Consider the following 72,089-nt stretch of genomic DNA (forward strand, 5'->3'; position numbering starts at 1 on the left):
GAACTGAAGAAACACATCAGGTAAATCCATGATTGATGAAACTATATGATTTGCCAGCTTCGATGTACTAGGGAACTTTCTATGATAACCAGCCCTCCTCCCTGGTTGGTTTGATTGCTCATCTTTGGGTTCAAACACACCTGGAACTACTTTTAACGTGGTGCTCATCACATTGCACTGACATTGCTGGGCTTCAGTGTCTCCCTCTTATCTGCAAATTTCTTCAAAGCAGGGACCATATTTTATCTTTGAAATCAGTGCATGTTAGTCCAGTGTCTAGTGCATATCAGGTCCACAGGAAATGTTCACTGACCTGAAATAAGACCATCTGAAGGATGTCATGGAAGATGGTATGAATACTGATGTTTGAATAATGTTAACCTGCCCAGAGAAAAGCACAATTGGAAGAGAAAGGAAAAATGGGAAGAATAGCATTGTTAGGTCTGGAAAAGTGTACTCCCAACACACAGATTGAGTTCCCTTCAGTAGACAGAACTAAGAAAGGGTTGGAATTGTGCCTACACCTCTACAACACCGGATAGGAGATCAAGGGATCTCTCTTTTCCAAAATGAAGAATAGCCCTACCTTATATATGAAGCGGGTTGCACATGTAAATAGACTCCAGCTAATAGCCTGAACCTTCCACTTTCTCCCTAACTCCCCTTCCACCATCCCTAGCCCTTCTATCTGGACAAATTAAAGATGGTTAAGAAATCTGAAAAATAATTTCATGCAAATGATGAGCACAGAATATCTGGCAGGTATGCAAAAGTAAGACTAAGAGCCCTCCACCCCATCCTTATCATTACATTCCCAAAGGGAACCATGAGTATACAACTCTCAGATCTCAACTTCAGTGAGTAATTGACAGTCCCCATGGCTACAGTATAAAGTTTATCACTGTGTTTGCACTGAAATAATGCTTCTTGTGGACTACTCCCAGCCAATGACCAAATGTGGTAGAGGCAGAAACATGCCTGGAAGATGAAATATTCTTCCAGGGCACTCCCTGTGGCCTTTCTGGACTTGCCTTAAACTGTACATTAGCTAAGAAAGTTCTAACACACCTTCCTTCCTTTCCTCTCTTTTTCCCTCAGGCTCAGATCTGCAGCATGGCTCTCTCTCCATTTTCTTTCACAGGCATTTCTCCTAATACCATTCTTGCTCATTTAACCCCATCAGGCATCTGTTTCCTCAGAGAACTTGAACAACAAAATAATAAAACACAACATGGATGGGTGCCATAATGCTTTATTCTATATTTTATATACAGCAACCCCCTCTTATCCATGAGGAATACATTCCAAGACCCCTAAGTGGATGCTTGAAACCACAGATAACATTGAACCCTATCTATACTATGTTTTTTTTTTCTTATACATATACCCCTATGATAAAGTTTAATCTATAGATTAGGCACAGTAAAATATCAATAGCAATAACATAATGAAATAGAACAACCATAACAATATATTGTAATAAAAGTTATGTGAATGAGGTCTTTCTCTCTCAAGATATCTTATTGTACTATACTCACTCTTCTTCTTGTGATGATGTGAGGTGATAAAATGCCTCCATGATAAAATGAAGTGAGATGAATGATGTAAGCATTGTGATGTAGCATGAGGCCACTATTGACCTTCTGATTGTACATCAGAAGGACGGTCATCTGTTTTCAGCTCCCATTTGACCATGGGTAACTAAAACTGTGGAAAGTGAGAATGGGGGTGGGGGGGTTACAGTATGCATTATATCTCTGTTTCTATCTATCTATCATCTAACTATCCATCCCTCCACCTATCTAGTTGTTTAAATGTATCCATAATGAAACTGTAAATGTCTTGACAATGCCTGATTTGATTTATTATGTGCAGCAATTCTTTGAAGCTTTGTGTATTAGTTTTCTGGGCTGCCGTAACAAAAGACCACAAACTCCATAGTCTAAAACAACAGAAATGTATTTTCTCACAGTCCTGGAGGCTAGGGTCTGAAAGTAGGGTCTCCTGCTGACAGGACAGTTTCTGTGAAAGTTTAGGGGAGAATCTTTCTTTTCTCTTCCTACTTTGGGTGGTGGCCAAGAATCATTGGTGTTCCTTGGCTTGTAGATGCATCATTCTGTCTCTGTCTTCACGTGGCTTTCTTCTGTGCGTCTTCTATCTTTGTTTCTAAATGTCCCTCTTTTTATATAGTCAGTGGTCTTTGGATTAGGGCCTACCTTAATCCAGTGTGACCTCATTTTAACATGATTACTTCTGTAAAAACCCTATTTCCAAATACAGTTGATTCACAGGTGTCATGTGAATGCTTCTTTTGGACTTAGGACTTGAATGACCAAAACTGTGTGACTTGGCTTCACTGCTGTTTTTGGTGTTGCCCCAATCACAGTAACTGGTCCTTATACTTCAAGGAATCTCTGCTACCCTGTTGCTAACTCCTCACTCTCTCATCTCAGTCTGGAGACCCCAAAGTCCTCAAAATTAATCCCAAACACCTTTAATTCAGGTTTAATCATAGACAGCATGCATAACAGCTTGGGAATGTCATTTCTTTTGGTATGTATCATGTATAACAACTTGGGAAGCTCAACTGATAGTGAAATTATGTCCTTCCTGAACTCATCAGCCAAATGTCTCCCTGAAACCCTGCATGGTCTTTCCAAACATGACACATACTAGGAAGATAGTCTGGACAGTATTCATGACACTCTCCTTTTGTTGCTCCTTTTTCTATGTCTTATCAGTGGGGAAATAATAAAAGGAAAACCATAAGTTTAAGTCAGTTAGGCATTTGTGAGGCAGGAAAAATAGACTTTTAAGTCTCAGGGACTACATACAAGGGTTACTTTGGGTGTACAATCTTTCTAACCCAGCACATTGTGGTGCCTTTCCAGGGATTGGCACAACATATACACATAAAGGTGATGAGTGTTAAACTTACAAGGAGAAAAAAAAAAAGTTGATTCAATCACATTATAATGTCTATAATTTAATAAATATATCAGTATCTATATTTCTATAGTTATATGATAGAAAAGGCATCTGGTACGTGAAAAATACTATGCTATTTGCTAAAATACAAAGAGAAGAAGATCAGTGTTATTTTTAAATCCCTACTACATGACAGGCACTGATCTTGGTGCCTTCCAAACATTTGTTTTTTAAGTTCCTAAGGCCGACAGCTTTCAGTAGCTAACACTATCTCTATTTCTTAGAAACTCCATGTTGTGTGAAACAGAATTGAAAGACAATTCAAAGCTTAGACTTTAAAACACACACCTTCTTTACCAAGGTAAAATAAGTCTGGTCTTTGCCCATAAGGAGCTCATTTTATTGTGTGGACGATTCCAAAGTAATGTGTTTCCAAACTTGTGAAAAGTTCCTCCATCACCCTCCTAAACCTGCTTATTCCCAATTTCCTCTGACTCATTTAGTGTCACCATTAGAAACTAGGTGAAAAGAGTTCACATTGATTCTTTTCTTTCCCTCAACCTCCTATTCCAATTCAAGGGAAGGCCTTCGACTTTACCTTTAAAATATATTATAAATATGATCACTTCTCATCTCACCCTGGTGACCACCCCATCCTATTGTCTCCATTGTTATCCTGCCAGGATTACTACAACAGCCATCCAACTGGTCTCTCTTGCTTAATCTTCTTTCTACCACAACAAAAACATAAAATGGTATTTCAAAAATAAAAGATACTAAGAAACTCCCTTTTTTTTACCCATTTTTTTAAAATTTTATTATGTTATGTTAATCACCATACATTACATCATTAGTTTTTGATGTAGTGTTCCATGATTTGTTGTTTGCGTATAACACCCAGTGCTCCATGCAGAACATGCCCTCCTTAATACGCATCACCAGGCTAACCCATCCCCCACCCCCTCCTCTCTAGAACCCTCAGTTTGTTTCTTAGAGTCCATAGTCTCTCATGGTTCGTTTCCCTTTTAAACACATTCCATTGACTTTCCATTGTGATCAGTGTAAGATTCCAAATCTTTACTTTGTACCACAGGTTCCACAAGAGTCTATTACTATATCTACACCTTTATTTCTCTCCTTGTATAAAGTTCATCGTTCAGCCACAATTGCCCTCTATCTGTGCATCAAGCAAATCAAGTGGTTTCTTGCCTCAGGGAAGATCCACTGTACTTGACTTTTCCTGCGTATAACTTCTCATAGGTTTACACATGACTATTTCTCATTCATCCTTCCTGATTCCACTCGTATATGAGTTCCTCAGAAAAACACACAACTAAAGTAATCAGTAGTCCAATGCAGTCAAGCTCTATCCCATAACCTATGTGATTACTTTCATAATAGCAATAATATCATTACTGCCTAAAATTAATTAGCTTACTTTTTGAGTTTGCTATTTTTTTTTTATTATCTACATTTCCCTAGTAGAAATAATTTAAGTTCTGCAAGGTTAGATTTATCATGTTTACTTCTCTATTGCTAATATTCCAACTATGCCTGGCACACAGAAGCTGTTCAAAAAATTGTGTTGAATGACTGATTTACAACACATTATGCAAAGACAGTGTGAGGAACTGACTGCCTGGGGAATCAGGAAAGATTGAATATTTGAGCTTGACCATGAAGGGCTCATTTCTTCAATGAATATGTATTAGAGGTCTACTATACACCAAGTGCCACATTTGGAGGAAGGGGTTCCTCAGCAGATTAAGGTATTTCACATATGGAACAACACAAAAAGTCTATTATGAAGGCTCTAAAGATGATAGATAGCAAGTACGATTGAAATTCAGAAAATGAAAATATCACAGCAGGCTAGAGTAATCAATGAATGTTTACCTAGGATTGAATGAAGACCCCCCTGCCAAAGGAAGAAGCGGTCCTAATTAGTGTAAAGATTAGATAGGAGTCTACAACAATAGGGATGATATTGCTGATATTAGAGCACCTAAATATCTTATCCAGTGGCCTGGAATACATTGTTTCATAGCAGTGTGGTGGGAGATGTGGGGGAAATTCATCCTGAGTAGGTCCTGGAGGCATGTAAAGGCCAGGTTCTCAGGGAGGTTCTCACTGTGGACCTATCAGAAGTGTCTTTTAGCCAATCTCTTCAGTTTTCATAAGGAATCCATTGTGTACCATTCTGTTTAAAATTTAGTGTATTCCAGCTATATTAAGAAGGATGAAAAACAAATCAATCTTTAGTCTTTACTCTTTTGGGCTAGAATTTTGGAAAAAATAACGGTAGAATTTGAAGTAATTTTATAAGACACTTTATTCTTTTGCTAATGAAAATTAGTATCTGTATGTATATCTGTATCTACGTGTACATCTATATCTATATATCTATCTGTATCATCAAAAAACAACAGTCTCTTGCTTCCAGAAGCACCATTTCCAAAAACAACAACAGAATTCTAGAGCTAGAAAAGACATGTTAACTTATGTAGTAACAACCATATAATTTACAGGTTAGAGTTCTAATATGTTAATCCTTTATGATGCATGCAATAGGGCTATTATTTTTGAAAGCCTATGGCAGAGAAAAAAACCTGACCTTCTGACTACTAGTGACTTTGTATCTCAGAGATTGCAAGATTCCACATACTGAGGAACTTAATCAGTAATAAATTATTTTCAACTTCAGTCTCTGCCAATTTTATGCAGAGGTATATTGACCAACTACTCTGTGTGTGTGCATTTGCACCCACGCATGTATGTCTCCTTGCTTTTTATTCGTCTCTCTGTTTTATGTGCACACACACATACATACACATACTTATATAAGCATAGTAAACACATACACATATGCAAATATATGTGTATCTATAACATATTTAAATATGTATATATGAGAGTGTGTGTCTATAAGTGAGTATAAAAAAGAGAAACAAAAAGCAAGGACATTGGGCGCCTGGGTGGCTCAGTCGTTAAGCGTCTGCCTTCGGCTCAGGTCATGATCCCAGGGTCCTGGGATTGAGCCCTGCATCGGGCTTCCTGCTCGGCAGGAAGCCTGCTTCTCCCTCTCCCACTCCCCCTGCTTGTGTTCCCTCTCTCGCTGTGTCTCTCTCTGTCAAATAAATAAATAAAATCTTTAAAAAAAAAAAGCAAGGACATTAATGGTTTATCAAAATAGGTCATCTATATAAAATCTAAACCTATCTTATATTTGAATTAATGTTTTTCTTTCTTTCTTTTTTAATTAACTCTCCCAATCCTGTGTTTAGTTATTAAAAAAAAAAATGTTAAATTCTCATAAATCTAAGCATGTGGAGAAAAGTTGTCATAATACTTTATCTTCCAGGCCAAGAAATAGGACTAAACTAGCACTTTTCTGTGGGCTGGGTTTGTTTGCAATAGCAAAACTAGATCCGTATGTCCTTTCAGCTCCGTGCTCTATACAAATATTTCTGGATTTCCTTAAAAGCTGCTGAACTGGCATAGATGTCTAGGTATTTAGAATAATTTTTGCTTTCTTCATTGAGACCCATGGTTTTAAATCCCCAAGACTAGCTTGAATATGGTGGATTTATTCTCCAGATCTCTGGCTAGCATGTTGAGAAGAGATGAAATGGCATTGACCTTTTTGGAAAAGGAAAGAGTACACAGGCCCTTTTGGGCAGCAAGGCCCCAGGGACCCATGCACACCACAGTGACTCTAATTAAGTTCAGAATACTAAAAAAAAAAAAAAAAGAAAGAAAGAAAGAAAGAAGAAAAGGAAAAGAAGAACTAGAGAAATATAAATAAAACCTTCTGGTATTTTCGCAGAGAATACATCATGAACAAATAAGTTTGTAGTGTCATGGTAGAAATTATATCTACACAGTAGAACTTCTAAATTATTTTTTCTCTGCAAAAATGTACAGGAAAAAAAGAAAAGAAGAGAGTTCAAACCTATATTCATACCTTATTAAAATAATTAGGCACCATCCATTAGAGTTCTTAGCCCATGGGAGGCAATTTTATTTCAGAATGTGCTTTGCTGTTGATAATAAAAATTGTATCAACAATATTAAAAGAATAATCATGAAATGAGGCTCTCAGAGACTACTATGAATTTTTTAAAAGTCAAATAATGTTGTTTGCTTCTGTTAGATAACCTCAGTACCCTGGATGTCTATCAAATTCTAGAAAGGTTGGTGGTAAATTACTTAAGTGCTCCATCTACCAATTATACAAACAAAGTTTTCAAGACGATATAATTTTTCTGGGTATAGGTTATCAGAGCTAAGGAAACAGCACATCTATGGTGTTGTCAACAGACCATCAATTTGTGCTCTGCCTATTTGTGGAGGAATGAAGATGAAGAACTATCAGGCAGGTGTGACCCAGGAGATCAAATATTCTACTCTCTTTGCTCATGCAAGCCTCAGTTTCCTTAAATGACAGGTAGGATTTGTACTTACTACACAGCAGGTTAAAGGCTTGAAGTGCTGAAGGAAATTTTTTTTTTAAAGATTTTATTTATTTATTTGAGAGAGAGAATGAGACAGAGAGCATGAGAGAGCGGAGGGTCAGAGGGAGAAGCAGACTCCCCACTGAGCAAGGAGCCCGATGCGGGACTCGATCCCGGGACTCCAGGATCATGACCTGAGCTGAAGGCAGCCGCTTAACCGACTGAGCCACCCAGGCGCCCCCTGAAGGAAGATTTTTAAAGTTGTAATATGTTAGCACGTAGATTTCTCAGGTGGTGAGGAGAGGTTATGATTGGTACCAATTATTAAGTCTCTGAGCACTCTGTTGCCCCTAGATGCTCCACATGTGCTTTATTACATTTAATAATTTTTTATTAAGTATTTTATTTATTTATTTGACAGAGAGAGAAAGAGCACAGTAGGGGGAGGGGCAGGCAGAGGGAGAGGGAGAAACAGACTCTCCCCTGAGTGGGGAGCCCGATATGGGGCTCGATCCCAGGACACTGGGATCATGACCTGAGCTGAGGGCAGAGCTTACCCGACTGAACCACCCAGGCACCCCAACATTTGATATTTTCAACAAAGAGGTGTATGTTATTGTCCCCATCTTAAGAATGAGGAAACTGAGTCACAAATTGTTTGCATCATTACTGAATAGTGTAAGAATTTAAACCCAGTCCTTTCCAGTGCCAAATACGGTATTCTTGCTGGCATGCTTAGCAGTCTCCCTGGAAGCATAAATACTAATGAAAAGTGAACACTCATACTAACAATTAGGCTAGATTTTTCTCCCTGAAGCCACGCTCTGTGTTAGTTTGGATTAGGGTGACCAAGTGTAACTATTTGGGAGTCATGCACATATAACTGAAAACGAATGCTAATGACAGAAATAGATGAGTTTTCCATGGTTTAAGGATTTTGTTTTTTGAAAGGAATACGTGAAAAAAAAAAAAAAAAAAACATTGTTTAACTTTGCCAGAATCAATAAGAAATAGATAAGAAAACCATTGGTATAGTGGTATTGAAATCACGATTCTGAACTCTCAGAGATCAGTGTGAAAACTTGGCTCTTGTTGTTGTTGTTTGTATCATCAAAAATAATATTAAATATTGTTAACTTCCTACAATGTGTTGTGTGATGTATCTTTACGCAGTGGTATTACTGGGCATAACCAAATGTATCTGATATTTTAGGAGAACAGTCAGTTATACAGAAAGATCTTAAATATTACTTTAATATATGTGTTTTTTCTTATAATGTTAAATCCACATAGTCCTACTGTATATCTTAAATAATGGCACAAATTGTTAGTTACTAAAACCTCGTCCTGACTTTTTTGTTGATCATTTGACTTATACTAGCCTCACAATAGGAAGGAAGAGAAATTTGCCCTTCCTTGGGAAAGTCCTGCAGTGTTATAAAAACAAGAATATGGCAGAAGTTGTAAGTTAACTTTGAAAGTGCACTGATAAACTCTGAATTATTTATCTGTGAAATTCAAAACATGTGTGGGTCACTGCTTGTTGGACAACTCCGCTAAATTTTTAGTCCAATATCACTGAGCATTGTACTCAGTGATTTGGAGAAATTAAAAGGTAAGATTTCTCTTACTGGAAATAAGTCATAGCTGGCTTTGCATGTCTCTATTTTGGTCTGGCATCCACATTTACTGGAAGGCCTAATAGCAATCTCTAAAGAAACTCAGAACAAAGAAATGATAGGATTTTATTTCCATTTCAGATATTGGTCTAAGTGGCACGATAATGATAACTTGATGCCGTGACAGTGTGTGTGTGCGTGTGTTTGCACACATGCCCATATGTACACACAAACAACCACTATCTGTAGGTATGTGATATATCAGTATATATAGTAAGGATGCATCTGTGTATGCATTTCAGAATAACATGGTCTCAAGATTCTATCTACATAGGAGAGAAAACCAAAAAAAGTAACCTTTTGAAAATTTGGACAAATTAGTAATCATATACAGTTAAAAATTTAAAAAGAGACTATTTTATTGGTTTCAGTTTTGATATTGGGATTTATTTAAATAGTTCTGCACACACAGAATCATAAAAAAAAACCAGTTATAGTCAGAGAACTTCTTGCTGCTTAATGGTTCCTCAGTCCATGTCATCACCATCTGGACTATATGAATAGCCAAGCAAAGGATGCCTCTTAACATGTAACACGTCATTTGCCTGGCTTCTTAGGCCAATTTGGTGTAAACTGACATTATTCCCACAAACACTTCCCTCAACAAAATAAATTTGTCCAGAAAGAGCCAGACTCATAGAACTCTAAATTTCTAAAGAGATTTCCTTTTGTTGTGGTTCCTACAAAAGCTTAGGTTTATACTTACGAGCTTACTTCAGTTCCTTTGAGCTTTTGGCCCTTTAGAAATAAACAAGCTTAGACAGAAGTAATCAACAAGCCATCTCAGAGAAGAGAAAGATCAGGATGAAATGAAAAGATTCAAAGCCATTTCTTTGTATGCTTACAACCCAACCATTCTCCTCCATGGTCTTTCATGTGTTTTGACTATGTGAAGACTACTGATAAATTCTAACAAAGTCTCCACATAAAGAATTTGTTCTAGAGAAAATCCAAGTTGCTTTAAACATCTCATAGAAGTGATCCACAGTCATAGTTCATGTAACACAATTTCATGAATTTTATTAGGTTTCTGAGTTCCTTCTCTTACCAGGTAATGATAATATGGTGTGTTTTAACTCCTCAAAATGAGTTTTGGGGGGTGGTAAATTTAGTAAAATTAGGAAGTCGAAGGAAGTCCTAGACTGAAGACTCGATTTTATGCTTGCCACAAAATCAAAGTTTGCTAGATATTCTGAGTGTCATTCCTAAATTTCACAGCACATTGCACATTATAATTCTGTCACCCATGTAAGAGCAACCTACTATGGGACATGCACTGTGATCCTGCATATTACTAGCAAAGCAATATTACAATTTTGCAAATGGAAAAATGGTGAGGCACTGTAACCTAGCTGCCCCGACAGCTCATGAGTAATGAATGGACTAGGGGCGCCTGGGGGGCACAGTTGGTTAAGCGTGTGACTTGGTTTTCAGTTCAGGTCATGATTTCAGGGTCGTGGGATCAAGCGACCCTTGGGCTCCACACTCAGTGCAGAGTCTGCTTGGGATCCTCTCTCCCTCTCCCTCTGCCCCTCCCGTTCATGTGCTCTCTCTTTCTCTCTCTCTCTCAAAAAATTAACAAAATATATCTTTAAAAAAATTTATAAAAAAAAAAAAAGAACAACAAGAATGGACTAAACTCAACTTATCTGACACCGGGACCCATGCCCTCCCAAGACACCAGGTAGCCCTTCATGATACTGGAGCACCAGGCAAGCACAGGAATCAGAATTCATTCCTTCTGCTTTAGAAAAGATTAACTGAAGGCCGTGTCTACTGGCATGGGAAAGGGATTCTCAAAGGCAAATAGCTAAAACATAAATCACATCAATCCTTTTTCCTTTGTCCATTCACCTCTTTAGATCTTACTTCAAGGTCCAATTTCAGTTCACTTAATCTTTTTTTTTTTTTTAAGATTTTATTTATTTATTTGAGAGAGAGAGAGAGCAAGCAGGGAGGAGAGGGAGAAGGGAGCTCCCGCTCAGTGGGAAGCCCGGTGCAGGGCTCAATCCCAGTAGCAGGATCAGGACCTGGGTGGAAGGCAGCTGCTTAACATACCGAGCCACCCAAGCACTCCTCAGATCACGTAATCTTTAAATTTTCTCATCTCTAAGAGCTCATGCAGCCTGTGCTAAACAGTCTAGACATCTATCATATCCCAAAGACTGTTTTGTAGTGCTTTGTTATTTCAGTTAAGGAGTGATTGTGTTTACAGTTGGGAGCCCTTTACTAAATGTCCTTTACATATCCCAACCCACCCTGGCTCACACAGTGGGTATATAACAGGCATATAATAAATGTAATAGGTATTATTTATGTAACTTATGCAATGTAAGTATTTTTGATAATTTTATATAATATTTATTACTGTTTAAATAGGAATCGATATAAGAAAAATAATTTCTTGTCATGACAGTGCTGTTAATATCTAGTGATGCCTAGATGAGTCATACAAATTTTCAAGGCCTGAGTTTTCTTGCCAGTGGAATGGAAATTCTATTCTATTTCTTTTTTTTTTTTTTTTTAAAGATTTTATTTATTTATTTGACAGAGAGAGACACAGCGAGAGAGGGAACACAGCAGAGGGAGTGTGAGAAGGAGAAGCAGGCATCCTGCGGAGCAGGGAGCCTGATGTGGGACTCGATCCCAGGACCTGGGATCATGACCTGAGCTGAAGGCAGACACTTAACGACTGAGCCACCCAGGTGCCCCTATTATATTTCTTATCTATATTCCCAGCATTAGTATAATCAGTCCATTTGATTTTTCCCATTGGATAATATCCCATTTGATAATATCCCATTTGATTCTTTTAATAAACAGGAGGGAAGGAATCCAAATGGAGAAAAATCCAAATGCTTTACAGAATGTTAATCATATGTTAGCACAGTTCCTAAGGCTATGCTCATTTAATTCTGGGTGCTGTGTAAATGCATGATGATGGACAAGTGAGCTCATCATTTTGTGTTTCTGTTTCTACTTAGGTACATGGGAACAACAACATCTTTGGTCTGTAGAGTAGAAATTAAATAAAATAACATAATTCAAAAACAACTGACATTGAGCCTTAAAATTTACTCAGTTCTTAGTTCTTTTAAAGGATAAGATCAGTGAAGAAATTAAAGACTTTTTCTTTGTATTTCTATGTCCACGTGTGTTAATTTCTTTCTGATTCTTCTTCTCATGGCTATAATTATTTATACGGTTGCTTCTTGACTGTTCCTTAGCTTGTTTATTTTTTCACCAACTTTGATACATGTAAACATTCCTTATTTTTAGCTATTTAGTATTTTATATATATTGGTCTCCTTTTTAGATCATTAATCTACTTGAATTAAAACTCACTTAAGTATCACTATGGTATCCTCCCTCGGTCAAATTTTTTGGTGGTTATTGCTCTTGTCTTCAAACCCTTCAGAAAGATTTTTTTCCAACATTATGTATCCATGAGAACAATAATTAAATTTTCTTCTTATATTACAAGAGTTTCATGCACATATCTTATGCATCTGTAAAGCTTGGCTTTGTTCTATCTTGCCATTTATTTTTGTAACAAAACACTTGGCAATTAATTTGATCTACTATGATTTACTACTGTTAAAAATTTCAAATCAGAATTCAATACCACTCCGTGATGTTTCTTTTGCACTTGGAATGAGTACCCTCCTATACACTCTCAAAGGTAATCTTTTAGTCCATTATCATGTGCAATGTGTACAGAAAGATAGACTGCCATTCTCTTCTTTTTCTAAAACACTAGGAGTTAAACTCAATGAAGTTATTACTCTCTTAGTTAACATCTTTATGGCAACACCAACACACAAAGGAAGGTTTTGCCCTTGGCTCTCCCTATTTCCATATTTGTCCATCAGTGAGCTCTACTCCATATCCCTACCTCCATAATTAGCTTTTCAGTTTCAAATTTTTAGTGTTGTCTATGTCTCTGGAGTGAACTGAGCATTTTTATCCTCCAACTAAATGATAATTAGGATTTTCCTTAACGTGATTGAGAAGTGATAATGATACTTGTATCTTTTTTTGTGTGTTTAAAATGTCAACAGATCATATTTATGTACTCTATTACCATTTTCATCAAAATATATGGTATTGGGGGCGCCCTGGTGGCTCAGTTGGTTAAGTGACTGCCTTTGGCTGGGGTCATGATCCTGGAGTCCCGGGATGAGTCCCACATCGGGCTCCCTGCTCAGCGGGGAGTCTGCTTCTCCCTTTGACCCTCCCCCCCATGCTCTCTCTCTCTCTCAAATAAATAAATAAAATCTTAAAAAAAATATATATATATATATGGTATTGAACTGCAGTTTAATTTTTTTCTTTTCTTATTTCTTCTTTCCTTCCTTTATTTCTCTTTTTGCCTTTCTACCTCTCATTCTCTCTTCCTCCCCATCTTGTCCTTTCTTGCTTTTTCCTCTTTCTTTCCATGAAAGACTATGTGTTTGTGTTTGTGTGTGTGTGTACATTTTCATCAAGGCAACATAAACACAAAGATTAAATTAAAATAGATTCAAGCATAGAGTAATGAACTGATGCTTAGTCTCCTGAGTCTTTTTATTTAGGTATATTATGCACTGCTTATCATTTATTTTCTTTTCCATTTCAATTATTGCTGAATTTCTTGAGTTCAAGTGTTGATCCTTCATATAACCCTCGTAATAGAGTAGATGGGAATTTACAAAGTGGGTTTGGAATGCATTTTATGTAAAGGGATTAAACATTTTTCAAAGAGCCAAAAACTCATATAATCTCTCTTGAACTGTAGCTGGAGATTTTTTTTCCAAATTAATTTCCATTTTAAAAACCTCTCAAGGAAATTCCAAAATACCCATTTATCCTCTAGTCTTTCTGGAAGAGGATTAAGAATCTGGAGGAAATAAATGAAATTTACCCTTCCATAAAAGAACATAGTTTGGATGTTATTCTCACAGCATAACAACACACACACACACACACACACACACACACACACAAACAGGGGTAACGTTTAATCTCACAAACTTCCTCTTAGGAGCAAACTCAAAAATTTTTACTTTCACTAAACCATTATGAAAGATGTTTCAATCTGCAGGACCTTCTCATGTTTTTTTTGTGTGTGTGTGTTTTTCCCTTTTTCTTTTTTTCTTTTTTTTTTTTTTTTGTAAATCACCTAGAGCTGGAGATTGTCTGAGCCTAAAAGAATACTTTAAACAGCAAAGCCAGACATTTCTTACTCGACTTCCTGAAAACTCAGACTTCATGAAGATTTGGCTTTCATTCCTTCCACCCTTGGTGAAGTTCCAAAACTTTTAGATTTATATCTCTCATTGAAGACAAAGTAGCAGCGTATCAGATTTTTCTTCTCTAGAGAAGAACAGTTTCTAATTAGGGGCTTTGCAACTATAAACCACTCGGAAAAATATTTAGGCCAACTCCTACAACTCCTGGCATTTTTCCTTCAGTTGAGATCAGGCTTCCTCACTTAAGGAGAATAAACACAATCTCTTCTCATGAGTGAAGGCTCTGCTCCAAGCCCTGGGACTTCCAACTCCCTCACTATAAAATGTGACCCCAGTCATAGTCTTCCCTGGAATGCTTTGCTATCTTGATCAAATGTTCTCATATGTGTCAGGGTCGTCAACAGGGACATATATCTCAATTCTGGCTCTCTATCCTATCTACCTTATCTAGAAATGTGGAAGAGACCATTCTAGTTTTTCCTTGAAAAAGCCAATCGTATTTATAGATGTAGAAAAGGTTTATAGGTTTAGAGAAGAGATAATGATAATAATAGTTGACATTTATTGATCACTTGTCCTGTGCCCGCCACTGTATTAAGTGTGGTATAGCAATCTATCTTTCATTTGAATGCACCCAACAACCCTATAAATTAGATACTATCCTTCTCATTTTTTAGAGAAAACTTAGATTTACAGAGTTTAGGAAATTATCCCAAAGTTTCCTAACAAGAGAAGGGTAGAATTAGAATTCAAACACAAATTGGTTTGGTTTCAGGAGGTTTAACCTTAAATATTACATCATATAATTGAATCACAAATGTACTTGCTTTGCAATATCTGAGATCATATAGATTCAACAGCAGTCAACCTAAAAAAATGATATAAGAAAGAGAGGAAAATATGAACTAATTTTGAAAAATATTGTCCTTACTGACACTGAATCTGTTTAAAAGGCCAAAATAGCTATTAAAGGAAAATAATAAATGGATTTAACTTGGGAATGTTTCAGTGAATTCCCCAGAGAATTACTGAATATATTCCATATTTAGAAAAATATAACACTATCATTTTTTTGGTAAGACAATATCATTAAGCAAAATATTTCAAGTTATTTTAAGACTATCTGACACAAATATGAAAGACTTAGTCATCTCATTGTTTTCTGCCAAATCCATGATTAAACATAGAATGGGAAACTACCTCCACCCCTATATAAAAATATAAAAAGGTTTCAAGATACAGGGAAAATAATCTATTTTTAAAAATTATTTTCAAAGGAACAACTTATATGAAACCAACATTGTTTAGAAGCATAAAAGGTCAAAGAAGTTTCTGAACCACAATTTTCCTGGGGGAATGGGGTTAGGGTTTCCACATTACTCTCTTAAATAGAACTGAATGCCCAAGAAATGGCAGAAGTGTTCACAGTCTTTTTCTCTTCACAATTTCCATCTTAGTCTGGAACTTTTCCATTCCTTTCTGTGAAAACTTTAAGATCCATTAGAGAGCATTGGATATTATTAGCACTTAGCAGCTATAAAGAGTGAAATTATCTCCATCCATCAACGCATACACAAAACAATAGCTCCCATTAGAAGATAGTACAAAAAAACAGATCAAAACAAATCTACTTCAGAGATGGAAAGCAGGTGACAAATAGTGTTTCCTCCATTTATACATCAGAGTTACAACTGATTGACCTATGTCCACCATCAACTCCCTGTAAAGGCTACTATTATAACCAATTGATCAAGCAGATCTGAATCAAGAAGGGCTGAAATTATTACTTAATAAAGTAAAGGAAAGCACCAATTGAGAGAGCCTTAGAAGTGTCTTTTAAGGGAAGAGACGAAGGATAAATATTTATAGGTTTCTAGAGTCTGTGCTTTAGTGGTTTAAGGCGGGTTTGCCAATATAGATATCAGATTAAGATTGGTCAACATTCTTGACATAAGAGTTTAAAAGTAATGGACACAGTGAGGTGAATGCTGAAAAGTGATCTCATAAATAGCATTTGCCCACTTGAGCCATTTTTTTGTCTTTGGAAAGGGACTATTTACCTGGATGAATAATATGTTGTCTTGAAAAGGAGGCTAGTTGAGTAGTATATTATTGAGGTAAATTCATTTTCAGAAGTTCTTGAAGCAACCAATGAAATTATTGCTCTTAGAAAGGTTTGCAAAAGTTTTAACTTTCTGGCAAAAGTTTCAGGAGCAAAGGGCAAGGTTAAGTTGCTATGAGTGGCCTGTTTTAGTCAATCTGGCCTACTACAACAAAAATGCCATGGACTGGGTGGCATAAACAATAGAAAAAAATTTCTCATAGTTCTGAAGCCTGGGAATTCCAAGATCAAGGTATTAGTTGATTTGCTCCCTAATGAGTCCTCTCCTGGTTTGTTGACAGGCACCTTCTTGCTTTGTGCTTCATCTTTACACTTCACCAGTCTCTTTTTATAAGAATACTAATCTATTCATGAAAGCTTCACCCACCTAATTACTTCCCAAAGGCCCACCTCCAAAAACCATCGTAGTGGGAACTAGAGTTTCAACACATGAATTTGGGGAAATACAAATTTCAGTCCATAGCATAGCCTTGGTTCTTAGCCTGATAGCTGAGTTATGGGACTTCAGTCTTGGCTCACAACTTAATATCTCACAATGACTCTAACTATTTTCACATTTGAAACATTTTAAAGATTATAGCTAGACTCCCAAGAAAAAGTTAAAGAACATTTTCCCAGTAAACTACTTAATCTTTACAGAAAATAATGGGACAAGTACTATTCAAATCCTCATTTTAAAAAATGAAAGATCTGACTTTCAGAAAAGTTAAATAAAGCTCCCATGGTCAGGAGCTAGAGCTCCAGAGCTAGAATTATTTCTAGGATCCCTGGCTCCAAACTACATGTCCATTCAGACACTAAAAATGTTATTTGGGTATTCCAAACCCAAAAGATAAATGAGACATGGGTTTGAGAAAAAAAAATATATTTAAGGGTTCCTTGTATTGATACAAAAACAGCAAAGGATATGTTTAAATAGCTTAAAAATATTAAACTCTGTTATGATTCATTTGATGAAAATATACTCCCACAATTCTTTTGCCAATAAGTTTCAAATTTTAGCTATTAGTATTCTTAAAATCTACACATTTAGTACAATTGATAAATTGCTTATCATGTTAAAAAGGGATAATAAATCAAGGCATTGTCAGCAATACCAAACAAAATCAATTTCATTACTCTGGCAGACTGACTGTCAAACATTATTTCCTCAGGAAATACTTGGTTTGAGTGAAAGACCCCAGGGTCTGATTCTCTCATTTTTTTGTAACTCATCCACAGTGATAGTAGAGGTAAGGAGAGCAGGTGTGTGTGATATCACAACTCCTTATCTTGTATGTTTTATAAAAATAAAGTAAATATTAGCAATTGACTATAAGAATCAATCCAAAACAATATGAAATATTTATTGATACCAAAGAGTCCTTCCAAAAAGTGGGGGGGATTCTATCTGCATATAAAAATTTTGAGATGGCTGAATTTCAAAAATAGTGAATGAATAGAGACTTTATTACCCTAGGTAAATGGAAGTTTTAATTTCATAATACAGGTGACTACTAATAAATTACTTTTAAACACATATCAAATGTCTTCATTTTTTATTTCATTTTCTCATAAGATCTGAAAAATGCCTTTTTTTTTCTGACCTTTCCTCACACATGCTTTCTAGTAAACATTTTGAGATCCATCATCTGATACCCAAACACATAGTTCAGTGTTTGAGAGAATAGAAACTCAGTACAAAATCATTCAAAGTGTTAGGTTCAATCTTTGAGAAACAGGAATGATGAACCAAGGTTTTTCCAAAATTTCAGGTTTTGACTGCCTTAAATTTCCCCATTGTCATTTCACAGTGAAATTGTGCATAGTGTCTTGCCATGACAGGGACCCATGGAAGATTAATTTATATTTATACAAACTTGAACATGCTAAGATTAAAAAACTTCATCAGCTTTATATAGGTTGATTTAAAAAATGATAACAACAAAAAATATATAGGGTGATTTAAAAAATGATAACAAGACTTGCCAATATTTCTATATTTATTAACAAACTAGGTTATTAAGTTAAATTGAATTTTAAAGATATAGCTATATTAGCAAGCCCCTAATAAGACAACTAATTTTATTTCTTAAGTTCTTATTTAAATTCCAGTTAGTTAACATACAGTGTACTATTAGTTTCAGATGACTATTCAGTGACTCAACACTTACATGCAATACTCTCTGCTCATCACAAGTACACTTCTTAATCTCCATCACTTACTTAACCCAACAAAAGAAACAATCAACAAAACTAAAAGGGAACCTATAGAATGGGAGAAGATATTTGCAAATGACATATCTGATAAAGGGTTAGTATCCAAAATATATAAAGAACTTATAAGACTCAACACCCAAAAACCAAATAATCCAATTAAAAAATGGGCAGAAGACATGAATAGATATTTTTCCAAAGAAGACATCCATATGGCTAACCAACACATGAGAAGATGCTCAACATCATTCATCATCAGGGAAATACAAATCAAAACTACAATGAGATTCCACCTCACACCTGTCAGGATGGCTAAAATCAACAGCACAGAAACAATAGGTGTTGGTGAGGATGTTGGAGAAAGGGGAACCCTACTGCACTGTTGATGGGAATGCAAACTGGTGCAGCCACTCTGAAAAACAGTGTGGAGTTTCCCCAAAAAGTTGAAAATAGAACTATCCTATAATTGAGCAGTTGCACTACTAGGTATTTACCCAAAGGATACAAAAATATTAACTCAAAGGGATACATGCTCCCCAATGTTTATAGCAGCATTATCTATAATAGCCAAGACACTATAGCCCAAGTGTCTGTGGAATGATGAATGGATAAATGAGATGTGAGAATATTACTTAGTCATGAAAAGGAATGAAATCTTGCCATTTGCAACAGCGTGGATGGAGATAGAGAGTATTATGCTAAGCAAAATAAGTCAGTCAGAGAAAAACAAATACCATTCCACCCATATGTGGAATTTAAAAAACAAAACAAATGATCATGGGGTAAAAAAGAGAGAGAGAGACAAACCATGAAACAGATTCTTAACTATAGAAAACAAATTGATGGTTATCAGAGGAGAGGGTTCTTTTGTTTGTTTGTTTGTTTTTGTTTTTATTTTATTTTTTTTTTTTTTTTAAAGATTTTATTTATTTATTTGAGAGAGAGAGAATGAGAGAGAGCGAGTACATGAGAAGGGGGAGGGTCAGAGGGAGAAGCAGACTCCCTGCCGAGCAGGGAGGCCGATGCGGGACTCGATCCAGGGACTCCAGGATCATGACCTGAGCCGAAGGCAGTCGCCCAACCAACTGAGCCACCCAGGCGCCCATCAGACCACATTTTAAGAGGCATGGTTGGTAAGTGATCAACCACCACACATGAAAGGAAAAAAAATAAAAGAGGAAAATTTCAGGGTTAGAGGGAAATTTAATATGAATCATTGCATTTGGATGTCATGTGAATTTTTTTATGGGGATTTTTAAAGTAAAAGGTAGAGAGGTAAAGAGAAATGGAATAGTAATGTCTATGTTTTTCTAGATAATGTATATTAATACATCCTTTGTCTCTTATAACACTAAAACTTATGAATTAAAACAAAAGCAGAGAAAGTGCACCTAACCAAGCCTAAGTTATTCGTGAAAAGCAGAAACATCAACCAGCCCACATCAATCAGATTCAAATACATAATTTATTCTCCCCCAAACTGTCTGTACCATCCTTAGTACACAGACACCGCCAATCTACAAAGCTAATGATGATCTAAGAACAGCACAAAACACAAGATTAACCTGACCAATTGAGTTTTGACTGATAAATTCAATCACAATAATTCATTATTATACTCAAGTCAATAAACCAGAATTAATTTGTATTCTTCCTAAACCTTGTGTAAATGTAATTGGCTCAGATGCTTTTGCTTGAAGGCAAAAAGTTATATAGATGACCATTACTAGAAATTATATTTAATTAATATCTCTGACTATTTCTATTAGTAAATGAAAAGATAAGTTTAAGCATCAAGCTGGTAATATATATATATGAGATATGTGTAAATTATATACTATAAATAAGCCTGAATTCTGTTCTTGCTATAATCAAATATAAAAATTACTAAGGGAAGTGAAAATTTGAACCACTTGAAATATTACTTGCCATTCTCCAATTGTTTGGAGATGAGACATATTTAGAGTACTTTAAAAAGAAAAAATCAGTGTACATTGTTTGTAATCACTAAAAAAGTGTAGTAGTTGAAAAGGACACGATATAACAGTATAATATAAAAAGTCTATTCAAACATATGCAAGTACTGAAGAGAATGATGGTGGAAATGTTATTTCTTGCTTTAAGAACATATTGAAACTAGACCCCAAACACATTAACTTGAAAATAAATTAGGTCCAGTGGTTGTTATCAAGCAGCACTTATCAGTAAAAATTAGCAAACAAACAAACAAAAATCATTTGCACAGTTTGCAATTAATGAATGGGCTCTATTGTAGTTTGTAGGAGATTAAGATGATAATTTAATCATATTAATATGTTAATTTCAAGTTATTCAATAACTATTACCATTTCAAGAGAAAAAAGAAGTACATGGTGAATTGTTTAAATGCTTTTTTTCCTCTTTCCGTCTTTTCCAAATAGTATTCTAAATTTTCCTCATGGCAGGCTAATGAGGATAAATGAAACTCAGTTCTGGGACTTAAGCTACTGAAGGAGGCATGTTTCTCTTTTCTGCTGACTATGAATCTATGAATGAAGAAGGATACAGTTCTGGGTTCTGTTGGCATATAAGGAGGGAAGACTGCTTGACCAAGGAGCCAGCACTGAGAAGGCCACAACAAAAACCAAAGAAAGAAACTAAATCCAGTTCATACTATACTATTAAGGTTCACCCTGGCGGGCGGCGGGGGGTGGGGGGGGGGCGTGGCAGCTGGGTGGCTCAGTGCAGTCACGGGGCTCACTGCTCAGCTGGGAGTCTGCTTCTCCTTCTCCCTCTGCCCCTCACTCTGTTCATGCTCTCTCTCTCTCAAGTAAATAAATACAATCTTTAAAAAAAAGGCTCACCCCAAGCTAGGAGTACCTCTGGAATGATCATGTTTGTGAATTAATAGCTGCTCGCTCTTTCTCTCGCTCTTTCTCTTTCTTTCTCTCTTTCTTTCTCTTTTTCTTTCTTTCTTTTTTTCTTTCTTTCTTTCTTTCTTTCTTTCTTTCTTTCTTTCTTTCTTTTTTTCTTTCTTCCTTTCCTGTTATAAACAACCAATACTATTCTGATAATACACAGTGATTCATTATTTTAATCAAGCTCACAGACACAATGAATCTGAAACTTAGATGTTTAACATTGGACTTTGATTAATTTTCTTCTTTATAGGTGTTGTGGACTGGATGTGTCTTCCCAAAATACATATGCTGAAATCCCAACCCACAGTGGAATGGTATTGGGGGGTGATTAAGTTGTGAGGGTAGAGTCCTCATGAATGGGATTAGTGTCCTTACAAAAAAGAAATCCTTTGCCCCTTCTGCCATGTAGGGACACAGCAAGAAGAGAGGACATTTCTAAACCAAAAAGCAGGTTCTCACTCATGTGGACAACAAATCTGTTGGCACCTTGAGTTTTAACTTTCCAGTCTCCAGAACTGTGAGAAATAAATTTCTGTTGTTGAAGTTACCCAGTCTATGCTATTTTTATTATAGCAACCTGAACCAACTAAGAAAATGTGTTTAATTTTTATTTTTCTTATATTTTTTCTGAGTAACAGTAGCATTATGCAATTTTAGAGAGTGGCCATGCCAGCTTCACGGAAAAAGATGGATTTATGGGAAAACAAAAGAAATAAGTGTTGGCCTTAAAAATACCTAGGGAAGATTATTTCAGGCAGAAGGAGCAGCAAATGGGGCTCCTGGGTGGCTCAGTCAGTTAAGCATCCAACTCTTGATTTCAGCTCAGGTCATGATCTCAGGGTTGTGAGATTGAGCCCCATGTCAGGCTCTGGGCTGGGCATGGAGCCTGCTTAAGATTCTCTCTCCCTTTCCCTCTGCCTTTACCCCCCCTTCTCCCTTTCTAAAAAAAGAAGAGGGGGGAGAGGAAGAAGAAGAAGAAGAAGAAGAAGAAGAAGAAGAAGAAGAAGAAGAAGAAGAAGAAGAAGAAGAAGAAGGAAAAGAAGAAGAAGGAGAAGAAGAAGAAGAAGGAGAAGAAGAAGAAGGAGAAAAAGAAAGAAGAAAGAAGGAAGAAGAAGAGGAGAAGGAAGAAGAAGAATCGGCAGCAAATGCAATGGATTTCAAGTGATGTGTTGCCTTGACTGCTCATAGATTATTAGTAAAGAGCCCAGAGTTGTCAGAGTGGAGGGAGGGGAAGGAAAAATAGCAAGAAATGAGATTAGATAGGTAGCAGGAAGCTTAATTGCATAACAATGATCAACATTCAGATAAAGTCTGAATAAGCAAAATTATTAAACAATGAAAACATTAGCAGTCAAAGTAAGATCATTTGATTGGATTTAAATAATTATAAATCATAATCCAGGGGAAAAAGCAAGGGAACTGACCACAAGAAACAAAAGTGATATCAAGATTTCAATTCAGCTCAGAAACATTATGTTGTACCAACTGCCATATGCAGGTCACTCAACCAGGACAAAAGAAAGTCAGAGTTAGGTTGTCAGTTCATTATTTCAAGGGTGGTTTTAGTTCTTCAAAGCAAGGGCAAGCATTTAGGTATCTCAAGAAATGCCACAGGTCAGGTCAGAAATAGTGAAATTCTATAAGCATAAACTTGAGAAAAGATAATGATTGAGGGACTCAAAAATTTGCTTGTTAAGTATATTCTACCTACACCTGGCATGAAGTAGCACGTACTGTTTCTGCCAATTTCTTTACAGGGTATTAATGATAGAATTTAGAGGAAAATACATAGATGTAACCCCACACTTTTCAGATCTTCGCCAGTGTAGACATTATATGAAATGAATGTGTTACCTGAGATCACTCAGTATCTTAATAGAATCAAAAGCAGAAGCATTGATTTGACAGAGAGGAAAATGAAAGAAGCATCTGTAGAACTTCAGTACCTTTGAACTTGGCAATCTCTCCAATATTTATAACTTTCTTGACATAGTCTTTTCAGATGAGCTATTGTTAATGGAGGCAGTGGGAAATAAGAAAAACTTCATATGGGAATCAACTATAAAATTTTCAAAACAGAAAGGTAGGGAAAAAATGATGTGATGCCTTATAAAGTAATATCTATTCTTTGTCAGATAAAACCAACCGAATGAACAGATCAACTGCAAGAGGCAATTACTTTGTAGGAGTATTACCTGTGATGAGGGTAGGAAATGAATAATAAAGACGTTTTATACATAACTAGTCTTAGTAGGCTTGGGAAAGCTGTGCATGAATATATAGAGTGAAGCAATTTGAATTGTGTCAGTAATGTGAGATTTTAAAAATTACTAGCAGACATGAAATTATCTTCTAGAGGTAGACACAACTATAACTTGATTTGACTAATGAAATCAAGCAGAAGTGGTATGTCATGTTTCTTTAAGAACTTTTAGTGTGGCTTTTAAGAAATCACATGATTTGCCATCTCTCACTGCCTCCCTCTCTCTCCCCATCCTTTTCCCCCCTTCCCCCTTTCTTTTTCTTTAATAGTAACCACGATACAGTCCATCAGACTGTATCCCAGAATAATGATCACATGAAGAAGAGCAGGAATCAACCTGCGATGGAAAAGTGAGAGAAAGGAAAACACTCTCTGGACATTTTTTGCCACTGATATTTTAGGGTTGTCTGTGACTACAGCATAACTGAGTCTTCACCTGACATAGAAAACGATTACTCATCATAAGTTGAATATCTCTCAGCACTGAAACAATTATAATGTTAAAAATATAAGAGAAAGAAGATCATCTAAAGTACGAATAAATAAATCTGACTTCTAAGATGACCATCCTTTGATTTAATAAATGCATCTTTCCACTTAGGCTAGTGTACATCACACTACACACATGTACACACACACACACACACACAGGTAGCACAAGACAGAATAACAATGAAAACAGAAAGACTGAAAGGATAATTCTCTTGGTTACAGTTTTTTTATTATAGAAGCAAAGTGAAAGAGCATGAGTAACACTTGTTATCAAAGAAAGAGATTAGATTCAGTGCCAGGAATATTAGAATTGTCACCCATGTAGTCCAAAGTGTGTGTGTGTGTGTGTGTGTGTGTATGTGTGTGTGTGTGTGTGTGTGTGAGAATAGAAAAAAGAATTGAGGAAGGAAAAAAAGAAAAAAAAAAAAAAAAGATGTCCTGAACAAATGTTTCTACTTTTTGTTTTATGTACTAATTCTCCAGTATCAAGGTTACTGCTTTCTTTCTCCAATATTTATAGAAAAGCCATACAGTTCTAGCTGCAAAGCTGTAAAATTTTGAAAACATAATATAAAACTTTCCAGATCTCTGTATCACTAAGACACAAACACACAGAGCTAAACTGGCAGGTTTTGTGGTATTGAGAGTTAGAATATATCCACATTGGTCTAATGAAAGATAAATAAAATGGATGCATCATATAATTTTCCTAATACTATGAATAAAATAAGACACTGACATCCCCAGAGCAGACAAAACAAAACTTAAGTCCTAAAGTTTATAGGCATCTGTCCTTTGGAACTCATGAAAATATATTTCAACTGATAACATGGAGGAAAATAGCTTTTTCCTCATAAAACATTTTGAGTTTCATTAGAGGAAAAGATGTCAGAGCAAGACTGTGATTGTCAGAGAAGCCTTCTCTTCTATGTATGTCCCTCTTCTCTTGTCCAGGGAGTACGAAGTTTACTGCTGGGGACTGTTCATTGTGTTTTATTTAATAATTCAATGATTCTAAATGTATCTTACCTTCCCAAATCCAACCTGGGATTTTTCATCAAATTTCTTTGCAGGAACTCATCCCGGAACAAGAATAAATGGATATGAGAAATACAATACCTTCTCATCCTTTAAATTTTTCTAGGATGAGATAAGAATCCAATGACTTGATGAGCTCATATCAAATAAAACTGTTGTCGACTCGAGATGTTAAACTCCTTAAGATTCAAGACTTTCTTTTTTTCTTCCCATGAGTCATAATTTTTAGAACTAGCCTTGTTATCAGGAATAATAGAAGAAAACTATGGTCATTATGCTTATATGGTATGAAGAATGACTGGTTTCTGTAGTTGGAGGTAGAGTTTTCTTTAAAGAAAAAAAAACTAGGATTAGTAAATGACTGTGAAAAAAAAATAGTTCTTTCTTTTATTTGTACTACATACAGTAAGGAAAGTTAAATCTGACTATTTCATGCTAAAGGATAGCTTGATTTTTGAAAATATCTGAACTACTGTCTATGATTTTGGATTTTGGGGGATTTTTTAAACAAAAACAGAATTTGTTATTTATTTATTCATATTGAAGTATAATTTCCATAGTGTTGTAGGCAGAATACTGTCCTCACAAAGATGTTCACATTCTAATCTCTGGAATCTGGGAATATGTTACCTTAACATGGAAAAAGGGAATTCACAGCTGTGATTAAAATAAGGATATTGAATGGGGAAAGTTTCCCAATTATCCAGGCAGAGATAATATAAGGTCTTTATAAGAGAGAGGCAGGGAGATCAGAGAGAGAGAAGATAAAATGGGAGCAGAGGTCCCAGAGATATAGCCATGAGCCAAAGTATGTGTATAGCCTCTAGAAGCTGAAAAAGTCAAGGAACAGATTCTACCCTAAAGCTTCCAGAAAGAATAGTCTTTGATTTTAGCTCCATAGAAAGCATTTCAAAAGTCAGACCTTCAGAACTTAAAATGAATCTATACTATTTTAAGCTCCTAAATGTGTGGTAATTTGTTACAACAGCAATAGAAAATGAATACGCATACAGTAATACGTACAACCTGAAGCTCGTAGCTTAATAAAGGTGTGTGGGGGTGCACATTTCCATTTCACTTCTACTCAGGTGCAGGTACTATAGAATATTTCCAGTGACCCAAATAAAAAAGTACTATTAATATTATTTAATAAATAAAAAGGAGTACCAAAATACTACCAAATAACAAAACATTAGTTTGAATCACCAGGCAGAAATGTAAATATTTAATTTAATAACTTAGAAAATTTAAATATTTAACTTAATAATTAAATTTAGAGGGGCTCCTGGATGGCTCAGTCAGTTAAAGCATCTGCCTTCGGCTCGGGTCATGATCTCAGGGTCCTGCGACGAGCCCAGTATCGGGCCCCCTGCTCAGCGGGGAGCCTGTTTCACCCTCTCTTCCCTACTCATGCTCTTTCTCACTATCTCTGTCTGCCTCTCTCTCAAATAAGTAAAAACTAAAAATCTAAAATAAATAATTAAATTTAGAGATTTTAATAATTACTATGGAAACAAATAATGGAATAATAACTATATTAGTCTTATCTGAAAAGAGCACTAGAAAAGCCTGACTTAATATTTTAGGGGGCGGCTCGGTGCCTCAGTTGATTAAGCATCTGACTCTTGATTTTGGCTCAGATCATGATCTCAGGGCTGTGAGATCAAGCCTGTGTAATGCTCCACACTGTGCTGTGTGTGGAGCCTGCTTAATATTCTCTTTCTCCCTCTGCCCCTCCTCTGCCCCCCAAAATATATATATTTTGGAATGCAGCAGAGAAACATAGAGAAAATATGTAAACAAGTTGACAAATAAGAAAATGAGTATATAAGGGTACTTACACACTTGCATTTATAAGTGAGTATACATACATGTAGAGTGTTGCAGAGGGAAAAATAAAGAATGAAAAAAAAGTAATATTTTAAAAGATAATGGCTGAACTGGTTAAAGTCATATATCCATATATTCAGTAATTCAGCTAAACCTAAACTGTGTAGATAAAAATAAATCCTCACCAAACTTATATTACTGAATTGGCAGAACACCGAAGAAAAAGAGCAGACATTAAATAAAAGTAGAACCAAAATATTATATGAAAAAGAAAGACAAACTGACAACTTGTTTTTATAAAAGCAAAAGGTGAAGCCAGAGAACAACGGATCAGTATCTTTAAAATATGAGAAACAAAACAGGTATCCGTCTATGCAGAAAAGACCTCTTCCCCCAAACCAGTTTCTTCTTTCTTTCACTTAGAATACAGCTGGACTTTATTGCCTTATCCCCATCATTGTTAGTTGATACGGTCTGAGTAGTTCTGGTCAGCGGAATGTGGGACAAGATGAGGTGTACCACCTCTAGACAAAGCCTTTTAAAAAAGTCTATCTTTTCCATGCTTTCTTCCCTTTCCCCCCAGCTCCTTACAGATACTGTCAGGGTGCTATGGGCTTGAACAGCCAAGGGATGGAATGGACCTCAGTTCCTGAATACACATTTAGAGATATGACTGCCAATAAGGGACACACACTTTGGACAGTTAGGTAAATTTTGTTAAAATGTTTTTAATAAAACATATTCACATTTAGATTTATATAACCAAGTGAATATCTTTCAAGAAAACAATAGAAAAAACAATGGCTACATAAAACAATATAAATAATGTTTAAAATGACTATTTAGAAAAATAATAAAAATATTGGAAAACTATCAAATAAGATAGAAGAATAAGAACTAGTGTATTTTGTTATTTTTGAAATTGTGAAGACAACAATATCAATATTGTTTCTTTTAATAAATATCACTGAAAAGTTAGTTTGTTATGGACACTCTTCTAGGTATAAGTATATAAGATTTAAAAACACAAACAAAGACTTTACCTGAACGATGCTGACATTCTAGTTGTAAGCTGTTTTTCTAGGGCAACCATTAAAAATAACAGAAATGGAGTATATAGCTTCCTGCTAATAGAGAAATAAGAGCATGAATTGAAGTAAAAAATCTCCAGTCATTTCAATGTATACAAAATAAGGCCAAAAAAAGAGAGACAAATAGGAAAATCAGGGCAGTTATGAAATAGATGAAAGGGACACAACAGTAATCATAATAAATGCAAATGGAATAAAATCTGTTTTTATAAAAAGGTGTCAAAGTAAATAAAATAAAACAAATCCAGGTATATGCTACTTAAAAAGGAAATACCTGAATTTTTGAACCAAAAGACGGAAAATAAAATGATAGAAATATATCTACACCCACACACACGTGTGTATGTGCACATATGCAAATGTTCACACAGATGTCTATACACACATATGCACACTCAGACACTAAACATACACAAATAAAAATGAGGACCTAGCTATAACAATATCTGGAAAAACAATTGACTTTAAAACAAAGAAGCTTTATGAGTGATAAAGGGGTCATATTTTATGTCGCTATCATTTCTCCAAAGGACCAAAACATTTTAGATGTTAGTAAGAGAATTTATATCTTTTCCTACCGACCTCCCATTAAAAATGGATACAGCATAATAGATCTGAATGCTCACTCTCCAGAAATGATAAGTAAACTCTAAGTTTATTTTACAAATGATAACTTATGTTAGTATGCTTGCTTCATAACTCATTGTTCTTTCACTGAAAAATTTGATATTTTCCATTTGTACAAATATTTATTTTAAGACATTGCAGTCAAATAGAGGTAAGCTTGAGCCTACTTCAACATCTACAAATTGAGGAATCAAGATCATGTCATTTAAGCATTCTGAACTTCAGTGTCCTTATCACTAAAATGGGAGTAACCTCAACAACATTTATTATTAAATAAGATTATATATGAGAACAGTATAGTGCAGAGCTGCATACAGAGAAAAAAAAGAACATTAGCTGATTTTACTATGTGATTACAATGTTTTCTTTTACTTTGAGAGGTTGCTTTTCTTAAACTAAAATATCCAGATAATTTCAGAGTCATTTAGGAGAATAAGATTGGAAATATCAAAGTAATAAGATTATTTTAAAGTGATTCTTTCCTTTTCATGAAATATCATATTTTAAAAATTTAAAATATATTTAAATAGTATTTCAAAAATGTCTTTATAAAAATTGAAGAACACAAACCTACACTTACTGCCCCACATATCTAGAAACTAGTTGAGTTTTTTTCCTTTATTCACCCACTCAACATATATTGGTTACAGTTTATGCTCTACCCTTAGGATACAAAGGTGATCATAGAAAGGTTACAAAGTTCCTGGCTGCAAACAGCTTATATTCTGGTGGGGGGTGGATATATAACAAATAAACAAATACCTAAAAATCACTAAAGAGAAGCATCCCCATATCAATGTGTAGGCTTCCTCAGAAGATGCCCCTGACAGAACAAAACTTTATGAAGACAGGTATGTTTGCCAATAGAATAACATCCACTCATACATCTATTCTCTCTGAAAGCAGGGACTACATCAGTCCACAGGCTGTTGTATTCCCAGTCTCTGGTGCAATGCCTGTCCCTTTCTAAACAACCAAATTTGTTGAATGTATGACTATATGAACATGATTATTTGTTGTTTTTCTCAGTTGCACCTTTTCTTTTCATTGAGCGTTTGTTCACATAGCAAAGACTTTATGGGAAATAAGCTACAGAATTATGAAAGTTCATATAAATAAGAGTGGGTATGAAACCGACAATTTGTAATTCATCGAAATACTAGTGATGGCGCCTCAAATTTAAATATCATATACTTGAACACAGACTTTAAATAGAACTTAAAGATGTGTGACTAATTTGGAATTCACCTTTGAGACCTATGGAATGATGGTGAGCATCCAAGAATCTGTACAGGGTATATCAATTTGTCCTGTCCTTTTTTTTATTCAGTTATATTCTAAATAGTTTAAGTTACTATCCAAAAATGTTTTCTGTACTCCAATACCATGTAATGTATTATTATTATAGATTTACTAATATTTTCTTTAAATATGGGAATAATTACAATGTGGTAGTGTTATAATTCTTCAGCAATGATGATGTTTTTAAATGTTTATTATAGAGCTACAGAATGAAACTTCTCCTGTACTGATATAAACGTTTTACTAAGTTAAGTAGTTATCATAAGATTGAGTGAACCTGGTTCAGTAGGAAGCATGATGTTAGGATTAAAATATAGTGTCTATATATTTTAGTACCTTTGGAATTGCTGTACTCTTGTTTAGGTGCCCCTTAAATGATAAAAACACAGACAAGCTTTTCACAAAACACTTTTCCTTTCATGTATAATGTTCTCACTGTAGCAAATAAATTGCTACTGTATTTTTCTGCATTATTTCCTAACAGACAATCTAAATCATCAAAATGGTGCTTTTGAAAGAACCATGTGATGTCCAGAAAGCCTTATGAAACTTTTCATATCTTATTTAAGCACTTTTGAACAATAAGAATGTGAATGAAAACCACTAAAACCTTTGTGTTTTGGTTTGAATCTCTGAATTCATGAATTTCAAGTGACATGAAATTGGCCCGGATAATACCATGGCTAGTTAATGCAACTCATTCACCCTCATAAGGAAAACGTTTTTACTTGTTCCTAAAAAAAATCCCTGCTGCCATGAAAAACAAAAATTCTCATCTTTGCCCACAGCTCTGATGGATTTTTGTACTTGGTCCTGCATACCTATGTGCTTCATTGTCTTTCAATCCTAAAAAAAAGTGGTCTTACAAAAAGGCAGATGCAGGGACCTGGGAAAGCAACAATCAAGCCTGTGTAATGGCTGATAATCATGGTCATTTCCCATTAATTTGGCAGCCTGGACATTGCACAACAATTTAAAATAATGAGCAATATTTATTTTGCTGTCAGTCATATTGATCTGTCCATAAAGAAGTCAAATTTAATGTTCTTTGTGGCAATAATTAAGTTTATTTAAGAAAGAGAAGCACTGACATCTGGCCAATAACACATTAAACAGGTAAGTTAGAAGAGTCTAATCAACAACAAAATCAGTTTATCATACATCAAATGAAAGTTTATTAAATCAGCGTATCTCTGCTGATTATCTGACATGGTAATGGTTAATTATGTTTCTGAGGTTGGAAATGAATATTCTAAATGTGGGAAAATATGGGGCAGAATCAGAGAAGGAAATTTGAAATCAGAAGGGATCATTGATGCCCTGGATCTACTTGATTAATCTTTATCCATCTATTAATTCACTCTGCTACTTTGCCCCCTTAGTGTAAAATATGCTGAGAAAACCTCTTTAGAAGGAAAAATATCTTTCCTAGAAGATTTTCCCATTGAGCATAGAGTAAAACAGAATTGCTAGCCATTATAGTATTTTAGTTGTAGGGTACTGTAATTCTGGGGTATAAAGTTTTATTCCTGGGGTTTCTTTCATGTATGACTTTTTTCCTCCCGCAGGACCACAAAGGAGGTGAGCAGGAGTGAATGAATGAATCCATATCTAAACAACGCACTCACATGTGTGTACAAAGAATGATTTTTGAAAAAATTATCTAAAAATTTGACAAAGGAAAAATTATTCCTCACTTTTCCTCAAAGATCTGGAAAGTTCGTGCATTATAAGATTTGGAATTATCTAAGCACCCTCATGATTTATTTTTTTCTATAGGGCAAGAAATCTGTCTCCATGATGCATTATTCACAGACTGCCAGGGCATCAGCATCTCCATGAGTGATGAGGATAACAGGAGCAGGGAGGCTGATGAGGGTAAGATGGGGATGATGAGGGCAATAATGAATTGTTGACTATTTTTTTTCTAAGTGGAAAGATTTCAGTAAAATCTTCACCAAACAAACTTGAAAAATGATCCTTTGAAAAATGAAAATCTGCTATGAGTGTATGAATTTTAAGCTAGATTCCTTATCTATAAATGCATGCACATTTTGCTGGTTTGATGAGTGAATCACAACATGCATCAAAGTCAAGGAAAAGTTAAGAATTAAATTGTTGAAACTTTGAAGGTATTTGATCCAGAAACTTAACCTTAGAAGATTTGGACCCACAGGTTTCATGGGTGAAATGAAGCAGAATTTGCCAGCAGAGGGACTCCTGTGTGGATCAGTTGGTTAGACATCTGACTCTTGATTGCAGATCAGGTCATGATCTCAGAGTTGTGAAATAGAGCCCATATAGGGCTCCACACTGGGTGTGATGCCTGCTTAAGATTCTCTCTTTCTCCCTCTCCCTCTGACCCAATCCTCCCTCCCTCTCTAAATTAATTAACTAAATAAAAAAAGAATTTGCCAGCAGAATATCACCCAACAGAGTACTGAATGAGATTTAAAAATACTGTCACTTAATATTTTTATCAGGTATTATGGTTAATAAGTTCCAACACATCATTTCACTGATGCAACCACACACTGAGGTGGTTTTATTATTCCCACTTTAAAGATGGGAAAAATTGAGGCTTTTTTATTTTAGTCACTAAATATTCATGGGGCAATTTGAAGTTATTTGGTTTAGATTTTTTTCTCTCCAGTATGTTAGTAAATCTAGGTGATATTCTACTGTGCTTCTGCAGGAGCTCTCATGATGTAGAGGCACAAGTAAACTCATATTTACAAGAATGTATCCACATTAATCTTTAGTAAGGATGGGCTAGCTCTTTACCTTTGGACCCTCTGGATTTCAATCCCTTTATCAGGAAACTTAGGAATAAAATAGCTGCATGATGAAGATTTTAATTATATGAGATAACATAAGATTTGTGAACAAGTATTGCATATTTCAGTGAGACATATGATTTTGAAAGATACTTGTAAAATTCCTGTAAAAAGAATAAGAGCACATGGACCCTGAAACACGTATGGTCAGAACTTTTGAACAGGTCCCATATCATTTCTTACACTTCTTTTAATCCCTGTGGTTCTCAGGAGTCCAAGCCTTAGTGGGCACCTGTATTCATCTGGTTTCTCCTCCCTATAATGGCCTTTAAATAAATTTGACCCAATCTATAGTCCACTGTACTGTTAATAACTCTAACTATACAGTGAATGGGTGCTATTCCATGACAATTTCATCTCAGGACTTTCCAACCATTTATATGACTTTAACTGAAACCTGGCTATCTGCTTGGTTTCCCCTGTTGGAGGCAGGGACTTGTGCTATTGTTTTTGTTGTTCTTCCTGTTGTGAGTTTTAAATAGGATTTATTATTTAGAGAAGTTTTAGATTCATAGCAAAATTGAATGGAAGGTATAGAGATGTCTCATCTATCCCCTTCCACTACTCATGCATAGCCTCCCCTATTATCAACATCCCTACCAAATGGTACAAATGGTCAAAATTGACAAACCAACAATGACCCGTTATTGTCACCCAAAGTCCATGTTTATGTTATGGTTCACTCTTGGTGTTTTGCATTCTATGAGTTTGGACAAATATATAAATGACATGTATTCACCATTATAGTATCCTACAGCATATTCTCAATACCCTAAAACTCTCTTGCCCCATCTAATCATTCCTCCCTCCCCACTTAACTCTTGGAAACCACTGATCTTTTCAGTCTGGCCACAGTTTTGCCTTTTTGTTTGTTTTAATTTTTTTGTTTAGCCAGACTTTTCTTACCTCAGAGCCAGATAACTGGAGACATGTTCATTACTTACATACCATGGTTCTAGCAGGCTACTTTCCTCCTTGCTTGTAGAAAAAAGGGTAAACAAAAACCACAAGTGCTATATGTCACTATGTATTGTGATATATATATCTTGAATCTTCCACCATGACCCACCATGAGTTCTATCATCTACTCTGCCCTCGTGGTAGTCCTGCCCATCCTACTGACCTTCGCTAAAGACTAGCGTGTTTGTTTCACAGTGTATTATGCCATGCTTTCTCCTATCTTCATTCTCAGAAATGTCAATAACCAATGTCTTGCTCTCCCAAATTCTCCAGTATTTTTTCATTCCCTATACTCCAAAAATTATACCAATTGCCAAGATAACAACTTAGCCTCCTAGCCTTCACCTACGTCTCCTTTCCTTGTAATTCAACAACTGTAGTACTCTCTTTGCTGTAAGCCTCCACGTTATCTAGACTGGAAGTAGACAAACATTTTATTTAACAGGCCATAGAGAAAATATTTCAGTCTTTGTAAGCCATAGTTACTAACACAGCTACTCAACTTCACCTTTGTGGCATGAAGGCATACATATATTTATTACACACATGTAATAAATGAGTATGGTTGTGTGATTTGGAGTTGGTGTTCACAATATTTAGCGTGACACCCAGTCACCCTTAATGTATGTTTTATCTAAATCAGTGGCCTGTGTCTCCCATGTAGGTATTGAAAATTAGTTGGGTTTAACTATGGATGGCCATAGGCAAAAAATGACAGGAGGCCAGGTCATAGGAGTTGAGAATGTTGGTTGAAAACAAAGAAAGCAATTGTAGTAATGGATCATGGGATCTAAGGTACACAAAAGCCAGTGAGTGAGTCAATGAACCTGAGTGGGTTTTATAGTTACAGAAACTTTATTTTCAGAACCAAAAATAGAATGTTATAATTTCGTAGTCAGTTGGAAGCCAGACGTTCCCTGCTAGCCTTGGAGAAGCAAGCCACCATGACTTCCACAGCTGCAAAGAAATGAATGAATTCTGCCTGCAGCCACATGAGCTCGGAAGAGCACCTGGAATTTCAGATGAGATTGCATCCCCAGCTAGCATCTTGACTGCAGCCCTGTGAAACCCTGAGTAAAGGAACCAGCTAAGTTGTGCTGAGAGTCCTGATCCGTTGGAACTATGAGATGATAAATGTATTTTTTTATTCCAGTATAATTACATACAGTGCTATATTGGTTTCAGGTGTACAATATAATGATTCAACATTTCTGTACAATTCTCAGTGCTCATCAAGATAAATGTACTCTTAATCCCCTTTATCTATTTCACCCATCCCCCACCCACATCTCCTCTGGCAACCATCAGTTTGTTCTCTGTAGTTGAGTCTTTTACTGTTATTTGTCTCTCTCTCTTTTTTTTAAGATTTTATTTATTTATTTGAGAGAGAGAGAGACACAGCAAGAGAGAGAGCACAAGCAGGGGGAGTAGGAGAGGGAGAAGCAGGCTTCCTGCTGAGCAGGGAGCCTGATGCGGGGCTCGATCCCAGGACCCTGAGATCATGACCTGAGCTGAAGGCAGACGCTTAACAACTGAGCCACCCAGGTGCCCCTCTTTTTTTTCTTCTTTGATTGTTCATTTGTTTTGTTTCTTAAATTGCACATATGAGTGGCATGTGGCATGTCTTTCTCTGACTGACTTATTTCACTTAGCCTTATATACCTAAATATATATTGTTTCAAGTGCATACATATGTATAATATACTACACAACAGAAAAGCTAATATAACTGTCTGTGCTTCTATAATTAGCTTTAGTAACAGAAATACTATTTGAATTGTCTCTTATGCCCTCATACATTCCTTTATCACCCTCATTTCACTGTCACCTCCTAGTTCAATGGGAAAAAAAGGAAATTAACAGAAATAAACTATCATCACTTTTTATCACAAGTTGATAATTCCACCTGTGTTTGAAGACATCTACTTCCCTCTTGAAACGTTCTACTCCTGGAGTTTATCCATCTATAACAGATGTTTGTGCCTGTATACATATTAATACATATAATATGTTATCTAATATATAATAGATACATTATATGATGTGTTGTGAAAATTAGTAAAAAACAAAACAAACAAAACAAAAACCTAATTTAAAATGGAGCTGGGAAGCCCTGAAGAGGGAGCACTCAGGCACATACCATTTGCTGCAGAGGGCATAAGCCCCAGAAAGAAGGTATTATCTTAACAAAAGAGGACATTTTTCACATAGGACTTTTATCTCTTGTTTTTAAGAAAAAGAAAGAAGATCCTTCCCTGCCCTAGCAACCATGCCCTAACCACTGCCTACAGCTAATGAGAAATGACCACAATCTCAAACTCTTGTTCTTCTCCAATGAACTTTTGTTCTAACATTTCTCCCCAGTTTCCTTCTAAAACCTAATAAAAGCTGACCTTCCCTTTGTCTCTTCAGATTTAACCATGGTTTGCCATATTTGCTTGTCCCAAATTGCAATTCCTGAATAAACTCATTTTGTTAGTAAAAATACTGGCTATGTTATTTTTAAGGTTAACATTACATTTCTATTTCTTCAGGGAAATGTCTATATCCACTATGTCCTCTTCCACCTACTATCTCTCTAACATGCATTAAACACCCTTTACTGAACCTTCTCTAGGCCAGTTCACCAAGGACTTTACTCTTGCTATACTCAATGGAAAGATTTTTGACTTCATATTGTCATATTCCCTTCATTTCTTAGAAACATTTGGCAGTAAAGACTATCTTTCTTCCTCCACCCTCACATTACCAGTTCTTGAAACAGGCTCTTTTTGGGGGTTCTCATGACATCAAATATCCCTAAGTTTAGTCACCTTATTAACTTTTGTTACCTTTTCCCTCTATACCCAACTACCAACTTTGGGAGTGTCTCTGGGCTCAGTCCTAGGTTCTCTCATCCTGTCCCTCCTACACTTTCTTCTAGATGATCTCTAATTATCGTGACTTTACTCAACCCAACCTCAGTCCTGACGTTACAGCTTAGATTCACACTTGTGTCTCTCAAACTGTTTGACGTCTATGCCTGTCTGGCTCCTGGATATCTCAAAACCATCATGTCAAAATTGACACCCTTACTGTATCTCTTACATACACACCCCCAACAATAGAAACGACCGTAAGGACAATTGTCTGGCCCTGTCTTATTCTCCCACCTTGGAAAAAAAAAAAAAAGAAAATGGCATCTTCCAGGTTACTAAACACAAAAAAGTAAAATAAAACAAAATTAAATTAAAATAAAATGTTATTTGTATTTAAATAAATAAAAGTGATTGTATTGAAATATTTTTTTACATTTAAATAAATGTTACTTAGAATGTTTCTCTTTCTTCAAGCTCCTTTCTGTTCACTTCAAGAAAGATTTCAGGGGCACCTGGGTGTGCAGTCAGTTAAGCATCTGACTCTTGATTTCGGCTCAGGTCATGATCTCAGGGTCATGAGATCAAGCCTTGCATAGGGCTCTAAGCTCAGTGGGGAGTCTTCGTGAGATTCTCTTTCTCCCTCTACCTTGCCCTCCCCCCACTTGTGTGTGCTGTCTCTCTCTCAAATAAATAAATGAATCTTAAAAAAAATTCATATCCATCCAATTCCATTCATTAGTGCATCTACCCTGTGATAGCACTGTAATAGTTAGCCTAGACTGACCTTCCTGTTTCCACTTGTGTCTATTTGACATCATATTGCTAGAATATTATTTATGAAGATAAAGCCTGACCTTTAACAATAATCTGGATTCTAATATTGTCCCATTTTCCCCCAAGTGCATGCTCATGAGATTATAAAACTCAATGCTTATTTCTGAAAATAGTCACTGCAACAAAAAATCCACTTAGTAGCCATATTAAATAAAAACTTAAATCCATAAAATAATGCATTTACATTGCTCATTTACACAAATTACCTTATTTAATCTTCATTAATAACCTCAATGTGATAAACATTTTATTTTTCTCATATTAAAGATTAGGAAATAAGCTCAAGTTTATAAATTACCTGCATAAACATACTAAGGCCTTCTTTCTCTTAGATCTTTGAAGTACTCATTGAAATTAGAAAGGATTTAAAAGCAATGTCTATGTCATCAGGAGAGTAAATGCAGTTGCAACAAAACACTTATATTAGTAACATGTATCTACACAATTATTAAATACTCTTCAGAGATATAAAGAAAAATGCAAATAATAATATAAAAAAGTCAACTCACTTTTTCCAACTAAAAACTGAAATATCCTTAGAGCTGGATCCAAATAAAAATTATAAAGCAAATAACTTTTTCATAACTCTTTCTATCAACTTTCGGTAACTTGACTTCCATTGCACATATATTCATAATGCTTTTCCTTTATGGAACTTAGGCCTTGGATATTTTTTCTCTCAAATTCTCTTTGCTCTCTTCTACCCTAGCCTAGGATCATTCCAGACCACCTAATCAAGTACAGATTTAAATGTGTGTGTGTGTGTGTGTGTGTGTGTGAGAGAGAGAGAGAGAAAGAGAGAGAGAGAGACAGAGAGAGAGAGATTTTGTGTTTCATTTACTCCAAACTCAGCATCTAAGTTTTTCAATGAGTCTACTTTACCAGGGGAATATTTTTATTATACCAGTTTAAGGCATTTAAAATGATAGAATGGCTCTCAACATAACAAATAGAAACTCACCATTTATAATTATTCTTGTGAATAGAGTTTTAAATAAGTTCTCTATGACCTTTCTAAATGTGTGGAATATTGGTTATGGGTACAATCATTTCTGCCTAGGCATAGTCATTGATTTTTCAAGTATTCTGTTATGCTAATGTGATATGTTCCTTGTTCTCTCAAGTTATTCTAAGAATCACTTGAAACAGTGATGAGCAAAATCAGTCTTCTATCAAGCACTCTGTATGGGAATTTAGAGGAAGAGAGAGAAGGTAAAGGGTTCATGATTTTATAATAAAAGAAGTTATACTCTCTATCAGAACTCAAGAGAAATTCATTCCTGAAAGCAAATGATAATGAGATCTTGTGCTGAAAATCTGTAAGTTAAAAAGGCAATTAGCTTGTCTATCTTATTCACCTACAGGGGCAAAAACAATTCAGTCCTCACTGTTAAAATGGATTGCAGTCATATTGGATTTGAAAACCTGACTTTTTAAATATTTATGAATATCTAAACCCTGCATACGAGTAGAAAAGAAGGCATATATAATTTAGAAAACTTTCATTCAGCTGAATGACTCCATTGTAGAATTTTTATTTCATTTGAAACACAGGTTGAGATATAGTATTTACTATCTCTTTTACAAAGGTAACAAAATAAAAAACATCTAAAATGAAAAAGTTATAGTGTATCATTATTTTTAAATGAAACATCAGAGAAATTCCTTAAGATTTATTCTTTTATTAGAGAATTCCAAATTAGAAATGCTTTGTATTATGCATTCTTAAAGCCATCTTGACTGAAACATAGGTATCACTATTCTCAAACAGATCACAGAGAATTTTGAACTATGTGAACTCACAGCCAACCACTGGGAAAATATAATTTGTTTAGTGTTAATGAAAATATTCATAAACAAATATGTTTGTCAATTATTAAGAGTTTATATGCTAGTATACTTTAAAAACCATTTCAACATAGGGATGTTGATGCAAACCTCTGTTATTTATAGGCAAATAAGGCAAGTCAGCCATATATGTCCTCATAATTTTTTAATTTTTTTTAAATTTTTTAAAAATTTCTAAATTTTTATTTTTATCACATGAAACAATCATTATGTTTTTGGGATGATACTTGGATATTTTGTCAAAATCATATGGATAGTTCAAATAGGCTTCTAGACCAGAGGTCAGCAAGCATTTCTTGCAAAGAGCTAGATGTACATCTTTTTTGGCTTTGCAAGGCCACATGATCTCAATTGCAACAGGTCAATTATGCCACTGTAGTGAAACAGCATAGACAATACACAAATAAATGAGCAATTGCGTTCCAATAAAACTTTGTTGACAAACACTGGTAGCAGGTTAGTCCTGCTATAGGATACCACGAGTTACTTCTAAAATGCAAAATGTTTCCAAGTTGTAAAAGAAGAAAGTTATGTAATCAGCCCTCAACCCAAGCTGTCTCCCTAATCTGGGTATGGGAAGAAATAGAAGAGAAATCAACAAATGATAAAATACATGTGTCAAAAGGAGTTGTTAGAAGGTGGAGGAGGGACAGTAAAGTATCCTCCAGTCTGAGAAGGTACTTAGAGATAGGAAGACAAAGCAAGCCACCCCGTACCATTTACAACTTACTGCAGGGGACATTGGGCAGATGACCCAGGCTTTATGCAGCTATAATCTGCCAAGTCCACACCTTGATCTACAGCTTTTATAGAGCGAGGAGCATTGTGGTGAGGTCAAAGGGTAGTTATCTCAAGTGGAGCCCTCTGGGTGCCATTTTAGCATTCAGAACAGGCATTCTCAGACTCCCATTAGGGCCCACATTAATCTCTAAGGGGCCAGGAACACGTAGCCCCGAGGAAGGTCATTGTGCAGGGAATGAATAAGATGAAGGGCCAAAGATGGATTCAGCATCGTCAGCACACCTACAGGAGTTTAAAAGCCAACCAACTAATTATTTCCATCCAAAGCTTACATACTCCATTCCATCCTCAAAGACAATCAACTCACTTTGGCTTGAATACCTCAAGTGATAGAGAATTCAGTACGAGTGCCATGTAGGAGCTATGCTCAATTTTTGGATAGTTCTAAATATTAAACACTTCTTTTATGTTGTGTTTTGAAGAAACTTGCAGTAATTGACTTGTAATTTAGTATGAACTTGTCTGTGGTATTACACTTGCTTAAGATATGCATAGGCTAATTTTAATTATTTAGTATCTTTAAAATTAAGAGCATACATAGATACATGTTTTTAGGCATTTTTTTAAAAAATTAGGATTTCCATGAGGTAAAAACTGTTTTTGTTTTTTTTTTAATTAATTTTATTTATTTATTTGAGACAGAGACAGAGAGAGTGAGAGAGAGAGAGCACCAGCAGGATGAGGGGCAGAGAGAGAAGCAGACACCTCGCTGAGCAGGGAGCCAGATGTGGGGCTCCATCCCCAAACTCCAGGATCATGACCTGAGCCGAAGGCAGACACTTAACGACTGAGCCTCCCAGGGGCCCAGAGGTAAAAACTGTTTATAGAGCATTTATTATGTGTCACACGCTGCACTAGGCATCAAGGGTAGAAAGGTGCCCTAGGATCTCACTGACTAAACTTTTTGACATACTGCTAAGTCTTATAATCATTCATGGTACCTACAAGCACATAACTGTGATCCTCTGGGAAGATCTCTGCCCAAGACTATTTCGCCAACGATGGCTTGCTCATTTCTTCATCCCCTTATTTCTCGTGTCACATTCTTTGTCACTTAAAATACTCTTCCACTTATTATAAATTTTATCTGTTAGAGAAATTGGATTCATCACCTGTGATAAGCTTTTGCTGCTTGGTCCACATCGTTTGTGTTTCATTTTAAGCAAATTTAGAAGGATCGAATATGTTCCAGATGTCCCCTCTCCACTTTACCAGTTAAATCAAGAAGAATTTAGAAATAGGATTTTTGCCTGAATTGACTGTGTATAGCTCTGGTTACACATTATAATTTTATGTTAGTTGGTATTAGATATTTTCATTTCTTCTTAGGATTTTATTGTTAGTCCTTCAACAAAAGCAGCTTTAATTTTCCACTCTGTTTTACTAATTTCATTTTGTTTATTCTAATGTCAAATTGAGACCTGATACTATATGAAGAACTGCCTGTGATTTTAAGTTATCACACAGGGCTAAATGGCCATCACAGAAGTATGAAGAAAAGAATTGCCCAACTTAGAGTCTAGGAGGAGATGCATTGTCTAGTTTTTCCGAAGTATGAAAAGAAACACACCCAGACTGTGTTATCTTCAGAAATGAGAAGGAAAAATATGGTGGGGAGTTGGAGGCATTAATATTTGGCAAAGATAAGGTGCTATTTCAGGAATTTTACCTTTTCTGTTTTAAAGCCCAGCCAACATTCACTCATCACTATCACATATTCATTTCCAGAAATTTGGAAGATGGAGCATAATTTGGAAACTTCATTTCTTTTCACTATCAGAGAAAAAAAAACCCAAAACTATTTTTAGTTATTTAATTTGATGTTACAACTTCAGGCACCATGGCTTTCTCTGCTTTGCAGAGGTTATTGTAGATGTGACACTCATTCCTGAGACAGCATAATGAAGCCTTAAAAAAAAAAAAAAAAAAAAGACTATATTTTATTTTGCCTGAATGCATGTGTTTGTTTGGTTTCTCCTGTCTCTTAACTTCCAGTCCCTAGTTCCATGAAAGGTTTCCCCCATAATCAGTGAAAAGACAACATATTTAAGAAAGAAGAACACCTATTACTTTTCTTTTTACATACTGCATTTTGGGAGTGAAAATGCGTACAGGGAAATGAATATATTTTCATATGAAATTTGATTTCAAAGAAAAGTCTTGTGCTTCCTTCTTGGTTTTTGCTTGCTTCTTTCTTTCATATGCAATCTGTTCCTTTATAATCTTTTACTCAACCCAAACTAAGTGCGCTCTATTAAAGCAGAAATCTCTTTCAATGAATTTGGAAACTTTCCCTATTCTAGTCAAAAATGCTCTCCAAGAGCCATAGCATTCGCCATTTAGGGCTTTGACTCTTACCAGCCACAGGATAAAAGCTGTGTGTGTGTGTGTGTGTGCATGTCACGAATTCAGAGAAAAAGAAAAAAAAAAAAAAACAACAAAAACGGAGATCTTTCTCAGTATGCTTTGTAAGAGCTTTTCCTGAGTAGAAGGAACACATTTTCAGTCCATTTGCACCACTCAGAGATGTCCTTTTCTTCCTTCTTTGAAAGGAATCTCTTGCTGTGTCTCATTATAGTGTGCAGTGGAGAAGGAGAGAGGAAGTGAGTAAGAGGGAGGGCTGGAGAGAGATGGAGCTACGGAATCAAAAGGAAGGTGCTGTGCTGTAAGTAGAAAGTAAATTGCCCCTTCCATGTTAGGACCAAACCCTTTTACAGCTTGTAGTAATTTTCAGCCTTTATTGCTACTATACACAGCACCATGGTTATGAGCTTTTGTGTACGGAAACAGATACACATGCGCACACCGCACATGCATCCATTAACCAGGGGCTTATATCCACCCAAATCAGCCAGCATGTCAATCCATCTGTGTTCACATACCTCAACGGAAGGATTTATTTTCTTCCTTCATAAAAGACTCTTTCCTCATTACAACAGAGTTTGTACATCCTGGAAAGTGTAATAAATCATACATGTTTTAACACTTTTGCTCTCACTTATTTTTTTTTTTTTTGTATTTTACTTTTCCTTACAAATTGTTAATGAGAAAAGCTGTTCTTTTTTTCTTTTTCTTTTCTTTTTTTTTTAATACAAGGCTATTATCTTTATTATCTGAAACAAACCAACAAGTTATTTTGGTGATTCTCGATGGAAATCTTCAAAGCCAAATGTGTAATTTTAAAATAAGCTGTGTTTTTTTTTTTAGCAAATTAAATAGTTCTGCTTAAATACTTAAGAGACTTATTTTCCTTTTATAAAACTTAAGTTATGATTACACAAAATTCTTAAATTTAAGACAAGGATTATAATTTCTCTATTTAAATGAATAGGATCAGAATTGTGATCTATATATTCTTTATGGAAGCTGCCAAATCTTTGAGTATAGATTATGCAATTCTTAAGGTAGTTTTTCAACCAAAAGGCCTAAAAATTAATGAAAACAATGACACTATCCCAGCTTTGTACTTCTTTTTCTTTTTTAAAGATTTTATTTTATTTATTTGACAGAGACACCGCGAGAGAGGGAACACAAGCAGGGGGAGTGGGAGAGGGAGAAGCAGGCTTCCTGCCAAGCAGGGAGCCTGATGCAGGGCTCCATCTCAGGATCCTGGGATCATGACCTGAGCCGAAGGCAGATGCTTAACAACTGAGCCACCCAGGTGCCCCTAGGGCTTGTACTTTTTGATATGACAAATAAGCTGATGTTTTGAAATGGTGAAGAGTGAGCTACATCCTGAGATTTGTATCTGCTAGTAGACTAGACTGGTTTGATTCAATCTAGTCTTTCTCATAGACAGATGGGTGTGAAGCTGTGAGGACTTGTAATTCCAAATGCCTTCCCCTGTATTATGCATAAGGAAAAGGAAGCTCTTCATTCTATCAGTTAAAACAAACCTGAGTGAATGGACTTTAGAAAAAAAAAAAACTGAATTAATAAAAAATCACTGGTACTAGAGTGAAGTAAAAGTCAAGAGCTATGTCAGCTTATTACAAGGAAGTGCATTTGAGTGGAAAATAGGTCTTCTCTTGGGGACCTATCACGGGGAACACTCAGACCTCCTGCAGACAGTTTAGCTGATGGTTGAAAAGGGTCTAGCTAGGTAGGCAAGCACCTTAAAGTTCCCCACGTTAGAGTTACTATCACTATTTCTTATGGTATCATCCTTAAATGAGGAAGAATGAATGATAACAGTGATAACTAAATAACCCAGATGCTTCTGCTTTCCATGGGTTGTTTCTAGCCTCGCCCTGTACCCATCCCAACACAAAATGAACATGCAGTTGTATCTTAGCAAAAGAATCCAACTCTCAAAGGCAAATGTTAGTAATACAGATTTTACTGAAAATTTTGTGGAGGAGCGGGAAATAGGATGTGTGTTATAGACCACTAAGGGAAATTTAACAATTCATGGCTACTACCTCTGATTCTCCCCCAAATCATTCTCCAAGTATTAGAAGCTTCATTCTGTTTTTCCCTTCCTCCCTTACACTCCATTTAAAATTCCATTTATCAGCTCTCACAATTGGGCTGGTGCCTTAAGTTTTAAAATCCCATATACTAAAACATTACTCTGGTCATTTGTTTTGGACACCACGCATCTTAGAAAGATATTTGGTGATCAAAGTTTGCTCCCAAAGGTCAAATTATTCAACTCCTCTTATTAAATGTAACATTTATAATCATAACAATGATAAGATATTGGCATTTTACCAAAAAAAAAAAATAGTAAAGGCCTAGATAAAAGGAAAAGTGGCTATTACAACAAAACAAAACAAAACAAGATGCCTTCCTTTGCTTCGTAGGCTCTCAACAAATAGTGACAAAGAAGTGCTGTCGAATGGTAAACCGTGTAGGAAAAAGTCTACAATACAAATCACTCTTTAGAAATCAAGCTTCAGTATTTCTAACTGTGGCACGCTGTGATAAAAATGTTCAAAAGTGTAGGAAAATATTAACAAACATTTGGTGGATGGAGAAAGATTGTGAATGATGCACTTTTTTCCCCCTGGCCATTCAGTTTGGTGGATCTTTGCACATTCACTTTTGTTCATTCTTCATTTAAAAAGTGCACTAAAGACTTCACACACTCCAGGTTCTCTGGAAACCAAGATGAATACCGTATTGCCCTGCCTTTTGTTTTTTAAAGATGGCTTGCAAGAGAATAGTTGTAATATACAGCATTTATATACATTAAAGAGGGTGCGTCAGGAGAGGAATATGGTTTATTCTGCTTGAAGAAATCAATTAGTTATTGGAGACAAAGTAGCATGAGACCTAAACCTGGTGAACTGAATTAGACTTTGATGAGGAGGGGGCAGGTCACAAAGGGATGCGGGAGGAAGAGCTGAGGACAAGGGTATGTGAAAGAACATAATGAGTTACAAGAATTCCAAATAAATTGATGCATGCAGAGAAAAAGTTTGTGAGTACACTCTTCAGAATTAGACACTTTTAAGCTTCACTTAAGAGTTGAATGACTAGGGGCGCCTGGGTGGCTCAGTCATTAAGTATCTGCCTTCGGCTCAGGTCATGATCCCAGGGTCCTGGGATCGAGCCTTGCATTGGGCTCCCTGCTCGCCAGGAGGCCTGCTTCTCCCTCTCCACTCCCCCTTCTTGTGTTCCCTCTCTCGCTATGTCTTTCTCTGTCAAATAAGTAAATAAAATCTTAAAAAAAAAAAGAAGAGTTGAATGACTAAAGAAAAGTTACTAAATATCTCTAATTCACAAGTTGGCTCATTCCACAATTGGTGATGATCATGGCTACTTTCTCATTACGAGATGATTTAATTTATACACTTGACATAGTGTTTGCACACTAGACAATCAATAAATATTAGTACTTCTCTCCTCTCTTTCACCTTGAATTTTCCTTCCCTCCTTCTTCTGAAGGTATGATTAGATATGAAATTTGAAATATTGAAAGGGGAAAATGTCATAAGGAATATTGTTTTCTATGCAAAGAAGATTCAAAAAAGAGTAGGTGATTTTTCTAGAGCCTTAATCCTATTAACTTTGTACAAAAGTAGTATTTTTTCTATGTTGCTAGAAAGTTTCAAGGATGGTTTAAAAATATACATAGAGTTTCTACATATGTAGTAATAGAGATATATAGTTTCTGTATAGTTCTAAATATCTAGTTTATATATATTTAGAAATAGAAAAAATCAATTAGCCAAAGGAAAGATCAAGCTAATGACTTCCATAACATTACTATAAAACCAAGTCACGGATTAAATGTGTAAGAATCAATAATGACATACAGATAATTTAACATTTTGATTGCTTCTGAAAGCAGGGAGAAAGAGTTCTTGAGCAACGTTTTATTTTGATTTGTCCTTCTAACATTAATATCAAAATGAATAAGAATATAAATAAATAAGAAATTAAATACTATAAAGTTTTCTTCTAATTGAATAAAGTAAATCCGCTTGGCTTGGAAATATTTATTTAAGAATATTCTTGTATTTGAGATTTCTTTTTTAGTTCAATCAAGATTGATTAGTTAGCAGGGATGGTCTGGTCGAATTCTTTTCAGACTTACAGGAATTATAAACAATTATCATTCCATGCATATTTGATAATATAACTGGAAAAGAACATAACTGTTCCCATCCAGTTCCTCATGGGCAGAAGTTTATATATAACGTTGTCATCAGAGTATGGCTAATAAATGATATCAGCTGCCAGGTTCATTATGTCCACGAGTTCAGAGGTTGAAGTCAAATAGTCACATTCTCAGTGAATGAAGAGGTTGCCTTTCATGTGCTTACTGGTTTACAACTTTTGGATTTCTCTTGGTGTGTCAGGTAAAGGAAAAAAATAAGAAGTAACACTAATGATGGCCATTGTACCTTTAAGGTTTTTTTTTTTCTCTCATGCTTGATTATATTTCAAATGAATTGGTAAAGTAATCTTTGGACATAACTTCTTTCATTCATTCTTCTTATAAGTCCAACAGCTTTTATTCACAAATTTCATTAAATAATTCAAAACACTTATTTTCCTCTTCTCAGTAGGATCTTAACAGCAATTTATAAGAAGCACGAACTACTTCTCTGATATAAATATGTGCATTTATTTAATAGAATCATAAAATTAATGGAATCAAAAATAACATTGAAGTGATATCTAATAATTCTTTTACCATAGATATCTAGAAAAATCTTATAAGTATTACCTAATGTCTTCAAAGCCTCAATTATCAATTACTTCCTTTTAAATTCTCATTGAGGATTATTTATTTAAAGATTTATTTATTTTAGAGAAAGAGAAAGGATGTGCCCATGCATTAAGGGAGGGGCATTGGGAGAGAGAGAGGGAGAGAATCTTTAAGTAGACCCCTGGTAAGCATGGACCCCAATACAGGGCTCAATTTCATCACCCATAAGATCATGACCTGAGCCAAAATGAAGAATCAGATGCTTAACCGACTGAGCCACCCACAATCCCCATCTCACTGAGGATTATTAAAAATCTAGAACCATATTATGTGTGAAATCCATGCAAATCATCATGACTTTCATTTATATAACATGCTTTTACATATATTATTACTTTCAATCTCAGAATAGCATAGTTTGGAATATGTATTATATTTATATCCATTCTATTATGAATGAGGATATAACATTTAAATAATAAAGTGTCATATTTGAATTTTTTGTCTTTGCTTTGAGTAGTTTTGTTATTCATATAAAACAGAAAATTATCAAGTTTTTTTTCACATTAAGTATAGTAACAAGTCATGAACCAAAAAGAATTGCCTTTGATAAGATACATGAGCCAAGGCATTAGTACTGAGATAGAGAGATAGAGCAGGCGCATGGGGATAATATATAATGGACCAAGTAAACTGTCTCACACTCATTTCTGAAACACACAATTGGAACAAATGGTAAAAGCCAGACAATCCAAAAAATTACTAAAAAAAGCATTCTTCTTATGAGTGTGAGGTATAATTACCTATTTATGAATAATAGTTTGTGGGAGATGAGAGAAAACTGAGATCACCTAGTGATTGGGGGTCCCCATTTAACCTAATAGGGAGTAGGGTAATAAGTATGCACTGAGAGTTATTTCCACCTACATGGTAGAGGAATATAATGTAGCCTGTGGCAGTTTGAAAAAGTTGTTTAGTAAGAAACTCTATAAAGGAAGCAGTAAAACGAGAACTTGTGTGCAAAAGTGTGTGTGTGTGTGTGTGTGTGTGTGTGTGTGTGTTTGACTGTGCATGCAGTGGGGAAGGTAGAGATGGGGAGAAGTGTTCAGAGTCAGAGGGAAATAGAAATTTGGCTCAAGAGATTCTTCTAATTGTCTAAATCAGTTTTGCCTTTTGGGGCAGCTTTAACTTAAAACCTTGCTCAAACTTTTCAAAGTTTTAAGATGCCAATATACCAGCCCCTATTTCTTGCACTGCTCTCAGGCCAAAGGGAGCCTTGGATACCAGAAGAAGTATTCTTGGCGGTCACTAATGCATCTGCATTACAACCATGGACCGTAACTCATGCTGAAAGATGACAAATGTAGTCTATGAAACAGAATGAAAGGTTTTTAGGTATCAGCTTTGTTTGAAAATGTCAGTGAAAAAGGGCTGGTTGCTCTTGATTTTTCTCCAGAGATAAGATGAAAAGAGCAGCCTTCTGGCATTTTGAAAGAATGGAGAACCCAGCAAAAAATACTGGTGACATATAGGATCACTGAAAAGAGAATTCATTTTCCTAACAGAACAGAAATAAAATCATCATCAGAAATAGGAATAGGAGTGGACCATGAAGCCATAGTTGGAGAAATTTATTTTAAAGCTGCAGAGATTCACACTATGCATTGTAGTTCAGAGCCAAGGTTTATACTCTTAGAGTCCAAATTGATTAATACATTAAGTAGTAAGAGTGGAGTGAATAACTCCCCACACTTTAAGTGTGGGTTGCCCATAATGACTTCCTTCCATAGAGCATAAAGGAGGGAAAATACTTTCCAGTGGAGAAAGCTGACAAACACTGCCTCATCAGATGACTAAGGTCAATATAAACAGTAATAGATCATGTTGATAGTATGTACTCTTGATAGGATGTGATCAAGAGGGCACACTGTAACTCTGGTCTTCCTTTCAATAACTCACGACCCCAGGATTATCATGAGAAACACATCAGTCCAATCCCAATAGAAGGCATCCCACAAGATATCTGACCAGCACCCCTCAAAATTTAAAAAAAATACCAGAAACGAGGGAAGTAAAATAAATTTCCACAGTCATGAAGATCAGAAGGAATATCTAATGTAATATGGTATCCTGGCTGTGATCCAAGAAGAGAAAAAGGATACTGAATAAAAACAAGGGAATATGAATAAGAAAGGGACTTCAGTATTGGTTGGTTCATTGTAACAAATGTATCTTAATAATGTAAGATGTTAATAATAGTGAAAACAGGGTTCCAAGTGTATGGAAATTCTCTCAACTATCTTCAGAATTTTTTGTGTCCATCTAAAATTATGCTAAAAAATGCATTCTGTTTTGAAAAGCCAATAAAATGGTTTGAATAACTGAATTGAGATGGCTGAAAATCAGCTTACTTATCAGGAGTGACAGTTAAGTGATTGTCACAGGACCTGGTTCGGAATGCCAAAGACATGAGCATTATTATTTAAAAACCTAAACCTTGGGGATCCCTGATCTCTAAGAATGCATGGAAGGATTTCAAAGATGAACTGTAGGAATAACAACAACAACAACAACAGCAACAAAATATAGGGGACTATTGTATTAAATAGAATAATACCCAATGTAATAAAAGACTGTAACACCAAATGGTTCCTAAATTCACATATCTGGATGAAATTTATAATTTCTAAGAATACAGAGACGATCTTACATATTTACAGAAAACAACAACATCAAAGCAATTTAAGGGAACTCACTGAGACAGCCTCACTATGCCCTTCAGCTTAGACAGGTTTATTCCTGCCCCTCTTAGAGCATTTACTTTAGAAAACTTGCAATTGTAAATTCTTTCTCTGTTCTTTTAAGATGTGAGTCATCTACTACCCACAAATATCTTCTCAAGGACAGGGGTGCCATCCCTTTAAATGTAATCATCAGGGAAAATATGGCCTCTACCTTCCAGTCTCTACAGGAGGGTGGAAATAACTGAGATTCCCTTCATGTCTTCTAGTGATTTTTTTTTAAAGATTTTATTTATTTATTTGACAGAGAGAGACACAGCGAGAGAGGGAATACAAGCAATGGGAGTGGGAGAGGGAGAAGCAGACCTCCCGCCAAGCAGGGAGCCCGACGCGGGGCTCGATTCCAGGACGTGGAATCATGACCTGAGCCGAAGGCAGACGCTTAAAGACTGAGCCACCCAGGCGCCCCTCTTCTAGTGCTTTTTGGCTAGCTCACCCAGCACTTAAAAATTATCAACTTTTGTTTCTATAGGATTGAGTTCAGTCTCTCTTCCCTTTGCAGTAGTCTTAAATAGAATCTTCCTTGCCTATTTAATTGGTCTGGTTCACTTCTTTTACAGAATGTAAGTAAGATTTCAGGAAAATGCTGATGAAATATTGAAGGTAAAGGACTCTGAATCTAGACTTAGATCCAGCTATAATAACATATTTGATTGTGAGAATCAAATGAGAACATCATCAACGACATAAAGACTTTAAAAATAATTCATGTACACCTCACACTAATAAGAGAAATCTTAAGGAGATGTTTCAGTAAATAAAAACTTGATTCAAGAGCATCTATAAATGTAAATGATAAGGTGATGAAATAATTAGAGAAACAATAGTTCATTCTAAATTATATATAATAGTAGTTCAGTAAAAGCATAAAAGAAAATCAATGTAAAAAAGAAGTACCAGTAACAATCTGAAAAAATGTCAGGTAATTTAACTGGAGTTGAAAGATGATATAGTGGGACAAAGACAAAAAAACAATAGTGTAGCCACATGACGTGACTTATTTTTGACAGTTTGGAAATGTGTTTCTTAAAATTACAAGGCTGGCCTTATGTTGATAATACATGGGTAAAGTAAAATTCTCAAAGTCCCAATTTAACAGAAGAATGACAAAGGAAAAAAGAAGACGGAATAGTCTACTAAGAATCAGAAAATGAATGCAAAAGAGACACAACGAGAAAATGATAAAGAGAATGACTTGTAAGCAGAAAAATATGTCAGTAAGAAAAATATAAATCTCAAGAAGTAGATTGGCATCGGACATGAACAACCAAATTAAAAGAGGGAATATAAATGTGACTAAGCATATCAAAACATTTTTGCTGTCACTAATAATGAGAGAAATGCAAGTTAAAACAATTTCAACAATCAGAAAAAATAAAGGTAAATAAATCTATACTCGTTAATGGTATAAGTGGCAAATGGCACTCCCATGAGTTTTGTTAAGATTGTAACTGTTTGTCTGTGCAAGGCAATTTGGTGGATTCCGTCACAATTTAAAACTTGTCTATTCGCTGTTTCAGCCATTACCTTTCTAGAGATCAAGTCTACAGAAATATCACACATGTACACAAAGATATGTAATATGAAGTTTGTTAAAATGGAAATCACCCCAAAGTTTATTAATGGATGTATGATTTTATTTTCTTTGTTCATTTGTAAAATGGGTCATAGTACATCTATTATAAATAATGAAGTGAATCTTTAGTTTGCTTCATGAGGGAGTATCCATAAGATTGTATTCCCTCTCTCACTGTCTCTCTCTGTCAAATGAATAAATAAAATCTTTAAAAAATGTGTTTCTTTTCTCTAGCTTATTTTTGTTAAAAAACAAAATTCAATGAAGATCTAATTGGCCTTATTAAGTGATTCAAGAATCTAGCAGCATCCCATCTAGCAAGTAGAAGGGAGCTCTGAGGAGGGTTTTATAGGATAAAGGGTGGGTCAAGGAAGTTATTATCAAAAGAAAGAAGGACTGGTCCAGGCAAGGTCACTTTCCTTTAGGGGGAAAAATAAGGGGTCTTATTATGCCAATCACCTCATCTTCCTTTGAGGAGTGGAGAAGTCTCATGTGGCAGACTCACTGGAGCTGATCAGAGAATTCTTGACTGATCTGTTAAGATTACATTTTGGGGGGAAGTTGAAGCTGCAATTAGATTAGGCATTAAGCCCTGGTTTAGGGGCTTGGCCTAAGTGCTGCCATTTTGAGTCTGTGGTTTTCTTTTTAACATTTTATTATAAGAATATAATAGATAATACATATAACATGCAAAATATACATTAATGGACCATTTATTCACAGGGAAGGCTTTTGATTGACAGTGGGCTACTAATAATTAAGTTTGGAGGGGGAGCATTTGGAAGTTATACATGAACTTTTGCTGTGCCTAGAGTCAACTGTATGCACAACATAAATGCACATATGCTTTCCCAACATATGAAGGGCATATTGATGTAAGACGATTTTAAAGCCGTAATTATGTGTAAGTAACCTTCTATTAGTTGGCCTAGAAATTAAAATGTCATATAGAACATTGTTTCATGGGAAGTTATAGTTAAACTACCAAACTAAAGACAAATTTTTGGAATATACAACACTTAATACTTCATGACTATCTCTGATTGAAAGAATTTCAAAAATTATTTCTCTCACCCAGGTTCGTATAATTTTTGAAAAACATTTTTTTTCTAATAATTTAGCCTTATTTAATGCTAAGCTAGAATTTTTGTTAGGGGGTATTTTAATGGATTTTTTTTTTTTTACATTTATTTTCTTATTACCTTCTACTTCAAAGGAAGAAAACTCAGAGTGTCTCTTTAAACATGTTATTAAAAACAGATAATTTAACATTTTGGCTAAGGTTATTCTTCAGAGTATCCTCTGACTTCACACACACACACACACACACACACACACACACACACACACACGGTGCGTGTCCTTTGTTTTAGCTTTTATTTCATCACTCATCAAAATCTGTGATGACTGAAGTTTAAAAACATAAGAAAATTCCCCTTCTTTCCCCCTCAGGATTACGTTGCTGAATGCTTATGTCTTTCATGGAATTTGAGAACATGGGCCAAAATTTAAAACACCATTTCCTTGTGCTCTTCCTTTTAGGGAAACTCTCACCAGTGGTATCTGGAGCCTCAACAATGGGAAGCAACTCATTTATATTGTCCGTCTTATTGAGAAAAAAGAAGAAATTTCTTGCCTCAAAGAGGAGACTCTCTCAATTCACCACTGAACATTTTTTTTTTCTTTATCCCAAATGTGGAAGGTCTACTGTGTCCCCTTACTTCTAGGCCTAGGAAAATATAGCTCTGTCTATTAACTCCCTGTGAAATAAGCGAACTGCAAGGTCATATGCAGCCAGCTATTAACCACAGCTCAAGGAATTCTAAGGCACTAACTATGCAGGTGAGCAAATGACAGGTGTGCAGTACAGATAAAAATTCAATCCCAGGGGCTTCTCTCTCTACTTCCCAGAGAACCTAGTTGTTTTTCTATTTCCAAATTGTCTCTACATTCAGCATAGATAGGACTGCTGCCAAATATTCAAAAAATAAAGTAACATTGTGAGAAACTCCAAGTATAAACAATGAAAATGAAAATCTCTTTATTCTTTGCTAAGGGGAACAATCGTTAATGATTTGGCATGAGGAGTCATAAACTTTCTATTCACAGACGGATGGACAAATTGACAGTTAACAGCTACAGACTGACAATATTTAGTGCTCAGGGTCCTGCACAGGTGAAGGAAACCTAAGGAGTGAAGGTGAAAATACTGGATTTAGAAAAAAATCACTAATCTAAAAGTGGAACCAAGAGCTCTTGCCCCATCCTGCATCCAGATTGCAGCTTATTTATTTGAGAATCTAAAAAAAAAAAAAAAAAAAAAGAGGAGAAAAAACATTCATTTATAGGTACTGTCATTTTCTGTGTCTCTCAGTGAAAAATACGATTCATTGCCTCACATTCCACGAGTCATCTACTGAATACTTTGCCTATGCCCACTGAGTTTCCAATCTATTTATACTGCTTTATTCCAAATTATGAACATTAAGTATCACAACATTTGAGCAGATCCTTCATTATAAAAGATAAACTAACACAGAAAGGGAATTTGGAAGAAACAGTATACCAAAGAAAATATGCAGACATCCAACACAATTACTATTAATATTTTCAGAGACTAACAAATATATTCTGCCCTTTTTTAAAAATTAGAGAAAATTGTGTAAATGGATCAGAGAAAAAGAAATAAGATGCGAATGTTTTTGTGTAGTAAAAATAAATTAAAATTCCATAGTAGTTTTGGAAGATAATTTAGAAAATCTCCAGGTGGGTAGAGGGAGAAACAAAAGGTTGGGAGGAAATTGAGAAGACAATTAAAGAATAGTCAGCAGTCAACATATCTAATTATATGAAGGAAAGTGAAATGAAAGAAATATCAAAATATAATACATTAAGATTTCCTGAGACTAAAGGCATGGGTTTCTATGTTATAAGAGTCATTATAGTGCCCAATGCAATGAATAAAACACATATCCAAACACCCAGCAATGAAAGTCATTGACAAATCTCAGAAAATCAGATGTGTTAGCTAGGCTTCAAATATGGTTCTCCAATGAACCATACTTACCAGTGCTCACACTAGGAGTGGATATCTTATCCTTTAATCAAGACTAGTTCTATAACAAATAGAATGTGGCAAAAATGATGTTGAGGGACTTACAAGGCTAGGTCACAAGAAATCATCTAGACTCTGTCTAGTATACTTCTTCTGAAATCAGTTTCCATGTAATGAAAGGTTCATAACACTTGCAAAGGCTGTATGTAGGCACTCCAATAGACAGTCCCAGCTGATTCTACAACTCATATCCAGCATTCCATGCAACCCATGCAAGTGAGCTATCTTGAACACCCTACCCAATCAAATGATCAGGTGGCCTTACCTCTAACCTCTATGTTACTGCAACCTCATGAGGGACCCAGGCAAGTTCAGTCAACCCACAGAACCATGAAGGATACCAACACATTTTGTTTAAAGCACTGAATTTGGGGATGTATTTTTGATTCCTGTGTCAATTCTAATGTGTGTGGTGGGAGGGGGCTTCCCATATAACATCAAGCAATTCTCAGATACCAGCAGGTTGTCCAAGAATTCAATTCAGTTCTGATGCTATCTACTGGAGAAAGCATCAGATTCCACAGGATGAAGGCTCAGTTCTACAAGACCACCAACTTCAGACACCAGTGGAGGGTCCAGATCATTACCTGTGCTTCTGACCAACTGGCTATAAATTAGAGGTTCCTACAGCCTCCTCCTCAGGTTTGATCAATTTTCTAGAGCAGCTCACAGACCTCAGAGAAACATTTTACTTACTAAATCACCAGTTTATCATAACAGGAACATTCAGGAACAGTCAGACGGAAGAGATGTGTAGGGCAAGGTACAAGGGAAGGACCAGGAGCTTCCATGCCCACTCCAAGTGCCATTCTTCACAAATCTCTGTGTGTTTCAACGCAGAAGTTCTCTAAAATCAGTCTTTTGGGGGACAGATGGAGGCTTCATTACATAGGCATGCTTGATTAAATCATTGGTAACAGAACAGAACAGAATCAATCTCCTGTCCCTTTCCCTTCCCTGGAGGTCAGGTTCTGGGACTAAAAGTTCCTACTCTTTAATCATGTGGTTGGTTTCTCTGGCAACCAACCCTCCATCCTTAGGTGATCTAGGGGCATTCCAAAAGTCACTTCTTTAACATAACAAAAGATCCCTTTACTAAAATCATCACTTAGGAAATTCCAAGGATTTTAGGAGCTCTGTGCCAGAAATGGAGATGAAAACCAAACATATATTTCTCATTATAAATCGCAATACACAGGATGATTGCTTATTGCAACAATGTATGCATAGAATGCTAGAATACTAAATATTTTGAGAAAAAAAAGAAAGAAAGAAGAAAACAAAGAAGAAGCAAACAGACACTTAAGAAAGTATTGGGACTGTTGGAATCAGAATAGCAGATTTATCAAAGGCAACTCTAGAATAAAATGATAATGGAATAACATTCCCTACAAAATTCTAAGAGAAAATTATTTTTATCCTAGAATTCTGTATTGCTTAAACTATTAGCAAATGTGAAGGTTAAAAACAAAAAAAAAATACAAAATCTGCTTGAGACAAAAAGCCTTAAAATACGTAGTTCTCAAACATGGCCGTTATGAATGAAAGAAGTAAATAAGGGATTCAGGAAAAGGGTAAAACACCCAGGATACCATATAAACATAGTCCTAACATGAAAACACTATACAGGCCTGGAGTATCATCAACACAAATCACAAATCAAATTAGGAAATGAAGGGCATCAGGAATAAGATCTACAGAAAAGGAAAAAGAACTAGTACATAACTAGATACTTTGAGCTTTTGGACAAGAGTACTAATAAATTTCTGATGGATTTGTTGGGCTATTTGGATACTGATAATTTCATGGAAAGAAATATTTATACACTATCAGGTTTTAGATACAGATTACTGATTGAATAAATCTTTGTGATATAAATACATAATGAAGAGATAAAAAGAGATACTAGAAGATAGGAAGACTCAAATTAGCAACTCAGAGTTAAATAACAGAAGAAACATTAACAGAGATGAAAGTAGATGCCTCCAGGGAATCCACGTAGGGGATGAAGAAGACACAGATGGGTTCCACTGTGTTGTTATAAAATGTTTAATATGAATTGGCTTTTTAAACTATGTGAAAATTTTATTAAAGACCTTAATAAAATGCCCAGAAGAAAGATCTTTAAAAGTAAACATCTTTACATGGGTTTTAAGCTATAAATGCAAATGAACACACAAATCTACAAACTCTGAACCCAGAGAAAGAAGCATATGACTGAGTTCTTCTCCACATACCACAGGAACAACAGATAGTATCCATTTTTTTTTTTTTTTTAAATTTCAGCCCATTCGATAGGTGTAAAATAGCAACAAAGTATTGACTTAATTTATATTTACCCCATCATTACTGAGCCTAGACATCTTTTCCAATGTTTTCTCCAGGAAATTTTTTGTTTATTTTCTTCTCCCACTTTCTCGTGAGTTGCTTATCTCTGGGGGCATGTGTAAGTATAGGTGTAGATCTTTCTTCAGTTCTCAACCGTTCCCTAGAATTGCCTGCCTGTCCAGATTTTTCTTTCTCAACAGGTATATAAAAATCCCATTTTCAACTACATGTTATATTTTTGTAACTTTTTAACTGAGCCTTCGTTATTTCTCATTATTTTTATTTATTCTCTTCCAGCTACCTGGAAGGTAAATACTTGATTGTCGCTCCTGCAGAGTGGCTCAAGCACAGCTACACTGCAGTGTCCATTGTAAACCTCACACACAGGAGAAGTTCACACATTGGAAAATTCATCTGATAAGTCTGCAGGTTGCTCAGGTGACATTCTCCTGTCACTCCCTCCCTGCCATCTCTATGCATTCTCTTTTACCCTCCTTGGGACTGTTAGGAGTCAGTTGGACAGTTAGGTAGTCAGGGCCAGGGTCCCAAACAAGAAAATATGGAGACAGCAAAGATAAAACAGCACTAACATCCTGTTTTGCAAGTTAGACAGGACCGCACTAGCATTCAGCTTTGTAGTTCTAAATGTCCTAAAATAAAACAATTAATCACAAAGCATTTGTCACCATCATGGGCAAGGGGCAGTTAAGATCTAAGCCTCTGGAGGTCAGTCAAAAAAGACCATCAGCACGTAGACATTAACCTAATAGATAGACAGATACATGAGCAAAGGCCTGATTGGCATGACTCAGCACACCCTGATTGCTTAAAATAGTTCCACAAAAGAGCTCATAAAACCCCCTAAGCTTAGAAACTCCAGCGGCAACCCTTTCAGGTCCCCTCTCTCTTTGGGAGCTTTGCATTATCACTCAACTAACTTTGCTTTGCTACCCACTACTCTTCTTCTTGTCTACCTCTTCATTCTTCAAAGTGGCTTGACCAAGAACCTCAGGCACTAAAGGAAAAGAAATCCTGCAAGGGTAGGCACAGGGGAAGAGCAATAAGTCCACTCTTTAAGAAAACATTCAGTGGATGAATGAACTATTAGCCTCTCATTCTTTATAGTCAACACCACCTCAGCAAGCAATTTTCTTAGAGAGCCACATTTGTTTGTTTTTCTAAATAAAATTGTATGTATTTAAGTTATACAACATGGTATTTTGATATTAAATCTCTACTTCTTCCTTTGCTGAGTTTCTTATGGACTCAGATAGGAGTGTGCGGACTGGTCATGGAGTAGGGGAGTGGTAGTGGTGGTGGTGGTTGGTGGACATTAGGTCATAGGAATACAAATGTACTCCCAGGTGTTAAATTCATTTTCAAAAATGTGTATTTGGTTCTGTTTGTCACCACCATTTATCCCTATCTTGGGACTGCAAAGCAAGAGGGCATCTTCCACTTAATATCCTGTTAAATAAATGTTTTAAGTTGCAAACTGAAGATTAAAATGGGTAAAAATCTTGTATCCAAGGAGAATGTCTGAATTCAGTATTCTTCCAAAACAGACACTAAAATATGGGGTGGGGTATATAGGAGTCATTTCAGAAAGTACAAGTGAGGGGAGCATGTAACAGCAAAGCCAAAATATCCCAATAAAGTGTTCATTAATGTGTGATCTATTGCTGTGGGCTCAGTGTCACTGGAGATTCTAAACAGCATAAACCTCAAAATTGTCCCATTGCGGAACAGGGACAGGGCAGCTAACATGTTGATCTTAACACCATTCCCATTCCTCACTAGATCAGTATTGAACCTAGGAGCATTAAATGCCAGCCTCTATGGGGCTGCCTCTCCTAAGTGTTTAGCAAGCTTCGAAGATACTAGAGAACATGTCCATGAAGAGAGACGAAAAGGTACAGGTAGTTAAAAATAAATAAATAAATAACAATTCATAAGAGCCTTAGATTTCTGCCAACTGCTCACCCCACCTGCCATTGAACTTGGGGGTGGACTGAGAGTTACAGGACAGAGTCCCAACATCAGCTGTGGTGAAGCCATAGCCATTCAGCTAGGTTTTTTGATTCCAAATTCAGTTGTCTGTGAAATATCATCGATATTTCAGTTACAGGAGAAAGATGGGTGGTTTCCACGGAAACCACAGAGACACAAAAGTACAGAAGAATTTCAGTCTTCCAAGCTTTTTATTTTTATTTTTGGTTATCTTATCAGCTATTTAAGTTTGACTAGTATATATCTAACTGTCCACAGTCCTGAGTGGAAAGAAAGAAATTATTTCTGTGCCAAACTGATCTTGCATCTGTGGAGAAAATGAGAAATTTCATAGACTACCTTATGTTTCTCTTCAACTAATCCAAACTGATTAGCATTGTTGTTAAATTATCATAAGGGAGGATAAGATAGTTAAATTGCAACAAATTCACAGGTTTAGGCTAGCAGGAAAAATCTTGGAGAAATCTTGACCATTGAAAAAAGCATCTTTAGGGCGCCTGGGTGGCTCAGATGGTTAAGCATCTGCCTTCGGCTTGGGTCATGATCCCAGGGTCCTGGGATCGAGCCCCACATCCGGCTCCTGGCTCAGCAGGGAGCCTGTTTCTCCCTATGCCTCTCCCCCTGCTCCTGTTCTCTCTTTCTCTCTGTATCTCTGTAACTCGAATGAATAAATAAAATCTTTAAAAAAAAATTTAAAAAAAAAAGAAAAAAGCATCTTTGACACTGGCCCACACCTGAAGGTGTCTATTTATTGTCATATAAGGACATTCTGTAAGTAGCTTTGAAACACATTGGATAATTGAGTGGACATATTCCATAGATAGTATATCTCATTATAACTGTAGAATATTCTTTACACCTAAAACTAGAAGGATATTTCACCAAGTTTTGTGCCACATATTTCTGCTAAAGGCATTGTTCTCTTCCCGTGTAAAAACGAAACAAATGGAAAAAAATTTAAAATGGGGAAGCTGGAAGCAGTCAGAGATGAGGAAAGAGATAATAGTGACAGTGCTGGAAAGAAATGGAACATTTCATGCCCTGGGTATCTGAAGCACTCAAAGACAATTTGGGATAATTGAAGGGTTTATGATGAAGATGTCTGGGAGAATAGAGTCAGGGGGAGTACAATGGCAGGGAACAATAAGACACCCCCTTGTCCAGAGTCCTCCTTGTCTGCATAATGGAGACAGCTCTTGTTATGAAGACTCCCTTAGACTGGACTTTTGTAAGGTTCTGATTTTATAAGCAATCTGGAAATTAATATAATTTGCATACATATATTTTATGTTAATTATAATTATCAAAACGCATTTAAGTTCCTAAGAGGCTATTGGGGATCTGTAATGTTCAGCGTCTCATAAATTCTAAGATGTGCCTAATTAAGACTAAGTGAAGTGGGGAAATGCTAAACAGTGAATAGAATCCTTGGGGTATTCAGAAAATGGGTAGGAGATTCTTAGACTGGGAAGTGGGGATGAGTTCATGACCCCAAATTCAAGAGATGGAAGAAATTGGGTTTGACAGTAGATATAGGGAGTAAGTCTGGCATCATCTTTATACATACGAAACCTGTAGTTAGATTTATAAATTGGAATATGGGTGGGAGTTTACTCTACTCAAATCCAGGATAGCAATAAGTAAAAGAGGCAAAAAGGAGACTCCTGACTCCGAAAGCAAATAAAGAAGGAAAAACTTGAATTGTGTGTCAAAAAAAGAGGCAATTTAAAAGAAAAACAAACAAACAAAAAGAACAAAGAACAAAAATAAAAGAAAAACAGACACCTTTTTTTGTCAGTGAGGTAAAGAGATCATGAATTGATAATGGACATTCTTAGATGGTTTAGGCTGGGATAGTCTTTAATTTCTTAATTCATTTATTCACTCAGTAGACATTAGTTGAACAAATGCCATGTGAAAATTCTGTGTCAATCAGATCTAAAACTGTGAAAGCTCCAAAATATCTTTAAATGCTGCATAGTTGGATTAAGCATTGGTTTATTTCTACATTTGCTGACACATATATGGCTTACATTATGATAAATCTTCATGTTAAAATAAAATCATTTCACTCCCTCGAATATATTGACTTGATAGAGTGTTACAATAAACACCTGGTTTCTAGCAAAGACCTAATGAAAGATGACAAGGGAGATAATCTACTTTTGCTGTGCAAAAATCATTTTCACATACATTATTTTATTGATAGTTCAGTATTAGTTGAATAGTTCAATATTTATTAATTGGCCAAATGGATTTGAACTATATTAAATGATCACTGTCTCTCAGGCTTTGTGTTAGCCTAGGTACTATAGCTTTTCTTTTAAGGATAAGTTATGATATTTGCCCTCAGAGAACTTAAAGTGTGAAAGATAGATTCAGACATATTATTTTGATCCATTATAATATGCTAACTATAACGACCAGGTATAATGACTTCAAAACACATTTGAGGTGGGTCAAGGTAATATTATTATCCCATTCCAGATGATGGAAGTGAAATTCAGGATATCAGACAACTTATGGAGAGGTTACTGATAATAAATGACTATATGCCAAAGACAGTACAGGAGGCCACCGTCTGAGTGCAAGTCAAATGTTCCCCGCTGGACCAGGAAATCCTTCACAGAAGGATGGGTTAGTGTACTTGGGGGGGGGGGGGGGGGGGGGGGAGGAAACAATAGAAAAATCAGGTAACTTGCATAGAAGTATTGCAATCTCAACCTCTTTGAGTTATAACATTTTACTACTTCCTTAACATTATTTTTGTCTCTCCATGCTGGAGCTGTGGTGAAGGAAAAGAAGACCATCCACAGAAGCCATATTTCTAAATGTTCTAATTTCTTTACAACTTGCATCAGACTGGAGGGTAGAAAACAAATGGCCCAGGGGCGACTGTGTGGCTCAGTCGCTAAGCATCTGCCTTCGGCTCAGGTCATGATCCCAGGGTCCTGGGATCAAGCCCCGCATCAGGCTCCCTGCTCGGCGGGAAGGCTGCTTCTCCGTCTCCCACCCTTGCTGCTTGTGTTCCTTCTTTTGCTGTGTCTCTCTCTGTCAAATAAATAAATAAAATCTTTTTTTTTAAAGATATTTTTTATTTATTTATTTGACAGAGAGATAGAAAGCACAAGTAGGCAGAGTGGCAGGCAGAGGGAAAGGGAGAAGCAGGCTCTCCGCCGAGCAGGGAGCCCAGTGCGGGGCTTGATCCAAGGACCCTGGGATCATGACCTGAGCCGAAGGCAGCTGCTTAACCAACTGAGCCACCCAGGCGCCCCTAAATAAATAAAATCTTAAAAAAAAAAAAAGAAAACAAATTGTCCAGTTCTATTCTAATTGGTCCAAACCCTTAGATCCAATACTCACTGCTTGATCTGATTTGTGCAGTTGTGTGCTAGTCATAATGAATCCTGATGCTTGTACTATTAAGAAAAAATTGTTTTGAAAGAACAGCTGCTGTCTACATAAGGAGAAAAAAAAACAACACATACTGTCTCAGCTAATGTTGCCCTGTAACTTTTTACCTTCGTTATTTGATGCATATTTGGTTTTCTTTTCTTTTTGTGTTTATCTATATTCCTCTATCCCCCAAGGCTCTTTGTTGAAAGACTTCACCAGAGAAATTGGTAACTCTGCTAAATAACAAATGGTGATGAAAGTATTCGATTTTCCTGGGAACAAAAATAAGTCCAACTTCACTTTTAGGTTTGATAATTTTATTATTAAACTAAATTCCCTTACTGAATTTGAAACAAATTCAAAGCAAAGAATCCCTTAATTCTCTTGAAACACCTGGTAACCAAAAATCCAATATCCAAGAAACACAGTGATGACCCAACACTCTCTGGGACTCATGTCTGGATTAGCTTCAACAGCCACAGAATGGATGCAAGTTCCAAATCTCCATTAATTGCAAAGCGAACTCAGTGGGCCATAGAGCATGAAAGGAAAACTATGTAGAATGTGGATAATTCCACCTAGGACAATTTCCAGGGTCTGACACTGATTTGGGAGCACTTGAACATCAGATTCTAAATAATAAATCTTAGCAACCTGAAAAGCTCCAAAGCCCTACTTTGGCTCTTTCTTTCTTTCTTTCTTTCTTTTTTTTTAAATCATCTACAGCATGAAGATAAATGCTAAAGAATTATATTCACTCTGGGAAAAATGAAACAAAATAATTTCAAATAAAATATGAAGACACCTTTGCCTAAAATCTTTCTGAAACTTCTTTCCTGCTTCTGTAAAACATGATTAAGAGTTTTAGTCAGTGTTATGATGGATTAGCTTAATTCAGGCGGGTCTTTTTTCCCCCACAGGCCACCCTTGAGTGGTTACGTAAACTCAGATTTAAATCAATAGAAGCTTGACTTGTTTGTACTAGAGATATTTGTTCTTGGAATTGGGTACTTATTTGCCTAGGAGATTTCTAAAGTATCATATCTTAGTGGGAGGTAAATATGGTTTATTGTCCTGTCAGTGACTAGAAACCTGTGCTAAAATAGAAGCTTCTTGAGTCTGCTATTCAGCGAGTGTTTGGGGAAATGTTAATTGGATAGAAACTGGTATTATCATAACTCAGGAGCCAAAGAGGACCTCAGCAATTATAGATGTCCCTATTTCAATGGAGAACTTATGTACAATTTGAAAATAAAAAAAATACACACACACACACACACACACACACACACACACACACATATATATATATATATATATATATATAAAGAGCTATTGTGTCAGGTACAATGAAACCTTTAAAGAAGTATAAACCTATTCCCTGTCACCAAGACCTTACCATCTTTGTAAGGAGACAGCAGAAGGAATAGAGTAGTAAGTAACAGAGAAAAAATGAAATATTATGTTGTACAGTGCATATAATAAGTGCAGCAAAAAACATGAAAGAAAGAAGAGTTTTTATAAATTCAGAAATGAAGGAAAATCTTAAGATACCCATGGGGCCTTAAGAGGGACTTGAAAGGATAAATCAAATTTGGTTGGCACAAAAGAATGAGGAGGTTAGGAGTGTTTCAAGGAGGTGTGACAGCAGTGGAAAAGGGCAGAAGGAGCAGGGTACATGAAGGGACAGTTAGTTCAGAGAAGTGAAGGGTGAACTTGAGCAGCTGCATTTTCTGTTTCGTAGGATCTTGAAAACCTTAGTAATCAATCTACGGTTCTTGGTAGTGAAGAATTCTTCTATATTTTTGAGGAAGGAGGGAGTGTTGAAAAAAAGCCTATGTGCACAAATTATGTAACACATATGTATATATAAATATGTACTATACATAAGTATACTATATCTATGACGTCTATAGTTATAGTGTTTACATATGTATAGTATACATATATTATAGTGTGTTTTTAATATATAGAAGGAAGAAAGAAAGGATGGGAGGGAAGGAAGGAAGGAAGAAAGGAAGGAAGGAAGGAAGGAAGGAAAGAAGGAAGGAAGAAAGGAAGGAACGAAGGAAGGAAGGAAAAGTGGTAAGGAGGGAGGGGAAGGAGGGAGGGAGGGAGGAAGGGAGGATGGAAGGAAGGAAGGATGGAGGGAGGGAGGGGAGGGACGGAGGGAGGGAGGAAGGAAAAAAGGAAAACTTGGAGCAGCCAACAAGCTGGTTTAGAAGGAAAGGAGACTGAAGGCAGACAGAGGAATTAAAAAGCTCTTAAATGTATTCAGTGAAGGGGTTGATGAGAAGCTATACTGAGAGGGTAGCAGTGGGGACACCTCCACAGACTGGTTCTTTAGTCCATTTTGTTTAAATGAATATAACGTGTGAGGGAAATAAATGAGGAAAAAGATAATAGAGTTTCAATTCTGTGCTTATTTTATAATTTTTTACTGGATGCATGAATAATAACATTGTATACTATTGAAAAAAGATGATTTGCTGAGAAATGTGATGGTTTCCTTGTCATCTTGTGGCAGTCTGGCATACATTTAGAGCCCATAACAATGTGGTCAGCACACTTATTCTCTGAGGAGTGCCTAGAACCAAAGTTAAATATCATTTTTCAGTACAGTTAGCACAAAGTGATCTTTGCAATTAAAAAATAAATCCTACAACATTCTTTTTTAACTTTTCCTTTTGAAGTAACTTTACATTAATATTGGGTTATAAAAGGAGTACAGAGAGTTCCCTAATACCTTCACTCAGACCGCCAGTGAAAGCATCTTACCTAACCATAGTACAACAACTGAAACTTTGGTAACACTGATATAATACTATTAACTAAATAATTTACCTCATTTGGATTTTACCATGCACTTAATCTTTGCATATACAGTTCCATAAATTTTTATTATATGTATAGTGTTGTAGAACAACCATCACAATCAGGATGCAGAACTATTCTGATACTTGAAAGAAATTCTTCCATGTTACTCTTCTATAATCACATTCTCCCCATCTCTAAAACTGGCAACAACTGATTTGTTCTCCATTACTGTAATGTCATTAGAGATCATTTCCATTTAGCACTAGAAGAAAGAGGATTAGAAATGGTAAGTTGAACATCACAGAAGGAGAATTGGAATAGCAATGTTCTTTTAGGTATACCACTGGTTCCAAACCACTCAAGGTCAAAATGATTATTTTTCTCCTTTTCCTTATTGACTGTCCTTGGTTTATGTAGGGATGTGCATTTGCCTGTGCAGGTAAATGTTTCTCCTTCTGTTTTTGAATAAAAATTGGAAAACATAGAACATACTATACACATTCTGATAAATATTTTGGATGAACTTTTCTAACTTCCCCTCCACTTTCCTAATTAGAGAGATTGAAAAGCTAAAGTCTACATTTGCACAATCCCTTGTACCTAAGTTTTAGCATACAAATTGGTTTCAGCAAATAGATGCATGCTTAAGAAATTCAAAGACAGCGAATTTGAAAGTCCCCTTCTTGCTATTTTGAAACATGAGTGCTTGAAGACAGCTACTGCAACAAGACTCAACATTCTTTAAAAAAAAAAAAGACAACATCCTAGGTCTAACCATCAGCTTCATGGTTACATGACCACAGTATGGGGGCAAGAACAGCAAGCAGAAATATCATCTTGATCTCCTGTTTTCCAATCTGAAGGTTATGAATTTTATCTCATTTTAATTCTTTTACCTTCCTAATTATAGACAATGTTCAGGATCTTTTCTTATTTTACTGGCCACTTGATTTTATGATCAGTGAATTGCCTACTCATATCTTTTCCATGTTGCTTGTTTTCTTGTTCATATATTTTAGTAGTTCTTTATATATTTTGGATATAAATCTGCACATATATATTTTAAGCACCTAATGGCAAATTTAAATTTATCACACTTATTATTTTTGCATTTCTGTATCCTAAATTTTTCTTCCTCGCACCCACATTATGAAGATATTATTCTGTATTTTCTTCTAATACATTTTAAGTTTTACTTTCTACATTTATGTAATTAGCACAACTAAAATTTATTTTGTGTATTGTGCAAGATAATCAGATATTATTCTTTTTCCACATGGAGAGTCAATTTTCTCAATATCACTTATTTTAAAACATCCACTCTTCTTCAGTAATTCATGTTATCAAGTTGCTAAATACCCTGAGCTTTCTCTATATTTCTTTCCCCACTACTCAATCTTGTCCCACTAGTATATTTGTGTATTTTAATTGATATTTATGTTTTTAATTAGTATATATGTATAAAATATACTCCTTTTAATCTGTATGTATTTATAATAAGTCTTGACAGCTGGAGGGAAAAGCCTCATCCTCTTTTTGCAATTTCTTTAGTTACTTTTTTTCTCTTTTCCTTTTCTTTATTTTGTCATACAAATTTTAAGATAACCTGTCAAAACCTTTGTGAAAATGTTATTTTCACTAAAATTACATTGAATTTCTTAATTTGTTTGAATAGAAACAACATATTTCCATACCTAAGTAAAATATTTATTTTGGTCTTCTTTCAAGGATTTCAATACAAATATAAAAACAGCTTGTATTTTTTTTACATTTTTTCTTAAATGATTTATTTTTATTCTCTTAATTGGTTATTATTAAATTATAAGTGTGCCATTGATTGTGCTTGTGGGGAAAGTGGGGGATATATAGTTGTATCTGAAAGGAGAATTGAGATATAGACAAAACTTGTTTTCTCATCCACTAAATCCTTGTATTTTGGTGCTATAATTTTGTTTCTTTATAACCATTATAATTTTTTTTTCCTCTTTTCAATCTATGGTTTCTCCTTTTCTCTCTCTCTCTCTCTCTCTCTCCCTCTTTTTTGCATGGACTGGGACATCCCATGAAATCTAAGACAAAATGGCTGTGAAAGGGATTCTTATCTTCTTCTACATTAAAGGAAATAATTCCAACTGTCTAATCATTAAAAGTGATATGTAACTTTTTTATATCATATGTTAAGTCAGTGAAACCTTTTCCTTAGCTTGGTCTAAATGTTTGGTTATGATAATGGGAATTAATGTTTACAGTTATTTTCCTATTTATAATCATAAAATTTTATCCTTTGTATCAATAACATTAATAATTGAGTTAAATAGATTTCCTTATTTTAAGCCATTTTTATATATTATATTCCTGGGATAATTCTAATTTGTCATAATGTGTAACTATTTTCAAATATTGCTAGGTACAAATTATGAATATAATTTTTTTTTGGCAGCTATACTCTTAGGTGAGATTGGACTTTAAATTTCCATTTTCATACTGTGCTTGTCTAGTTTTGGAATCAGTGTTCACCAAATTGAATTAGTGTCTTCCACTTTTCCTACTTTACTTCAAAGTCTGTATAACCCTGGAGTTATCATTCCCTAAGGATTTAATTTATCAAAAAACTATGAAAAATGTTTCCCTATGGAATAGACATGAAGTAGAATTAGGGGGTAATAATGTCTTATCTTAATTTTTAATTTGTATTTTCTAAATGAAGAATGAAATTGAATGACATTTCATGAATTTATCCTTTCTTTTTCTTTTTTAGTGAAATTATTTAATAGTCTTTGCTAAATTTGTTTCTTTTGTGGGTAATTCCTGTTTATGTTAAAGGATTCTTTGCCTGTATTTCCTGTTTTTTCCTATATTTGCAGTGCTTTGGTGATAGTAGTAGTAGTAGTAGTAGTAGTAATAGCAGTATTGTTTGTCCATGGAATTTCTGGCAAAAAGTATATTTAACATTTTATGCATTTGAGTTCATCATATTTTTCTTTGGTTTCTATTTAAGATACAGATAAAATCTCCATATATTTGATTTTAAAACCCGTAGAGTTTTCTTTTCTTTTTTTTTAAGTAATTAAATCTTTGATCTATCATTTATTTTTATATGAGCACTGAGGGAAGAATCCAATAATATTTTTTCCCAAATGACCCGTTAATTTTGTGAAAAGGATGGCTGTTTACTCTTGCACCACTTAATGAACAATTGCTCTTTTCCCCACTATAACTGGAAAGTTAGGCTAACTTATGCCAAGTAACCACAGTTGCAAACCACTAAGACTTAAAACAACAAGTTTTTACGTTTCACTGTCATTATATGTTTATTATGGCCTTTTTCTATTCTGGTATTCAATTAAGGATACCATGTAGTATGCATTCATCAAGTCTCCTTAATATCCCCTCCTCCAATTTTTCTCAATTGTTTCTTGTTTATCTCAACCTCAGCAGTTCTGAAGAGCACTGGTCAAGTGTTTTGTAGAATACCCCTCACCTTGAGTCTAGCCTATGCTTTCTCATGGATTAGCCTGGGATTTGTGTTTGGGGGGAGAATATCACAGAGATAAAATTCCCTTCTCATTCCTTCACTTCAGGGGTACATGATATTGATATGACAAATTTTTCCATTGTAAAGTTATGATTTTTTTTTTCTCTCCATTCTTTGGAAACAATTCCAATCAGCCCTCAGTCAAGAGCAGGGGAATTAAGCTAACCTCTTTGAGGGGAGATTACATATACTACATGGAGTTCTTTTGTAAGGGTAACTTATTTTTTCTTCTCCCACTTATTTACTCAATAATTTACATCATTATGGACTCATGGATGTTTATTTTATAATATTTTCCTTTAATTTTATTTTTGTGGGTTTTTTTTTAGGTTTTTATCAATGTGATAGCAATTCTTTCACTATACACTGAAATTGTAAAACAAACAAACAAAAACATTGGAAATATCCAGTTGTGAAAAGTTTGAAAAAATTCATCTGGCCAACCATCTCAAGAGCTGGGTAGGTAGCACTTTGATCATTTTCTCATTTTTTTTTTTTGCTTCCCTTATGTCTATTAATATGTTTGACATTTGCGAGTCAATAAGGCATATTGCACTGATATACGCAAGTGGGTAATATATGACTTGCATGTCCAAAAATGAGACATTTTGTTTTAATATGAAGACATTTGAATTTAGGATCAAACGTCTGGCTCTCCCCTTAAATGTGTATCCATTGAACTTACATTTTATAAGTTTAAGTTTGCCTTTCTTTTAAGTCTCTTTCAGAGTTCTCAAATAATGCATAAAATTATGGGGTTTGTGTCATTTATTACAGATTTTTATATTTGGGCTATAGTTTCTTAATGTAGCAAGAAATGTAAACTCAAACTGTACCTAGTATGGACACATTCACACACTCTTATCTAGAAAATGATAATGCCATCCCTTCTCTATTCAGTGATACTAATTGACAGGCAAACTGGTATATGCCCAGTGGTAGGCAGGTAATCTCTCCCTCAGGAGTTTTGTGACTTACCACATCTGTGTTGACAGGCTTTTCCTAAGATAATATCATATCACAGTGTTTTAGTATTACCTGCCAGACAGAATTATCCTTCCTTGACAGTAATTTGTCTTTCAGAATTTCTGTGTCTCCTGCTTTAAAATCCCTTTCATCTGTCATCATATCCATATTGGTCCTTTAATTAGATTTTTCTGAAGTTTGAACAATATTTTAGCTTATGTCTCAGGGAGACATTGAGAATAGCCACCTCCTTCTCTCCCCTTCCTTTCATATTAGCTTTCTTGAAGCTGAGTAGAAGTTCTTCAATTACTTTATTCCCCATCAGAGTAGTTAGTACATGTGGATCTGTAGAAGGCACGGGCATCATCTGGTATTTCTCATTATAATGATTTTATTAGTAGGAAGGCTTCCCCTCTCATGGTCTTCCTAATAGTCAAAAACTTGCATTTATCAATCTCAGAAAGGAAAAACAAATTGGAAATTGTCACTAAGACTTAACATATCATTCAGGACAAAAACTATCAGTTTCAAGAGAAAGACTCAGAAGACTTACAGTACCTGCCATACCTTGGAGACTTTGCCAGAGAAGACATGGTAAAAGATGCACCCAGACCTATCCCATCCAAGGAGTGATCATTCTCCTTGTTTTAGTGCAGAACCATACACTAGACAAAAACTATACATGATTTTTTATTCTCCTGTGATTACTTTGTGCAAACTGGAAGTGTAGCCATCTTTCAACTGGGCTAGGGTTCATGAAAGCTTTCCTGGTGGAAACCTATCCTGCTCCACCAAAGATAAACATAATTAGGTAGCTGGAATCAGTTTTATTCACTTTATGCAAGATGAAGGAAAGATACTGGATAGTCAGGAGAAATAGGATTTATTTAAAACCTCATGAAGATGCTATAAGTCATACGCACATTGAAGCCCTAAAGTAAGGGGGAGAAGGATGCACATACCCCCCAACCTAAGGTAAGGGGGAGAAGAATGCACATACCCCCCAATCCGTTTCTTTTTGCTGGTTGTAAAGATAGTTTTAAACTTAAGAAGACCAAAATAACATAGAGTTGTGTGAATTGGATAAAGGTCTATTTCATCCTGACCCTGTCTACATTGATAATGGTTTATGTGTGCCAATGAAGCCATTTAGAGAAATACACTCAGCTGATTCTAAAGGAATAAAGCTAAATCTACTTAAAAAGTCTGAGTCACATAATAGAAAGCATTACAACACTTAGATGGAGTATCTATGTGACCTTTGACAAGTCACTTCCTATATCTGGTCTATGATCTGAGAGATCCCTTCCAGTTCAAAATCTTCAACAACTCAGACAATGCTAGTTGATACGTGGTTCCTGAGCCAGGAGCATCAACATCAGTTGAAATGCAGATTCTTGGACTCCACGTCAGACTTACAGAATCAGAGTCTCTGGGGGTGGGAGGTTGGTTTTAACAAGCTCTCCTGGTGATTCTTATGAAAACTCAAGGGGAAAAGCACTGCTCTGAGACATTTTAGTGACAGTTGGAAATAAGTAGAACACACAAACAAGTAGGCTTTCAGGGAACAACAGAAAGTTCTGAAGGAAGACGGGGTTTCTCTCTGGGTATAGAAGCAACCACCGGACAAAGTTGAGAATACGTTTCTTGTTATGGTAGAACACATTTTGGCTCAATTTAAACAGCAGTGAATGGTGGTGGTTGTCCATTGTGAGGAATTCTTTCTCTTTGTCTTGTAAAAATAGTGGTGTCACTAGAGAGCAGTCTCACTCTGACTCCAGAACCAAGGAAGGTGGAAAGCCTTGCTAATAAAAGAACCTTGGCAAACAATAGCTGCTTACATGCTCAGGGTGTATTTTCCCTCTTAGCACTCTGGAGGCCGGTGCCGCTGCCATGAACTTGCTCCGGTTTCTCATCTCCAGATGCACAAAAGCCCACTTTTCTTTATGACACCCAAGATCACACTACAGGCTGTAACGCTGCCAGTCTTCTTGCCCCGACACAGGCCCCCGCAAGGAAACGACCCGATGGTGATAACAATAACCACTTTCCTATCACACAGAGAAAACGCATGATCCAAACAAGACTTTCC

Source organism: Phoca vitulina, unplaced genomic scaffold (assembly GCF_004348235.1).
Source record: "Phoca vitulina isolate PV1807 unplaced genomic scaffold, GSC_HSeal_1.0 scaffold7, whole genome shotgun sequence".
Classification (NCBI taxonomy): domain Eukaryota; kingdom Metazoa; phylum Chordata; class Mammalia; order Carnivora; family Phocidae; genus Phoca; species Phoca vitulina.